This window comes from Notechis scutatus, chromosome 3 (genome assembly GCF_049901735.1).
Source record: "Notechis scutatus isolate UNSWTSFEM ecotype Mainland chromosome 3, rNotScu1.2, whole genome shotgun sequence".
Taxonomy (NCBI): Eukaryota; Metazoa; Chordata; class Lepidosauria; order Squamata; family Elapidae; genus Notechis; species Notechis scutatus.
This window is the reverse complement of record NC_142011.1, coordinates 186,745,413-186,807,715: the sequence shown is the minus strand read 5'-3', so window position 1 is coordinate 186,807,715 and position 62,303 is coordinate 186,745,413. Positions and strand designations below refer to the sequence as shown.

Sequence of the window (62,303 nt, the reverse complement as noted above, 5' to 3'; positions counted from 1 at the left end):
TGGAAACTTGAAGATGTGTGGACTTCAACTCCCAGAATTTCCCAGTTATCATGCTGAGTAATTCTGGGAACTGAAATCCGCATCTTTAAGTTGGCAGGACTAGACATATGTAGGAATTTAAATTTGGGCGATGTGGGAGAAAGCGGGGAGCAATGTATTGGGGGTACATCAATCTAGGCATTCAAAAGCAGCTTCGCTTCAGATTTATAGCATAGGTGTTAGGTATAAATTTCCCATGTGTGCATAAACCTTAATTATGCAAGAATTTTGGCCAACAGAGAAACTGTACGCATAGACAGGCAGGCAGGCATTTAAATGCCCCAATGGAAAGAGCGGACATAAGAGTATTGAGTATGTTAAAATTGCAGTTATGGAGTGTACCATTGCCAGCTCTCTCTCTCTCTCTCTTATGTTCAGTTAATTTTGGAGGCCTCCACAGAGGGTAGTATGTCATTTGTTCTGGAATTCAATGTGTGATAAATAGGTTATTAAAATTAATGAGACTTAAGAGGCTTACCTGTGAACAGATTACAGTCTAGATTAGCAGATAGGGGGTGATCTATAGAAAACCAAACACTATATACTTGCTCAGAAGCAACTGAGACGTATTCCTAGGAAAATGAAAATAGTTAATGTATGCTGAGTGCAAGCTCTATTGAAGCATCAGGACTCCTTTCTAATTAGGTATATTACACACACATAAACACACACCATTTGAATTAAAGCTTGGGTGTACATACATAAGTAATGCCAAGAATGATTCAAAGGTTATTTTCATTTATGAAATCCTGCAGTGCTATAATTAAGACTACAAACTGAATATAGATTTCAAACACTAGATTTCAGTATCAAGCAATTTCTTTTAATAGTACACATTTTTCTAGTTACATTTCCAAAATGTCTCCCTTCTGTGCTAATTAAGGTTCTCATTCAATACATTGATAAATTGTTCAGCTTTGATTCTCTCCAGTAATCTGGTCACTTAATTTGTTTACTGATTAATATTTTACTAATTTATAGATCAGAGTTCTGCTTGGAAAATTTAGCCCTGCTTTAAAACAGCTCTGCTTCTCCATTAGAGACTCCAATATAGCATATACAATTTTTCTCTTTTGAAAAGATACAATCAAGAGATAATTTCTCCACCCCATCCCCTCTATTTGAAGCTCTTATTAAGTGTACAGTACATTAAAAAGGATTTTTACCACGAGGGCAGGATTTAAACACTTGGGAAAGTTTATATTATGCAAAGGCGAAAAATGGAAATTCATGAAGAAATATGCACTTTCCTCACACCGTCACTTGTCATTTCAACCTAAAACTTACTTTTTCCTGCTGTGAATATCTTCTATCAGTATTAAGCATTTTAAACTTTACATCAATTGCCCTTCAAGTGAAATCAAAACTATCTTTTTAGGTTGTCATATTTAGTCAATTTTTAAAATCTATTTTAAATCCTATATGGTCGGGGTCCCCAACCCCCAGTCCGTGAACTGGCACCAGTCCGCAACATGCCAGAAACCAGGCTGCACAAACAAGCGAAGCCCCATCCACGGGATGCAAGCAGCACACGAGCACTCAGTTCTTTTTGAATTGTGTACCCTTACAAAAATAATAAATAAACAATGCATTTGGCATGATTTTACTATGTTATAGCAGCATGATTTTCAGCAGGAATAAATGCAAAGAGGCCAATGTGAAACTGAAGCTTTCAGTCACACTTTATGTTATCAAAATAGTATCAAAGCTGAGCTTTGATCACACGAACAGATGAAATTTTCCTCATTATCAATGCAGAGACCACCTCCTTTCTGAACCATAGAAAAATGGTTAGAAAATCAGAAAGTGTCTACCCCGATGTTGGTGGATACAGGTTGTTTCAACTTTGAATATAATTCACGATTCGTTGCAGTTCTTCCTTTTCATTTCCTGCTAGGGAACTTTGTGAGAATTATTCTTGAGAAATAATCACTTTTGGTTTTAGGCAGCTGCCAATGAGACTGACAGTTGAATTAGGCTTGTCCTGCGTGGCATACACACCACATTGTGGCACATTGACAGAGGGAATTTCCCCCAAAATGAGCACGTACCATTAACTATTATAGCACAACAATCCAGTGCAAACTTCCAGTATGGCCAAACATTCTTAACATTCATTCTTAAGTGTTTTACACCTGCCACACAGTTATTTACAGTGACGCAAATTTTGGCCATCTATTTTAAGTAGCAGCAAGCTCTCTATAATAGTAGAACTCTCTTGTGGCATCTCAGCACATTAATGACAGGATCACCCAGGGTGCTATTTTGCACACAGCGATTGCTGTGCTCACATTTTGATTTCAGATGATATACATTTCATACAAAAATTGAATTAATCTAGATGATGACTGTGCACCATCAGAAGAGTCAGGCTGGGAACACGGACAGATCCTGGGGAAAAATCTGTCTTTGTGGTCTCTAAGAGTCCACACTATCTTGATGGCACATAATCAGTCAATCAATCTATAGCTGATTGTATAGTGACAAACTAAAAATCAAACCAGTTACTTCCTAATTGATGGCCAAGCTCATCAGGTACAAGACAAGAAAAAGTATTCAAGCTTCCAATGTTGGCAGAACTGCAGAGCTAATAAAGTCCACCATTTTTCCAAAGGCACTCAGCATCAGTTGTCCGCCACCTTCAACATAATGTCAATGTTGAAATTCCAGATCCCTGCATTACGCAGCCAGGTAAAGTGCAGCAAGATATTGCAGAATTCATTCACCTTTTTTCAGTACTTCCTTAATTGATACCATTCTTTGCGACTCTTCTGTTGCTATTTATTTGTTTGTATTTGTCTGTTTTGGCAGTGTTACTACTAACTTCTTTTGTGGCTCTTTTCTTGTCCCATTTAGCCTGTTTGAAAAGGAGTTTATAAAATATAATTTATGCTTAGAACATATTCTGTAGAAGTAACTCTTAAACAGGGAAACAAGACTGGAGAACAGTTTTTTAAAAAGAGACTGATTAAATAGTATTCCTAACAGCACTAGAACTTGAATGATCCCTAGGTTCTAGTCTTAAATTAGGTATCATAACCTATTAATATAATTATTTCAATTCAAAATTTGCAAAAATCAAACCAAAAACAAACTGACAATTCTCTGGGTGGGCATGGGAGAATGAAAATTGTAAAAATGTGGAGCTTTTAGTTCAGAAAACAATCACAGAATGTTAAAAGTTACCAGGGACCTCAAATATCATCTAGTCCAGCCCAGTGCACTACTACGGATAGTCCTCAACTTGCGGCCAAAATTAAGCCCAAAATTTATGCTGCTAAGTGAGACATTTGTTAGGTGAGTTTTGCCCCATTTTATGACATTTCTTGCTACAGTTGTTAAGTTGAATCACTGCAGTTATTAAATTAGTAACTCAGTTGTTAATTGAATTTGGCTTTCTCATTGACTTTGCTTGTCAGAAGGTCACTAAAGATGATCACATAACTCCAGGATACTGCAATCGTCATAAATAGGAGTCAGTTGCCAAGCACCTGAATTTTGATCATGTGACCATGGAGATGCTGTGATGGTTGTAAGTGTGAAAACTGGCTGTAAGTCACTTTTTTCAGTGCTGTTGTAACTTCGAATCATCACTAAATGAACTGTAAGTTGAGGACTACCAATACATCATACCTCAGAGATGACTAACTGGGCTTTTAAAATTATCTTCAGTGAAGGCCAGTCACCTCCTCACAAGCAGTTTGGTTTCAAAGCAGTTAAAGTTAGATTTCAGTTAGACATCAAGCAATATGTTCTAATAGTAACAGTTGTTCATCAAACTGTTACTATGAATAGAATAGAACAGAATAGAATAGAATTCTTTATTGGCCAAGTGTGATTGGTCACACAAGGAATTTGTCTTCGGTGCATAAGCTCTTAATGTACATAAAAGATATAAGTGATAAATCATTATAGTCATCAGAAATACATTCTTCATGAATCATAAGATACAACATTTAGTGATAGTCATAGGATACTAAATAAGCAATCAACATATAAATCATAGTAGGAAACTAAATAAACAATATAAATTGTAAAGATACAAGCAAAAAAAGTTATAGTCATAAGTAGAAAAGGAAATAGCTAATAGGAAGGATGAGAAGAATAATAGTAATACAGTCTTAGTAAATAGTTTGACAATGTTGTGGGAGTTAGTTGTTTAGCAGAGTGATGGCATGGGGATAAATTAAAACATTGCTTGATGTCTAACTGAGATCTACTTACATATTATGTAAATAATTATTATTTCTTGCTTTGTCTTCTCAAACAGCTCTGAAGAATTCCTCAGAAGGATATGATAATCCCTCAGAAAGTAGGAGTATAGTAAAAATAAAGTAGAAGACAATTATTGTGTCTTTTCACAGCCTTTTTTCTGCAGACTAAACACATTCAATGGTTTCAAGCATTCCTCCTATTATTTTCCAGCCTTCTTGGTTGCTCTCAATAAATACCTATACAAGATGGTAAGAGAGCAATCAGTACTTATAAATGGATATGGGGACAATAAATAACATTTTCCCCACCCCTTCCTTCAGTAATGTAAAGGATACACTGCATAATGCCATTCTTAGAAAATGGAATGGCTCAGCATTTCATCGTGTTTAGAATCACACCATATTCTCGATCGGCCTAAAAACATTGTGTGTGACAAGGCTTTGCTGTTCAGTCCTTTGAAGAAGAAAAAATCAGAGTTTTTATACAAACCAATCCTAACTGAATATGACTTTTATGGTGAGGAAACTAACCCTTACTTTGCCTCCTTCAGCCTGAGAAAATCTGAACATACAGTAAAGGATAATTGTGCCAATAGAGGGGGGGGGGGAAATGCCTAGCTGAATACTTTTTTCCCCTTATAACTGCAGAAATACTGTAGAGCTTAATTGCATTTGATTAAAGGCCCTTCTGCAGGATTGTTCTGCACCATCTGAGGATTGGTGTCACATTATCGCCTCTTTCAGGGAGCTAAGTCTATTTTTCTCCCCACCAATTGATTGGAAACTGCAATAAAGGTGGTTTTGTAAATGACTATAACTCTAAGGACCTTGCTGGTGTATTTGTGCCAATTGCTGGTACCAATTTTCATACCGGCAGAAATTTTTGCTTCATTCTGCCTCCCAACTCCTGGCCTCAAGCCAGCCATCATTCTCTTCTCAGTCTTGGCTTCCTGCTCTTAAAAGATTTGGGATTCTGCTTCTGGACCTTGTGTTCTGCCATCTGTGTTATTTAGAACTTGCCTTCTCTAGTCCCTCAATCCAGTTGCTATGGCAACATGAAACCACATCACAAAGTACCTAATGGCAAAATTGTTTTACCTTTAGAATGCACAAGGGTTTTTAAACGCAGTCGTGGAATAGCAGCAAGGGTGGACAGGAAGCCTTTGAATTTTGTTTAGGTTTTGTACAATTAATATCGCCACATAAACAGAATGTAATCCTACACTCACCTCTGAGGTTCTAAAGCTATTTTGTGGCTTCTGGGCTGCATTTTCAGTGGTGTGAGTTGATAGTTTTGTACACTGTGTAGCACAATGAGCTCTTTTTTCGGGAATAGCCATGCCACTTGAAATTGAAGACTTTGCCATGCAGGTCTGGGTTGATTTGCTGTCCTCCAAAATCCCTGAAAACACAAAATTGCAGACTAAAAGCCAAAATATTTGTTATTACTTTACATATGGTATTTTTCAGCTGAAAAGGAAATTGGCAAAATTATTCTGTTTCATAAAAGGATGTTTTGTCCATGATAAAATTAACATGAGATTCATTACATTACATTTACATATTCTTATACCTCTTCTCCCCTTCATAGGTAGACACCATATGACATAGATATTTATTTGCCTGTTGACTTTTAGCAAATGATAAGAAATGACTTAGCCACGTAAGATCCTGAAATTCTAGGGTATTTGTAAAAAAAAAACCAAAACCTTATGATCCCAAACTTGGGATGGTGAGCACTTCAATGAGCAACAGAAATAAATTTTCCCTCGCCTTTGGAACAGAAAGATGGTTTACTCATAGAAAACCACTCCCCACAAGCAGCAAACATGTCCACAGCAAAAAAGGCAGATTTTTAAATCTCTGAGAGGAAACACTGAGGCCATTTTGTGCTCCCTGAAAATAGGAACAACTTTTACAAAAGGCAGTGGCCCTTTCAATATGTGTATACATGCCATCCATGCTCCAACACTCTTGAAGGGCTTGGAAAGAATAGAGGCAAAACACTACAGGGTAGTCCTTGACTTACAACAACAACTGAGCCCAAAATTTCCATTGCCAAGCAAGGCAGTTAAATGAATTTGCCCCATTTTATGATTTTTTTGCCACAGTTGTTAAGTGAATCAATTGTGTGGCTGTTAAGCAAATCTGGCTTCCCACCTTGTCTTTGCTTTTCAGAATCCAGCTTGGTGGTTTAGAAATGGTGATCGCATGACCCTGAGACAGCGCAACTGACATAAAGAACATGCCAGTTGCCAAGCCTACATTTTGATTCACATGATCATGGGAATGCTGCAACAGTCATAAGTGTGAAAACTGGTCATAAGTCACTTTTGTCAGCGCCATTGTAACTTCAAATGGTCACCATTCAAACTAAATGAATGGTTGTAAGTCAAGGACTACCTGAACTGTTATTTAAAAGAAAAGACAGAACAATTTGTAAAAGTGACAAGTTGAGACAAATATATATACAGTATATATGCATGTATGTATATGAGGATCCTTTTGAAGCACACCAGGTATATTTATCCGCTTGGTCAACAGAAAGACAAGGTCAGCAATTTGCACTCAAGTAAGTATTGATCAAATGGCTTTGACATTAACATGGAGAACACCATGTGGGAACTGGAAAAGAAATGGACAGGTGGAGCTGCAATGTTTTCTTATGAAATACTTCACCAGAGGAGCAGAATACAATGAAAACCATTCAAATGACAAGTCAGAACATGGAGATATACCCAAGAAATAAATAAAACCAAAACATTATGCTTGAGAACACAAGGAAAGTTGAAAGATAATGAAAGCCAGAACTTTGGGATCAAAATCTGCTACAACAGGGGTATCAAACTCAAGGCCCACGGGTCAAATCCAAGGCCGCAAGGTGCTTAGATCTGGCCCGCAGGGCCACCCTGGAAACAGTGACGGCCTAGCTCACGCACGGTACCTCTGCAAGAATAATGTTCAGAAGGGCCATATGCCCTCCTGGGCTCTGTTTTCGCTGGCAGAAGGCTACAGGATGTTGAGCTGGCCATGCCCACCCGGCCACACCCACTCAGCCCCCTGAGGTCAAACGCAACCCTGATGTGGCCCTCAATGAAATTGAGTTTGACACCCCTGTGCTACAGCAACAATCAATACAACTAGGACTTTTGTCCCCAGAGCATTTGCTGCTCTGGCAGGATGGGTTAATTTCTTTCCATTTAGCTAGCTTATAGGTAAGTTTGGCAACCCTGACCTTGCTTGCTAAAGGAGGTGCAGCATGTTCCTTTCATAAAGAAGTGTTCAGGGATTATTACTTACTTTCTCCTTTCCTGTCTGGTCACTTCTGTTACAAGCCTTGATAAGGAAAGAGAAGGGAAGTGAGGCCATTCCAGCCATGTTCCATTCAAAGAAGCCACTCACAGTTGTTCAGCTGCAATCCAACCCACCAGGGTGAGCATGGGTGAGCAACGTATCTTTACGTTACATATCTTTAGGCAGTTTAAGCTCCTAGGGGGTGGGCGGTATGGGGGGTTAATATATTTTTGGCCTAGACAGTAAGTAGGCCATATTGTAACTAGGCCTCTTCAATGGAGCTTGGCTGCTAATTATATAATCATGTTGTAATCATATCCCATTGTTAATTTTCTTCTAATTTTAATCAGACCTTGCAGTGTTGAGTAACATTTAGATGATGGAATGCTATCTCCTTTATTGAATGGCAACTTCCTGGATTGCTTTCCATAGAGCATAGGGTTATGGAGTAGAGAGTCCAGGACAAGGACACTCCCAAAAGCATAAAACGAGTATTTCAGGACTTTCTCTAGAAAATCTAATGAGAAGGAAGAGCTGGTACCTCTTCACAGCCAATTCTCAGGATAAGCTGGTGGCAGATTCTTCTCCAGAAGTAGCAATAACTGGAGATGATATATGATGCCAGAACTCACATCTCTGGTCCTAGGGACTAGAGAAATTCATACTCTAGGAACAGGAATGGTACAGATAGTCCTCAACTTACAATGATTCATTTAGTGACCGTTCAAAGTTTCAACAGCACTGGAAAAAGTGACTTATAACCATTTTTCACAAAACCATTGCAGCATTCCCGTGGTTATATGTTAAAAATTTGGATGCTTGACAACTGGCTCATATTTATGACGGTTGCAATGTTCCAAGGTATGATCCCCTTTTGTGGCTTTCTGACAAGCAAAATCAATGGGGAAACCGGATTCACTTAACAACCATGTTACTAACTAATCAACTGCAGTGATTCACTGCAAAACTAAATGGGGCAAAACTCACTTAACAAATATCTCACTTAACATAAAATTTGGGTTCAATTGTGGTTGAAAGTTGAAGACTACCTATACAGTGAGCTGGCTAAGAACACACAAGAGGCACACTATCCATCCTCATTGCTGTTTACTCAGCGGATCCTGAGTTTTCATTGTTTGGTTCCTCAATTATATGCCTTCACTTTTTGTTTCTAGTACTATATTTCTAGTATAAGCTCCTTTTGTGTCCTGCCTCTTCCTTTTGGTTCGTCTCTACTCCAACCTCCTTCTCATCAGAGAGTTTTCTAGCAATTGTAACTATAAAATGTATAAAGAGGATTTCATGGCCAAATACAGTAGCTCAGCAATTTAGCAAGAATAAAAAAAATAAAATGCTGTGGAAAGACTCAAAATTCATAATACCACACTGGCAGTCAGTCAAATATGGTGGTTAACAGGAGCCATTTCCAGAGCCTGCATGGTGTCCTCAAAAGGACAGGACAATAAGGTATAGAAAATTATGCTTTGTACATAACTGAGAATCATCATGACCACATGAAAAATGTAGAGCAATTTTGAGATTAATTGATGCTGCATTCTGTGATCAAAGAAATAAGGTTGTATAGAAATATTGATGATTGTATGAAGTGCACACAAACTGTTATGTTGATATTTTTGTTTCATTATTCAATTTAATGCAGATTTTCACAAACGGCAGGTCAGTCTTATGCACTAAATTGTTAAAAGAGAAATGTTAACTCAGGATAATGAATGTAGAAGTATATCTTTTATGAAAAATATACAGCCTGTTACATTACTGGAACCATTAAAATGATTGTGTGTGTGTGTGTGTGTGTGTGTGAGAGAGAGAGAGAGAGAGAGAGAGAGAGAGAGAGATGTGTGTGTGTGTTCCTTAAGGGAAGGATTCCAATTACCCTCAAGAAAGCAAATTTGCAGTCTAAAAGTGGTTATAAAAGCCCTTATGTGGATCTTTGGTTATTCGGGTTTTCTCCCGCGTAAGATTGGAAGTATCTAGGCAACGTTTTGATGAAGTCTCATTCATCATCTTCAGGCTTGTGTCTTCAGCTCTGTGCTTCTCAGAGTGAACAGAGAAGCACAGAGCTGAAGACACAAGCTTGAAGATGACGAATGAGACTTCATCGAAACGTTGCCTAGATACTTCCAATCTTACGCGGGAGAAAACCCGAATAACCAAAGATCCACATACAAATACCCGCGAGAACCTCAGAAAACAAAAAGCCCTTATATATATATACAATTTATCTTGTGGTAATTGAATTAGTTTTTCCCCCTTCATTATACTAATTATATTTTCTTTCTGTTTCCTTGTATATTAATTAAAGTCAAAAGAGAAAAATGCTAACTGTAGAGAAGAATGAAAGACCTCAGTAACCAAGATCTGGTCACTATTGTTCATTTTTCTCATTTTTATTGGATTTTCCAATTGTTTGGGGATGTGTTTTAATGACAAGCCTAGATAAAGAAATATTACTTAATATATCAATAGGATGTTATGACACACACGGAATGTAAAAGCTTATTTTCCATGTGTCAGATGTGACTGTATACAGTACATGTTTTCACCTCTCTTGGAAGAAAACAGGAAGAAATAATGACTTCCTTCACGGATGCTTTTATTATGTACTGTTTGTCTCCAAACAGAGAGAAATAAAGCTATTGCAGATTACAACCCTAGGCTCCAGGAGAAGTAGGGGAACAGTTTAAAAAATGGCTGCTTAAGCAACATCTTTTAGATAATGGGAATATTGCAAGGCAGGTATTCTGTGTGCTGCAAGTGAAAACAGGTAGGCAGTTAGATTGTGAAACCCAAATTGGCCTTAAACTGAAATGGCTCAGCTGAATTAGAAGTGATTTTTAGTCAGGTATTGATCACTTAAAGCTGTAAATAGCCAGGGTGTGGTAGGAGAAAGATCATTAATTCCCCTTATGTGATGTATTTCCCACATTACTTACAAACAGTAAATAACTAGCCCCTGCAATCTTCTGCCACTTCAATTATACAAAGCTTCCACAAAGAGATTACAAAGTTACAAATCAGTTTATACTTCCAAAACATATTTAGCAATTGAGGGGAGAAATGGCTACCTTTGTAGACTCTGCTTATTGCCAATGAATCTCCAGGTACAACCTAGTTACTTGCTGTAAATCAACAGAAATACACTTTAGACAGGAATACAGATAAAGAATCATATGCTGCAAAGCAAATATGCTGAGGACAAAACACTTAAAGCAAAAAAGCGCTTAGTGCAAACTAGAACTAGCAGTACTCCAGAATAAAAACAGCAAATCAAAAGGAAAGGAGACATGATTACTAGCACTGTTTGGGAGATGACGAAGCTAAAATGCATTGTTACAAAGGAGCAGATAAACCAGCTTGTTATCATGTGGTTTTATTGCAACAAGAAGATATACTCTACCATCTTATGTCATTTATCTAACCTAATTTATAGTTCTGTTCTAATCGAAACCCAACAGGACGCCTCCAGGAAAATAATCAGCATCCACCATAGGCCATTTATTAGTGATACCCTTTTCATTTTTCATCTGAAAATAGCATAGAAAATAAAAAGCACCTGAATAATTGGCTCATTGAATGAAAATCTCTCAAAAAACATGCAGTGTGGTAATATATTTTATTAATCATTTTATCATTTTCTGTAAGGCCTTTGTATAACTAGCAGTAAGTCTAGGAGATGTGGGCATTCTTGGTGGGGTAGGAGTATCTTTGCTCAGAGTGCCTCATTCTGTTTTGATTCTGCCAGTTTAGAAGGAATAGGAAAATGGGTGAAAGTTCAAGGTACAAGATACACAGTTGTGCTTTCTCATGGGACTTTCCAAACTTTCCCATGAGACTTTCCGTGGCTGAATGATCTCACCCTAGCAAGGTAACATCTGGGACTTTCCAAGATTGTGTGTTCTCATGCTGGTGAAGTAATCTCCTGTTGAGGTCATTGTTTTCTGAATATGCATACTGTATATTTTGCTTGTGTTTTTCTCAATAAATACTGCTACCTGAGTTCTCTCAGGGTTGGCATTTTCTCAGAGACAGTTCCCTGTGTCTCATTTCAATGTCAAACCACCATAATGCAGCCTTTGAAATGACTCCCAGAGGACAGCTGAAAGGAAGATCCAATTTACAATAAATAATCCCAAGGTCACAAGAAAAAGAGAAAAAAATCTGCCTTCTTCAAGGGATTCAAACCATTTAGAATCCAATAATTATAAAACTACTCTAGGTGCCATTAAACCTTAATTACAGTAAGAAGCCCATCCAGTAACAAGTACTTGGTGTGCTTTGCATTTTCTGTCTGGGTTTTAGACAATTCTCGTATCTTTTATGTGTTTTGACTTGTTCTCCAGCCCTTCCTCCACTGACTGTTGTCCTCAATTCCATCCTGGTGAAAAACTGCACTGTTATGTCTAGCTAGTTTCCTTTTTCTGTGATTTCTCTCCTCTCCTTGGTGGATGAATATGTTGCATAGTGAGGACAGGCCTAGCATTCCTCTCTCTTGTTTATTTTTTTAGAATGCACTGCGTGGACTAGAATCCTTGGGCAAAAGAAAAAGAAAAAAAATACTGGCAGATGGAAGTCAGAATTTCACTAGGTATTCCAACTGTTTTAAAAGCAAATGGTGGCTGGACTATGTTATCACTGGATAGCTATGAAACTGGTATAGAGGACAGTATATTGGTAAGCTGGGTCAATGGGAAGAAACTAATAAGCTACATTTCAACTAAGATAAATGTATATTGATCTTTGGATAGAAAAAAAACACCAAAGAAATCAGTAGAATGGGGGGAACCATGCTGAGTACCTAGAAAAAGCATCTTGAGTATCTTGGTGGATAACAAACTGTTAGCCAACAGTGACACAACAGCAAAAAAAGGAAAATGCAATGTTAGGCTCCATCAACAGCAGTGTCAAAATTTAAAAAAAATCATTATTCCTTTCCATCCTGCATCTAAAATATTGCTCAGACCTCACCTATAATATTGTGTCCACTTCTGTGCACCAAATTTTAGGAAGGATGTTGATAAACTGGAAGGTATCCAAAGAAGAACAACCTGGAAAGAAAAATTTATGAGGAACAGTTGAAGCTGTTGGATATATTTAGCTTGGAAAAGACTGTGGAGAGACACGGTAGCTGCCTCCAAGACGATAAGGCACAATTCTTCAAAGATGTTTCAGAAAAGAAAAAAATGGCTTGAATTACAAGGAAGTAAATTTCAACTGGGTATCAGGAAAACTCTAATAATAAGAGCTGTTTTCTCAAAATCTGCCTTGAGAAAGGGTGTATTCTGCTGGAGATGTTTAAGCATCCCATTGAGGATGACACCGTGATTGATTCCTGGTACATTCTGTTATTCACCAGTTCAAATTGCTTTGGGTGATTTTGAGCTGGAGAATAAGTTCCATGGAATATCTAAGAAAGCAAACCAATAATATATAATAATCATCCTGTACGCTGTTAAATAGGTGCATTACGGACAGCAAAGTGATCGTGTTTCTAGATATCTCGGCAAATTATTACCAACCAAAGAAAAAGCAATGTTGGCCATAATCAGGAAGATTATAGTATGAATGTTTGCAGCCTATTATAATGATTTCATCTACCCCTTTTGTGCATTTTTCATTTTATCAGGCTAAGATAAGATAACCATAAGTTCAGGTTCCCTGTACAAAGCAAAAGCTGTTGATAAAGGTAATATATCTCTTACAATGTTTGTTTTGTTTCTTGGTTCTAAAAAGTCTTCTGGAGAAATCAAAGTCAATATTACTTTTTGCAAGTGATAGCAGCAGCTACGAAAGCAGACAGGAGATGTTATTGATTGTTCAGGATATTCAGACCACCCTTTATATTCTGTCCTCTGGATCAAGAAAAGTGTCTTTCCAAGCCAGAAAGAACACTACTTTAGTCCAGACTGACAACCAATAATGGTGAAGAAAGAACACAGCAACATTGTGCATCATTATGACAAGCTCACAAAAGACTAATACATCCACAAAAAGAAAAAAAATCCAATTCTAATTTTATTTGTATTAAATTTTTAAGCTTCCATTTTAGATCCACGTACAAGGATTAAAAATACAGATATTTGTTGGAAAACCAAACAACTTGAGATTATGCTTTGAAAAGATCGCATAAAAATGTTTCCTACGAAGGACCCCTTTTCTGATTAGGGCAGATTGATATTTCTCCCTAGCCTATCTTCAGTAGAAGGGAAAAATACAATCCTATCTCTGGTGTTAAAAGCTCATGTCAGAAAGCTGAATACTTCGACCCAAACAAGCTTTACAAAGGTGGTACAGTGGGCTAAGCCAAATGAATAAAATGTTTTTCAAGCATGTCAATAGATCTAATAAAACATTCTTCCAATATGTCAGACCTGATCACAGCTCAGCAGTAACCCTCAATGCATAAGCAAGAAACAACAATTGGGGAACAAAGAAAATGAAGCCAAAAGAAATATCTAAAGATGTTCAGGTTTGTTTATCTGTGCTTATCTGGTTCTCTTTTGTACACATGAATTCTCACATGAACAATCAGACTTTTTTTATGGAAGCTTTGGTCACAAGACAGCCAAATGTGGAAAGCCAGCCAGATTATTTTGTGCTATAGAATTCAGTGGGACAGTTTTTAGCATGGGGTGAAAAATCTTAAATAGGGATTCATAACTTATTTCAGCTTCTTACAGGAGTCATCTAACAATTTCCAAAATACTAGACATAAACATAAATGACACTTTGGAATCCAAATCAAACATCCAACTTAAAATTTATCTTACGATACTATGGACATTTGGGGTCTTGGATAGGTTTTTTTTTTAAGTATTGTTAAGGAATACTTTTTATTTTGAACACATTCTTAGTCCTTTTTGTGATCCTTGTTCTCATGGTACAGCTACGCTTTCTCAATCAAAACACTTTTGCCACTCCATTATTAACATTTTCTACATTACACAGCTGCTTGATAAAATATCTGTTTATATTCTGAAATATTTTGCAGCATGTCCTTGTATCTTTATATAAGCAGTGACAATACTTTATGAATATAAGAACAGGGCATCTTGCAGTTCCAGAAAATTGTTATTTAGGATTAGAATGCATAGAGTTTATGTCCTTAGTGAAGATTTAATAATATTCAGAATTATGCTTTAAAAATCTTATATGAATAGTCCTCAACTTATAACCATAACTGTACCTGACAATTATATTTTTTTGCAACAGTCTTTAAGTGAACCCACTGTTTTGCTCCGTGGCATTTTTGTTGGAAACCAGAAGTATATCTTAGTTTCGAGCAAAAACATCGTAAATTGCAGTCATGTGACCATGGGATGCTGCAAACAGCTATGCCAGATGCCCAAAATACAGTCATGTGGCTGGGATGTGTGACCATTGGAATTTCAGATCCTGGTCATAAATATATTTTGGGTATTGTAACTTCAAACAGTCATTAAGTAACCAGTCATAAGTTGAGGACTATATGTGATATAAAAGTTTTTTAAAAAAGCAGTACAAAGAAAATCACAAGCATGGGCTCATTTTGAAGGCAAGATAATCTGTTTCATATTAGCAAAGTCTAAGTGTGGGAAATTTTCCTTGCACTGAGCAAGTTTTAATAATATTTCATAGTTTATACTGGATTTCAGTTTGTATCAGTAGTATCTGGTAGTACAGCTCTGCTAATCATGAAACCATCAGAGTCAAGGTTGTATCTGACCTCCGTATAATATTTTCTCTTAGCTACAAACATTTACAAAGTAGAGGTTATTTAGACCAGGGGTCTCCAACCTTGGCAACTTTAAGACTTATTCTGGGAATTGAAGTCCACATTCCCTGATTTAGACCAGGGGTCGCCAACCTTTTGGACCTCAGGGACCACCAAATTCATAATTTTAAATCCCACGGACCACTAATATGAATTTTGACTGATGGTGGCTTGCTGACGTTGGTAGGAAAATAGGTCCCATATTCCAGAGCTGCAGTAGTCATAGGACTAGCCCTTTGGTCACCCCGGACCAGCTGCTCCTCCACCCAGAAGCACCGGCCTGCCATGGACTGGAGAAGCTGCTCCGGGATGACCAAAAAGGCCAGTCTTGTGACTGCTGAAACTCTGGAATATGGGACTGACTTTCCCACCAATATCAGCAAGCCACCCTGGGTGGATTTCCCTCCCCTGCTGTTAGTCTTTAATTTCCAGTTCCAGCTCACGTGGCTCTACTCAAGGTAGGGGGACATTTCTCTGAGGACCACCAAAATTTTCTCGTGGACCACCAGTGGTCCCTGGCTCACCAGTTGGGACCACTGATTTAGACAACCATTTGGTCGCCATGATGTAAAAAAGCTGTTGAGACTCTAGAAAGAATACAGAGAAGAGCAATAAAGATGATATGGGGACTGGAGGCTAAAACACGAAGAACGGTTGCAGGAACTGGGTTAATGTCCAGTTTAATGAAAAGAAGGACTGGGCTGACATGACAGCAGTGTTCCAATATCTCAGGGGCTTCCACAAAGAAGAGGGAGTCAAGCTATTCTCCAAAGCACCTGAGGGCAGGACAAGAAGCAATGGGTGGAAACTAATCAAGGAGAGAAGCAACTCAGAACTAAGGAGAAAGTTCCAGACAGAACAATTAATCAGTGGAGCAACTTGCCTCCAGAAGTTGTGAATGCTCCAACCCTGGAGGTTTTTAAGAGGAGTTTAGCAACAATTTAGGGTTTCCTACCTAAGCAGGAGGTTGGACTAAAAGACCTCCAAGGTCCCTTCCAAATATTTTATTCTATTTCTATTTCTATTCTATTCATTTGAAAGTGGCCTGAGTAGAATCACTAATTATGTTAGTGGAAGAGATGAGCTGATACTATCTTGCACACAGCTTGCACCTTAGGGATTTCAAACAGATGAATGACTTTATTCACAATTCTCAGAGATAGAGAGATAGAAACATAAAAGCTAGACATGCGTACTGTTCTCAAGCGATTTAAGTATCACCAGGTGAGCTGTGACGGTGTTTATATCATTTACAATCTAGTCAACCATATTTTAGAACGTTCCTCAACCATGGCAATTTTAAGGCGTGGGGAGTTCACCTTCCAGAACTCCCCAGTCTGCATTACTGGCTGGGAAATTTGGGGAGTTGGAAGTCCACACACCTTAAAATTGCCACGGGTGAGAAACACCGGCCTAGAATTAAATCCAGCTGGCAAAGGTGCAACGAACTGATAGCTGTTATCACAAGAAGCCCCCAAATTGCACGGAGTAAATGATGGCTAAGTTAACCCCAGGCAAGCATGCACGGTCAAGGATAGGCTGCCACCAGTTTCCCCCTCTTCTTTCTGGAAGAAAAGTACCTGCTCAGAAAGCAGCGTCCCAAAGCGGGAAACCCAGATTCCTTGCCTCCATTGCCACCCAGGCAGCAGAGCCAGGACTTTCCTTAGGCAAGCAATGGGAACTATGTAGTAAGTTAAGGCGACGCCAGCATTTGCCCGAGGCGATGCAAAGCAAGGCGGCTATTTTCACAGCCTGCTTCGCGGCTCCTTCCAGGCTCAGAGGCTCAGGCGGAGGAGATCGGTGGGGCGGCGGTGGTGGAGAGGAACCGAGCGGAGCCCGAGCATCCGCTCCGCTTGGCAGCCAGCCGCAGTGGCGGCGGAAGGGCGGCCCTCCACCCCGCGCTTGCCCGACTCACCGGGGCTCTTCAGGCCGGCCTCGGCGGCGCCGCCGCCGCTCTCGGGGCCGGCGGCGGGCAGCGGCTGCTGCGGAGGCTCGGCGTCCGTGTTGGTCAGCCAGGTGGACTCGGTCTCCCTGGTCCAGCTCTCGTAATAGCGCGGCTCGATGGCATCGGCGCGGCTCCCGCCGCAGCCCATCCCGGGTCCTGGCAGCTCAGCGCCGGCCCCGCGCAACACCAGCAGCAGCAGCAGCAGCAGCAGTAGCAGCTGCGGCTCCCTTTTCCGGGCGAAGGGCGCTCGCCTTCGCCTTCGCCTTCGCCTCCTCCCGCGCGCTCTGCCTCGCCGCCGATGGCCCGTCGGCTGCGGGTGCCTCGCGATGCGATGCCTTGATGCGCCTGCCTTGCCGCCCCCTTCCCCCGCCCTGCCGCTCACGGGCTCCCCTCGTTCCGCCTTCCCCGCCTCTGCTCCTGCTCGCTGGCGGAGGAGGGAGAATCGCCGCCTGAGCGGTGGCCTCAGGAAGCCCCGCTTGGCCGGGGGAAGGGCTGCTGCTGCTGATGGTGCTGTTGCTGTTGTTGTTGTTGTTGTTTGTTGTTGTTGTTGTTGTTTGTTGTTGTTGTTGTTGTTGTTGTTGTTCTTCTTCTTCTTCTTCTTCTTCTTCTTCTTCTTCTTCTTCTCCTCCTCCTCTTCTTCTTCTTCTTCTTCCTCCTCCTCCTCCTCTTCTTCCTCCTCCTCCTCCTTCTTCCTCCTCCTCTTCTTCCTCCTCCTCCTCTCCTCCTCCTCCTCTTCTTCTTCTTCTTCATCCTCCTCCTCCTCCTTTCTTCTTCCTCCTCCTCCTCCTCCTCCCCCTCCTCCTCTTCTTCTTCTTCCTCCTCCTTCTCCTTCTCCTCCTTCTCCTCCTCCTCCTCTTCTTCTTCTTCCTCCTCCTCCTCTTATTCTTCTGCTTTCTTCACTTCATCCTCCTCCTTTCTTCCTCTCATCTTCTTTCTTCCTCTTTTCTTCTTTCCCTCCTCCTCCTTTCCCCCTGCTCCTCTCCTCCTCCTCCCCCACTTTCTTTTCTCTCCTCCTCTTCTTCTTTTTCCCTCCTCCCCTCCTCCTCCTTTCTCCCCCTCCCCCCCAATACTCAACAGTTTGACATTAACACATCCTGCTCTTCAACGTTTCTTAGCCTTGAATTAAAGAATTAAAATGAACAGTGTGTTCCGGTTGGAAGGGTGAAGGAAGAAATCTGCAAGAACAACTTTGGAATGTCTCCTTTTCTCTGTTTAATATTTGCATGTTGGATATTTAAACAATATTTTATTTTTCTTTTCAAAAAATAAAGGTTAATTTCATTTATCCATTCTGAGATTGGGCTATCTTCTAAGGAAGTAAGGAAAATGAGCTGAATCCACTGGCCAGACACACACACACAAACTTTTTGTCAATGACAGCACAAGATGTGAAAATCCGAGCACTTACCCATATATACCAATGCTGTATAATGATTAAAGTGTTGGACTAGAACTGGAAAAACCCAGGTTCAAATCCATTCTCAGGCCTTGAATAGTTTTGGACCAGTCATTCTTCTTAGGCCTATTTGCTTTATAGAACGTTATGAGGAAAAATTGGAGAAATTGTATATATGCTTTCCCTGAGCTCTTGAAGTGAAGAGGGGTTATAAATTTAACAAACATACATTGTGAAATATCCTAGCTTCATTTGAGGCTGACACTTGGTCATTTTCTGGAGCCAAGTCAAATTTTTAATTATTTCTGTAGCTTTTTACAGAATAATTTAAGCACAATTAAAGTACTACTTTCATTTTCTATATGCTGTTTTTGGCCATTAGGGGTTTTCTTACATTATTGATCTTCTTTCTACTGATCTTAGCTTATGTGCATTACAAAGGCTCCTTAGAAAAACACATGGAGTTGGTGAACTATTTTGGAAAAAATAATATTATTGCAGTCCTACTTAAGGTTTTCTATTAACAGTTACCAATTTAGAGGAACAGCAAATATAATGGAATTACTTTTTTTGCAAATATTCATAGGCAAGTTAGAAGAACCCTGAGTGAATGCACATTGCAAGTTCCTCCAAATTGTTTGAATGATGATATTGTCAGTGTCCTTGGGGTTTTCATGGCAAAGATCCTGGAGTCGGTTGCCATTTCCTTCTCCAGTGGATCAAGTTTTGTCAGAGTTCTCTGCTATGACCTGTCCATCTTGGGTGGCCCTGCATGGCATAGCTCATAGCTTCATTGAGCTATGCAAGCCCCTTCACCACACCAAGGCAGTAAACCATGAAAGACTCACTGGAGAAGAGCCTAATGCTGGGAACAGTTGAGGGCAATAGAAGAAGGGGATGACAGAGAATGAGGTGGCTGGATGGAGTCATTGAAGCAGTAGGCATGAGCTTAAATGGACTCTGGGGGATGGTAGAGGACAGAAAAGCCTGGAGGAACGTTGTCCATGGGGTCACGATGGGTCGGACACAACTTCGCAACTAACAACAAATTGTCAATTGTAGGCTTCATTTCAAACCATAAGAATGTCAATCAGACCAAGACTGGCTTTGCATCCTGTGATGAACCAGCGTCTCCACTTAGCACATATAATTTCTTGTTCTGTCCCTCAATACATTTGCTTCTCTCTGATGCTGGCATTAGTAGAAATCTGGTATGGATAACAGACATTGATAACTTCTCCATAGCTTTTCAACCTGTTCAGCTTGATGGTGACCACTACTGTACACCTTGTAGCAGGAAATTCTATGGTTAATGTGTAAAACTGTAAAAAAACAACAAAAGCAAAATTTATTTTTTCTGTTCTGAACATCCCGCCATATTCATCTCCATTAGTTAACCTGACTTTTCCTTTCTGGCTTTCTTTACACTGTGCAACATTGCTGGGTTTGTTTTTTTAAATCTAAACCAGGAAGTCCCAGACATTGTAATCTTATTTCATGGCCAAGGTTTTTTTAATTGTCTGGATACTTTTTCCTGTATTTTTCCACTTCAACAGTAACTTTTTTTCTTTTTCAGATTTATATAAAGGCATTGTATTAAGCTGTGTTTTACTTCAGGTTCTTTTTCTATGAATTTCCAAAATTAAATCCACAATGACTCTAATAGTAATGATCCCAACAGAGATTTGGGGAATTCCATTGTTTCAAAAATTATCATTGTGTTTCTACTTGGGGTTTTCTATTAAAAGTTACTAATATACAGGGAAACAAGAAAGACAGGAAGAATGGGGAAGATAAATCTTTGCCAGGCCAAGACACTTCTATGTGTCATTTGTTTTCAGAGATGCACAGAAAACCATTTTGTCTATGAATGCTAGGTTTAACCTGACTTCAGAAAACAGCTAGTTATAATTATACCTTCAGTTCATAACTTCCAACTTCAGTGCTTTATTTATTTATTTTATTTATTTATTTGATTTGCCAATTGTTTACAAGATAATAAGTATAAGTGTGGAAAGGGGTGAGGTCAATAGTAGACAGTCTAAGGTTAAAGTTATAGTAGTAGTATATAGTATATAGTTATATAGTAGTATAATAGTAGACAGTCTAAGGTTTTCTTGAACAGAAAACTGTATGATCTTATGACTGCAAAGGTAAAGTTTTCAAATTACACTTGACCCCTGGTGACCACATGTCTGTGTTCACACTGATTTTTTTTTTTTTTTTGCAAGAATATAAAAACAGTTTATTCCAGAATAATGATGATAAGTTTCTGGTCTGTTCTACCATTGCTTCTGAATTTAATCTACTGTGGCTGAAACATGGCTTAATTTTGTTTTATTTCCATCCTCCCTCTTTTTTTTTTAGTATTTTGCTTTTGGTTGATTCTAGTAAAAAATTTAACCAGCCTTGTGATGGATATAGAATTATACCTCTTAAATGAAATGTGGGAGCAAGCTTTAAGTATATGTGCTGTACTGTGTTTTTATCAAATTTAGAGCATTAGGAGAGTAAAGGAGAGTATTTGTAGCTGAAGGTTGAAATATTAAATATTTGTAGCTGAAGGTTGAAATATTAAATATTCGTAGCTGAAGGTTGAAATATTAAATATTCATAGCTCAAGGTTCAAATATTAAATATTCGTAGCTCAAGGTTGAAATATTAAATATTCGTAGCTCAAGGTTGAAATATTAAATATTCGTAACTCAAGGTTGAAATATTAAATATTCGTAGCTCAAGGTTGAAATATTAAATATTCGTAGCTCAAGGTTCAAATATTAAATATTCGTAGCTCAAGGTTCAAATATTAAATATTCGTAGCTCAAGGTTCAAATATTAAATATTCGTAGCTCAAGGTTCAAATATTAAATATTTGTAGCTCAAGGTTCAAATATTAAGTATTCATAGCTCAAGGTTCAAATATTAAATATTTGTAAGCTCACCAAGGTCCTTGGTGCTCTATGAGCTTTCTTGCTTTCTTGCAGAAGTTTCATTATCCTAACTAGCATTGGTGATGTTACTTAGGGTAATGAAATGTCTGCAAGAAAGCAAGAAAGCTCAGAGAGTGTTAGGTTGCACGAATAACATTTCCAAAGCTTGCTGAGAAGAAACAGATACATATTTGTATGGCCCCTGTCTAGAATTACATATTTTGGCTCTTAAAAGTCAACACTATTTCTCTCCAATGTGATACTCAAATATTTTGCTCAATGGAGAATGGGAGAAATTGCCTGGGTTGCCATTATATTTAATGAAGTTAGAAAGAGTTTAAATTGTTTTTGGCCTCGAAGTAAATCCAAGCCAAATTGGCAAGAATATATAGAGATGGAAGAAAATGCAGTCTCATCATACAGTGACAAATGGCTTAAAGTCAGGCAGCCTTGAGGTCTCTAAAATGAAGCCCAAATTAGTGGGAGTTACAACTCCCTCTAGTACGAGAACATATAAGAAAAAAATGAAAGATATTTATTATTTTATTTATTTATTTTTTACTTGTCAATTGCTTACAAGATAATAGGTATAAGTAAAAACATAGTTATGAATACATATAAGAAAAATAAAAATAAATTAAAAGAAACAATAGGACAGGGACGGTAGGCATGTTGGTGCGCTTATGCACGCCCCCTACAGACCTTTTAGGAGAGGGGTGAGGTCAATAGTACACAGGTTAAAGTTTTTGGGGTTTGGGGAAAAAAACCACAGAGTCAGGTAGAGTATTCCAGACATTGACCACTCTGTTGCTGAAGTCGTATTTCCTTCAATCAAGTTTGGTGCGATTAACCTTGAGTTTGTATCTATTGTTTGCTCTTGTGTTGTTATGGTTGAAGCTGAAGTATTATTCATTGACTGGTAGGACATTGCAATGTATGATTTTATATACTATACTTAGATCGGACCAAAGGCGGCATAGTTCTAGGTTTTCTAGGTCTAGAATTTCGAGTCTGGTGGCATAAGGTATTCTGCAACAAGTAGAGGAGTGGAGGACTCTTCTTGTGAAATATTTCTGGACTTTCTCAACCGTGTTAATATCAGATACGTAATGTGGTTTCCAGACTGATGAGCTGTATTCGAGTATTGGTCTAGCAAATGTTTTGTATGCTCTTGTTATTAGTGTAATATTACCAGAGAAAAAGCTACGTAAGATTAGGTTAATGCCTTAATGCCTTTTTGGCTATGTAGCTACAGTGGGCTCTAGCACTTAGGTCATTTGAGAGTACTCCAAGATCCTTGACAGAGTTTGGATCATCAACAAGGTCTTGACTATTCAGCCTGTATATTATTTTCTGATTTTTTTTTGCCAATATGTAGGACAGAGCATTTATTTGTTGAGATTTGAAGTTGCCATTTGATTGACCATTCTGATACATAGTCGAGGTCTTTTTGGAGGGTAGTAGTATTGTCTGTGGTGTTGAATAGCTTTACATCATCAGTGAAGAGAACACAGTTGCTCTTTATATGTAAAGTATATGTAAAGTATTTATGTAAAGTATGAAGAGAGTTGGTCCTAAAACACTGCCTTGGGGGACCCCACTGTTGACAGGTACAGAATTTGATAGGACGCTCCCAATTTTGACCATTTGTTGTCTGTTTGACAGGAATGCTTCTACCCAGTTATGCAGGTGTCCAGAGATACTGTAAGATTTTAGTTTTAGGAGTAGTTTGTTGTGCACCACTGAATCAAAGGCTTTACAGAAGTCTATGTAGATTGTGTCTATTGCTTTGCCCCGATCGAGTTGTGTAGTCCATATGTTTTTGCAGTGTAAGAGTTGCAGATTACAGGATAGTTTTTTTCTGAAACCAAATTGTTTATTGGAGAGTAGGTTGTTTGTTTCTAAGTGGAGGATGATGGATTGGTTAATAATTGATTCCATGACTTTACAGGTGACGCAGCATAAAGAGATTGGTCTGTAATTTTCAACTAGGCTGGGGTCTCCCTTTTTGAAGATGGGGATGACCATGGCTTGTGACCATAGTTTTGGCAAGGAGCTGGTCCTGAAAGATTTTTCAAAGATTAGGCTTAGAGGTTCGGCTATGGCAGTGGATAGCTTTTTTAAGAAGTAGGCACATATTCCGTCCGGTCCAATAGATAGAGATGGTTTTAGATTGCATAGTGCTTTTTCAACATTGTCTTCTGTAAAATCGATATGTGTTAGATCATTGTAGCTGTCTATGGTTGGACTATGAAATAGTGGGATAGTCCATTGCTGTTTACAAATACTGAGCCAAAGAATGTGTTAAAGAGGTTGGCTTTAATCGTGTCATCGTTGCAGTCTTTACCATTAGGTCCTTTCAGGGGTGGGATGGACCTTGAGTCTTTTAGTTTGTTGTTTACAAAATTGTAGAAAGCGCAGGTGGAATTGGTGCGTAGAAGGTAGAAGATACTTGCATAGGTTCTGTGAGATCTCCCTTCCTGCAAAGTACCAGAGATGGGACCAGAACAGCTCTAAAGCTAAATCATCAGGTACAAAGCCTGTAGGTTCAAATCCCATTAAAGAGTTGAGCATAAACCAGGGAGCATGAAGGAAAGTTACCACTGGAGAGACCCACTAAGGGCAAAATCCATTATGCAGTGCCTCCAACTGGTCAATAGCTAACATAATACCTTAGGTAGCCCCAGGACTCCTTGAGCCACATAAAGAAAGAAATCCTTCCAATTTCAAGACAGAGCCATCCAAAAGATGAGAAGCTACGGCACAGTACGACGGGGGCCAATTCATTGGGAAAGCTTTTCACTGGCCAGCAATTGCAGATGAAAGGAAAATGGGGACAACTTGTAAAGTTATGACCTGCTTGGGCCATTGTTTATTATAAACTTTAAAATAAAGTACAGAAAGAATCAGCAGGGCTACTATGGGTATTCTGTGGTGCGCCAGATCACTGGTTAACTCATTTATTAATCGTTCGGGGAGGTGATCTATTTTGTGAGCATGCAACCAAAACATGTTCAGGATCTGCTTCTTAAAAAGAGTAATTATTGAAATCTTAACTAAAGCCAAGTAGAAGAGTAGCTCAGGAGGGCAAGGGGTCTCCTACCTCACTTACATTCCAAATAAATGATTGTGCTGCCTTTTATAATAAGATATGAACTTATTTGAATAGATTTATATGCAAGCTAAGTTCAACTATTGTGCTAACCTACGATATGTACAGAGTTTCTCAACCTTGGCAACTTGGAGATGTGTGGACTTAGAATCATAGAATAACAGAGTTGGAAGGGACCTTGGAGGTAATATAGTCCAACACCCTACTCCAAATATTAGCCTCTACCTAGGATTGAACTCACAGCCTACTGATTGTGAGGCGAGAGCTCCACCTCTAGGCCACTGGAGCACGAGAGCCACTGGAGACTTCAACTCCCAGAATTCCCCAGCCAGCCATGTTAAAACAAGTAGTTCATATATCATACTACTAAGCAACTAAACTCAGCCAGCAAACAAATCAATGTGTCTGATCTTCTCCTTTGGATTCATACAACATATTAAGTTGAAATTGGACAACTGTATTGTGGCTTAATAGGATGTGTGAAAGGAACTAGTATGTAACAAAAGATAATTCACTTTCCATGCTGGCAATAGTTTCATTCTGGAAAGAACACAATTATTCCTAATGGATGGAGCAACAGGATTATGTTCTGAGAAAAGGGGAAATGAAGATGATACCATCATGTCTCAATATTGATGCAAAAACCTATTCATAGCAGCATTTTTATGAGTCAGTTTAAGGAGGGGGAGGTTATTTTACGGAAAGTGGCATCTTTCATTATGTCTATTCCACACAATGGCCTAGCAGCACCCAGCCACTGCCTGGCAACTGGTGAGTCAGGATTGTGTACACAAATAAAATGGGTTATATATCTAAACACTGACATATGTTCTTTCCTTTGAGGGCAGCCTTCGTTCTTGACATCCTAACATTTCCTTTTCTCCAAAGACCTTTTGAAATACAGAATTTCTGCTGCTCTTAACCCATCTCATCCCTTAAAAAAAAAAGAAAAGAAACTGGAAACAAAGTCTTACAAGGCAAGATTGAGAGAGCAGGTTAAGGATAGAAGGGATAGCATTAAAAACAACAACCCTGAAAGGAAATCATATGGAAGATTCAGATATGTTCTCTGCTGTCCCACAAGATCATAGACATAGACCAAAGCCAAGGAAGCGGGGAAGGGATTTCCCAACTGTAGGAGTTTTTGACAATTGCTACAATTTTGAAAAACATAGCTGTCTTTTTTATTCATTGAATGCATCCAGCGTGCATAAGCACACAACGTGCCTACCATCCCTGTCCTAATGTTCCCTTTTATTCTTACCCATTTCATGTATTAATAATCATGTTTATGCTTATATCTGTTATCTAATACATGCTTGACAAATAAAATAAATAAATAAATAAAAATAAGATGTTAGGCAACCACTGGTCAAGAATGCTTTAAAATTTTGGATTCTGGCACAAGAAGCGAGGACTTGGACTCCATGGCCAAACAGGTTCTTCTTCTCTTTCTATGATCCTATGAGCCACTGCCTATTGGAGGGCTAAAGGAATAAACCAGCTAAGTGGGTGTTTGTTTGTTTGTTTTTTTGAACTTTGCTAAGTTGATCTGTTTTCCACACAGGGACACCATTTTCATAGAAGCTTTCTGGGTAATTGGTTTTACTGCTAAGCTGAGGTTCCAGGTGGAAACACAGCCTATCAAATGGATCTAAATCTTTTGGTATGTTGAATTATGTCTTTCTTTTAAACAGAAGTATGTTGTCTTCTGTGCCGTTTTCTTTTCTTGCTTATTATTTCCATGGATTATTTTACCTATGGACATTAGGTGCCTTGAGATGTCATAAAATGCTGGAAATAAATGTGAAAAATGAAGACTGACCCCAGATGGCAAAGACTCCCTGTTTTAATTCAGATCAACATATTCAAATTAGACCCTGTAGAGTAGATTCTGTGATGACTATTATTCAAGAAGGATATTCTTCCCTGACAGCTCATGGATACTAAGCTGTACAGAAGATGGTGTTGCTTGGCAACAGAGAATAATTCTAAAGAGCAACCTTTGTTAAAATGGCAGCTTTTGAAAAATAAAGAGGAATGTGGGACAGGTAGAGGATAAGGAAAAAGAAACAAGTCAGAAAATTATAGAATCCGTTTATATGCTCTGGCTGCAATGGAAACATTGCATTGTGTACAGCCTCAAAGTGTCAGATAGATAGGAAAACAAACTATAAAACAGATTCCCTTGCAACTCAAAATACAATTTTAACAAAGTGATATTTGCCATTGCTATCCAAATGTTCAGGTTAACCCTGAAGCAAACTTCGCAAAAATAAAGAAAACAATGCCCAGAGTCAGCTTGTAGGAGAAATGGGCAGAATAAAAATGTAATTAAAAAAACAACCTGATAAGAATAAATATCTTATATCCAAGAGATTGGGTGAACCACGCATTCATGTGTGAGGACACTTATAAGCATATAATGCTAAGGAAAAAAAGAAACTGCTTTACCAAGGGAACGTAACTGCCCCCACTGTGCTGAAATTTTCTGGAGCTCTCGCCTCACAATCAGGAGGTTGTGAGTTCAATCCTAGGTTGAGGCTAATATTTGGAATAGACTCTCCTGCTTGAACAGGGGGTTGGACTAGATGACCTCCAAGGTCCCTTCCAACTCTTGTTATTCTATGATCTACTATTGCTGCAGACCCCATCTGCCAAGGAATTCTGAACTGGTGGGATGCAGAAGAGCTTTTTCTGCCATGTCTCTTGTTCTCTGAAACATTGTGCCTCTCAAGGTGAGGTCTGACCTGATGGAGGTAAAATTCATTTTAGCCCCCATCCTGTTGTTTACTGGTTCCAGTCTTGGCTAATTTTTTATTAATTTTAGTAATTAATGTTCTAATGTTTTATACTGTTGTTTTTAGCATGTTGTAAGCTACCCAGAGTCACCTGATAGTGGTGGTATATATATTTAATAAATAAGCTATGATTTGCAGACAAACATTTCAAAATAAATATTGAAAGAGTTCCAGAACTCACAGGATTTGTGTCTTAAAATTAAGAACAGCAAGAGTTTATGGAAGCACACTCAGATTATGAATGAGAAATATAGCTCTGATCCATGTGGCGTATTATACAAGAGGCAGGAGGCTTAAGGCATGCAATATAAATGCTTAATTTCATATATCATAGCAATGAGGATATAATAGTTTCACCAAACCATTTGATTTTTCTGTACAAGAGGTCTAAGCAGCAGGTATTCTCTTTTTTTAAAAAAAATCTTAATTTCTCAGGATTTTGTGTAGTTTCAAACTTTATTTACTACACTTACATATCTGTCAATTTATTTTGCTTTCTCTGTGGGGTTTAATCAAGCCATTAATCCTTTGTTGCCCTTCACCAGAGGTCTCCAAACTTGGCAACTTGAAGACTTGTGGACTTCAACTCCCAGAATTCCTCAGCATAATTGGCTGAGGAATTCTGGGATTTGAAGTCCACAAGTCTTCAAGTTGCCAAGTTTGGGGACCCCTGCCCTTCACTGCCTCTACCTGATTCTTTAATGATAGTAATTTTCACTTTCTAATATCTAATGTGTTTATGGAAATATTTTCCCTTTTAACAATTTCTGGAAATTTAGACCTTTCATTCTAGACCATGTTTCAAAAGCACTGTGTCATTCTCTTAAGCACTACTTGTAGCTGAGTGATGTATTGTTAGCCTTTAGACTTACAATTTCTATTTTAGAGAAAGGCAGAAAAAGAATGGTATAGAAACATGAGGAAGATTCAGGTGTTGTTTTTCATGTAAGAAAACCCTGAAATACCATTTATCATGTTTATTTTAAAATGGCACGGGGTGCCCCCTAGTGCATTGGAAACATAGTACCCCAATTGTACAGCAACCGCCATGATTATCTGAATATAAAGCTGTGACCAACCAATCCACAGTGAATATGGGCTCCTGCATGCTAACCTTCTCATGATTCCCATTTGTAAAGCTTTTGTATGCATGCACACAATATATCACATCTGTGAAGTAAGCCATGGCAGCTTGTAAATCATTATTTGTATCTCAGAGTAAACGGTAAACAATTTCTTTCATGAACAATACTGAAACAACCCATGCTTTAGTACACGGGTGTCAAACTCGTGGCCCGTGGGCCAAATGCATCACATGCTGGCCATGCCCACGCCTGGTTTAGTGAAGGGGGGGAAAGACACGATATGGTATCATGTGAAGACACAAGTTTGATACCCCGCCTTAGTAAAACCAGATTTATGGGGAAAAGTGGGGGCCATAAGTTTCATTATGACCACTGCAAATCTGATTGCTTGTGAATCATATCCCGTGAAACTCTCCCCATACGTTTTTACAGTGGCCTATAAGAACAAAATACAAATGGAAGACAATTGTACAGGTGTTTTTATTTTCTTGGGTGGATGCAGTGCTTAGTATCTTGTAAACTTAAAACATTCAGAAAGCATCGACTGAATATCAGTCTGCACGTATTTTACATCACAATTCAATTACAATGTTTATAGCACAACTATGAAAAACACAGTGAACAATGGCATATTTCCTCACTATCTTGCTGTATAAACAAAGTCTTGATGAGACATGGCATGACAGCGGAATGACCTTCTGTTTCTTACTCTTTAAATAAAGGACTATTTATAAATACACTCTTGATTCTCTCAATATACAATTACAGACCTGATCTATTAAAAAACAATAATTACATTTCTCTTTAAAAAGAAAATGTCAAGAGATCGACCACCAACGGGGATTGTTCTCCTATGCAAAGGGAGAAAGAAGCAAGCACGGGTTTATGAGAGATTTAGGAGCGACATTCGTCAACCTTTTTCTGCTTGTACATCAACACTATGGGAAGATCACTAGATTCAGAAAGAAGCTACTTGAAGTCAAGCAAGTTGCAGTCTATCTTGTAGTACACATAAGGGTAGTATTCTTGCTGACTGAGATTCAAACCTGGAATATCCATGGTTGCCTGAAAATTTAAAAAAAAAATTACAGGATTAATCTACCACCCAAATTAATGGTTGCATCTTTGTCTCACGTATATAAAAATTACCCCACCCCCAAAAAATCAAAACAAAGGAATCTCAGCACTACCTTTTCATACTTGAAGCTGGGTTTGAGGCTAGATAGATATTATCTTAATGCTTTAATCTGGATTTCTGCATTGGCCAGTGAATTAGATTCTGTGATCCCCTCCAACAATACGAAATCAGAAAAAAATCTCCTCAATGTTATGGCAAAACCTATAGGTAGCCTCATTAGGACAGGGTCCCCAACCGCCGGTCCGCGGACCGGTACCGGGCATGCGGAACAAGCCTTACCGGGCCGCTGGTTGCTGGGCGCCGCCATATTTTTTGGTAAAAAAGCAATTTTTCGTCAAAAAGATGGCGGCGCCAGCGCTTCGGTGAGCTTTTCCGGGTGAAAGCCATTTCTACCCGAAAAGCTCACAAAAGCGCAGCGCCGCCATTTTTTTGGCGAAAAATCGCTCGGTGACATCACCGGAAGTGATTTTTTGTAAAAAAAATGGCGGTGCCCAGCTGACGCCGGAACCGGGCCGCGGCGCCCAGCTGACGCCGGAACCGGGCCGCGGCGTCGAAAAGGTTGGGGATCCCTGCATTAGGATATAGATTACTTACATCAATGATTGCTGCAGCACTACTGTCAAGATGTTTGTACAAATCATAGAGGACCTCTCTCAATTTCTTCATGGTTCTCTTGTTGGGTTGAAGGAGCATAGCCTGGAAATTAACTGGCAAGCCATACCTAAATAAATGACAAAATCATTTTTTAAACCTTCTGAATAGTATTGACTGACTCATTGTTCTTTTGCAAAGGCTAATTAACTTCCTGGAGGGAGGGAGGGAGGGAGCAGAGACAGAGAGAAGAACATTCACCACTCACATCATTAGATCTGGCACATTTTTTTTAGTGTTGGGTTCAAATTTCTCTTTCAATTTACGACATATTTTAATGCATTTTTGAAGCTCTATATATCACAAATACTGTCTCCCTCTCACCCTCCCTCCCTCCATCTTTCTATCTAGTCTATGAGGGCCCAAATTGTTGGGGGCAATATGCTGACTCTGTAAACTGCTTAGAGAGGGCTGAAAAGCACTGTGAAGCGGTTCAGATAGTGAGGGACTTGTATTATAATTTCATTCTTATTTATATAGATGTGATTTGCAAAGGTTTTTTTAATTAAAAATTCATTTCATCTACAGAATTTGATACTTTTAAAAGGGAGTTCATCTACCAAAATGTACTAAGCCGAGATTATAAAATTGTTGTGTAATTCCTGAAGGAACAGATAACTGTATTTGGCAACAAAGATAAATACCTTAGAACAGATTCAACAAAGACTCTTAGAGCTTTCACATGAATCCATGCAATAAAAGCTTCACTGAAATTCACTTTTAGCCACCGGACTAGAGGACCCTGTGATTAAACAGAGAAAAGCAAGCAGACACTGTAAACATTAGAAGACTTTCTCTTGTATATTTAAAATGTGCATATGCGCACACAAAACTGTGGTTATATACTTCTTTCAAATCATAGGCCAAAGCATATCAAGAAAATTGTACTAATTAAGCATAATCAATGTATTTAATATTTTAAGTATTTATACTTTGCCATTTTATTATTCAGAACTCAAATATTCTTTAATAACATCAAAAATTGCAGTATCAGTTTTAGGACTTTTGTGAAACTGAACATCACGTCATCTCAACTGGACAACTGAATAATCCTGCACAGAATCAAATTCTTGGCAATGCAGGATGCAAGTATCCCTGATAGCATGTCATTCATCTCACACGAAGAAGTGTTAAGTGTCCACCACCTATTGACACTTTCAAACAACTACGTTGTTAGAATATTTCTTGTAATGTTTGGCTGAAAACAATATGTACTTTCTTGCCATTTCTGATCACTGCTTTCAAGTGTAATCTTTACAATCTGTTCTCATCTTCTATACAACAGTCTTTCAAGTACTTGGAGATTATGATATGTCCTTTTAATTTTTCCTTCTGCATAAATAAGTCACCTGCTTCTCAAAGGATTTGACTTGCAGAATTCTCAACATTCTAGTCAGTATATTTCTCTGTGCAAAATAGTTTAAACTATTAGCTTTTTCTTAAAAAAAACACCAAAAAAACAAACAAACCACGATATTGCATCAAGTTCAATTTGGATTAAGACACTAATCATCTCCTTTCATATCTTTATCAAGTCAGGTCTTCCCTACCCTGTACTTGTATTATTTATACCAATATGCATACATTTGTATTTAAAATTGCCAGAGTTATTTTGAATATTGCTTCTGACTTCTACTGTTATTGTTCAGTTGCTGTGTCATATCCAACTCTTTGCAACCCCATGGATCATAGCACGCCAGGCTCCCATCCTCCATTGGCTCCCTTAGTTTGCCCAAATTCATGTTCATTGCCTTAATGATATCTAACCATCTTACAATTTATATTGTTTCCTAGTATGATCTGATTGCTTATTTGTACCCTATGTCTATATTAAGTGTTGTAACTTATGATTCTTGATGAATGTATCATTTCTTTTTATATACACTGACAGCATATGCACCAAGACAAATTGCTTGTGTGTCTAATCACACTTGGCCAACAAAGAATTCATTCATTCATACTCTGCTGTCCCCTTCTCCTTTTGCCTTCCATATTTCCAAACATCAGGGTCTTTTCCAATGAATATTCTCTTCTTATTTGATGGCCAAAGTATCTGATCTTCAGTATCTGTCCTTCCAAAGGAGAGTTAGGGTTGATTGCCTTTGGAAATGACTGATTAGATCTTCTTGAAGTCCAAGAGACTCTTTTCCAACACCACAATTCAAAAGCATCAACAGTTCAGTGCTCAGCCTTCCATAAGGTCCAACTCTCACCGCCATACAATGTTACTGGTTTTCCCAGTAGTAATATATTCTATGGTTGTGAGAAAATGAATCTGAGGTTGCTGACTGCATTTGAGAAAAATAGCTGCAACCTGGCAGAATGCTTTTCACCTCCACCTCCCCATGACTCAGTTCAGCTCATGCCCTTTCCAAAAAGATTCAAAAAGTCAAAACATGAGATGACATGGGCTTATTCAATTCATTCCTCCCCTCAATTTATTCACAAGCATCCATGCAAGTGCTTTAGCTGTTTGGCTAATTAAGCCACACCCTAACATTTTCAAGAACGTGCAGATGTGCACAGAAAGCACACGCCCTTATCTTATAAAAGGACTCTAAGACCAAGTGTATGTGGGTGTGTGGAAGAAAAGGAGATAAGAAGACACCAAGCAGACAAGGAAGCAGCAAGTGATGTCTGGAAATTGGCAACTATTATTAGGGAGGCAAGAGGGCTATCAGTCAAATGCCAGAATTGCAAACTATGGTAAGCAGCATATCTTGACGTGGAGTAGTCAAGGAGCAATCACACTTAGGCAGCATCTAATCCCAATAAGTGTAAGAACTTTTGGAGGGAGCAAATGTTGTGTGCCATCTTACAAATTTTTAAGACTCTTTTTTAAAGATTTGAGCATTGAAGACTTATATACATGGCTACATCAACTAGTAATTCCAAGGAGAGTGAAGTTAACCCAGAGCAACAGTTCTGCCTTCAATACCTTCATACCGCACAGATTAATAGCCAAGCTCAAAGATCTAGATCTTCCAGATTCTATTTGTTTATGGATATTGGATTTTTTAACAAATCGTCCACAAAGAGTTAAACTGAATGATTATATTTCTACTGTCAAGACACTTAGCATTGGCACTCCACAAGGTTGTGTCCTTAGTCCACTACTGTTCTCCATCTATTCATCTGATTGCACAAATAAACATCCCAACAATAGGATAATGAAATTTGCAGACGATACTACGCTTGTAGGACTTATTTCTGGGGATGATGAGTCTGCATATCGGGATGAGGTACTACAGCTATCCCGCTGGCGCAAGAATAATAATCTTCTATTTAATATTAAGAAGACCAAGGAGGTTATAGTGGACTATAGGAAAAAAGAGCAGACATTCAGCCACTGTATATAGAGGGAGTTCGTGTGGAACAGGTGGTTGAATGTAAGTTTCTCGGGACCATCATTACAAATGACCTGACCTGGAGTGCAAACACCGCTGCTTTAATTAAGAAGGCACAACAACGGTTGTATTTACTAAGGATTCTTAGGAAACAACAACTGGCTGAGAGTCTACTGACTACCTTCTATCGGAGTTCAATTGAGAGTATATTATCCTACTGTCTCTGTGTATGGTTCTCGAGCTGCACAGTGGCAGAGAAAAAGGCAATTCAGAGGGTGATCAAGACGGCCCAAAACATCATTGGCTGCTCACTCCCCTCTTTGGAAGAACTGTATAGAAATAGATGTAAGAGGAAGATACTTAATATATTGAATGACTCCTCTCATCCGGGACATCAGCTCTTTGAACTATTACCATCGAGAAGGAGATTTAGGGTATTAAGAACAAGGACGACCAGATTTAAGAACAGTTTTTATCCAAGTGCAGTTTTGAGTTTGAATGCAGGGTCATAATGATTTTTGTGGAATTTAAATGGCTGAGAGTAATGGGGTATTTACATTTTTAAATTGCATAGAGATTATTGTATGGTTGGTTGTGTTTAGTTCAGTTTTTTTCTTTTAGTGGTGTTTGTCCAGTTTTACTTTGTGGAAGAGCACCTCATTTCGTTGCACCCGTTAGCGAGTGTAATGACAAATAAATTCTTATGTCTTATGTCTTAAAGATTTGAGCATTGAAGACTTATATACATGGCTACATCAACTAGTAATTCCAAGGAGAGTGAAGTTAACCCAGAGCAACAGTTTATAGGTGTGTGTCACAATTAAGCATTGTGTACAATTATCTGCTATACTAAACTGTGTCTCATCCTTGGAAAATAAAGAACCTTCATAGAGTCCTCAACTTACAATCACTCCGCTCAACTGTCAAAGTTACAATGGCACCGAAAACAATGACTTATGACCATTTCCTACATTTACGATCGTTCTCATTCCTGTGGTCATATGATCAAAATGTAGATGCTTGACAACTGGCATGAGTTTATGATGGCCAGTGTCCCAAGATCGTATGATCACCTTTTGCAATCTTCTGATCATCAAAATCAATGGGGAAACCATATTCACTGAACAACAGTGTTACTAATATAACAATTGTAGTGATTCACTTAACAACGGTGGCAAGAAAAGTCAAAAAATGGGGCAAAATTCACTTAACAACTATCTTGCTTAGCAACAGAAATTTTGGGCTCAATTGTGATTGTAAATCAAGAACTACCTGTCATGATGATAGTTATCCTTGTCAGAACTTGTTTAGTAGCCAAAATTATTTTTTTTAGCAATCTAGAACAGTACAGTCCAACTAATTGGCTTAAGAAATTGTCAATAAGGACCTGTTGGAAAGCCTGTAAAATGCTTTGCTAAAAAGTGGTATTCTTGTTATCTACTTGACTATAATTCTATTTAAAATGAGAAAAATGACCTGATTCTTGATAAAGTCAAGTTGCTTCTTAGTAATCAATGTATTCTTTCCTAGACATTCACTGATTCATCCTTTAATAAACTATTCTAAAAATTCACTATACATTGCAAAAGATTATGAATAATAGTCCTTAACTAATACCTACATGTTCTTTTAGCACTTAGAAAACAATACATCTGGCATTTAATATCTGAACTCACTTCCTTATCTGCCATGGTGCCCTTGCATCATCCATCCTATCTTTTGCAGGTCAAATATAATTCCATGATGGAAAAAAAAAACCCTGAACAAAAGTGGAATTGAGTACTACTCTTACTATAGCTTTGATACTTCTTGTTAAATACTTTTTTTTAATATTTAGTAATTTCTGTAATAGAGCTTATTTGTTAACCAATGAGTGTACCCACATTTACATGAAAAGCCTAAAAAGAACATTAGCAATGTAACTACTGATTCTGAATAATTACTTCTGTATTTAAACGCAAAAATATCACTGAACTTACGAACTGTTTTTTCTTATCAGTAGACAGCCGGTTCATTTCCTCTTTATCTGCCTTCATTTCTTCTTCATTATACTGAAAATCACGGACCATAAACCTGCATTGGGAAGGAAGTACAATTCGTAAATTTCTGTGCAACTATTCCTTAACAAGAAAATAAAGCAGGGTTGCACTTACTTGTTTTCTCTTGCTTTATGTTTGAACTCATCCACTGCCTTCCTGAATAAAGTGATGTTACAGAGATAACTTTCCTGGTCCTCAGAAAGAACACTGCAAAGCAAAAGATGCCAGGCCCATTAAGACAAAAAGCTTTAATGAAACCACAAACTGGAATAAAAACTGAAGTTGTAATTCAAAACTGGTAAATTGATTTAGAGTTTTGTATCATATTGTAATAGTTTATAATATAATAATTTAGTTTACAAGAATAGATTTAAGGTAGTATTATTCAATTAGTGAAGTTCACCTACTACTATGCTATCCTTTTAACAGAAGTAAGATAGACAGCACATTTTACACAAGAAGCCCATTCTTCCCAACAAACAATGACTATACAAACTTCATTATTTCAGAAAATACTCAGTGCCAATCTAAGCATTCAACACAAAAGTGCTTTTGGTAGCCCCATTTATTGAATGAGAAGCATGAATTGAAGTACCTAGTTTGGGGGAAATGGTTAGAATAAGAGTTCTTCTTGGTCTGCACGCACAAAATTCTGTGCAATTCTGTACTGTTTCACCAATATTCTTTATCCAATATTCTTTATCCAATATTCTTTATCCAATAAAGAATATTACCGAAGCCATTTAGAATCATTGGAAGGAATCTTGGAGGTTCTGTAGTCCAATCCCCTGCCTAAAGCAGGAGTCTTCATATCACTCAGACAAATGGTTGTCTTACCCCCAGGTGAAGAATATGGAGAACAATTTGATGCCCTCTTCCCTCTGGCAAATGATAGACTGCTATCATCTAGAACAATTGAGATCATAACTAGGTTGATGGGCTGTATTAATATGCGATGATTTGGCTGTTTTGGGTTTTGTGTAATTTGTGTTTAGAGTTAATATATACCCTAAAGTACCGTGGCAGTGCAATGGTTAGAATGCAATACTACAGGCTACTTCTGCTGACTGCCAGCTGCCAGTGGTTCGACAATTCGATTCTCACTGGCTCAAGGTTGACTCAGCCTTCTATCCTTCCGAGGTCAGTAAAATGAGGAGCCAGATTGTTGGGGGCAATATGCTGATTCTGTAAAGTGCCTAGAAAGGGTTGTAAAGCACCGTGAAGCGGTATATAAGTCTAAGTGCTATTGCTATAGCTACAATTCAGATTATATTTTATTCAACAAACCATAGTTTAGCGCAATGGTTGGGGGGGGGGGCATTGTGGTAAAACAAGTTAATTACACAGATCAAGTATATTAAAAGGATATGAAAAGTGAAACAAGATTACTTGCTGGATCGAGGGACTATCATATCTGTCAAAGTTTCATACTGCTTCATCCAATCAGTGTAATTTGTCCTGAAATAAAAAAGCAATAATTACCAGTCTTAACATAGGTGTGTAGGACAGAATCAAGTCTTTTACTCCACTGTATTTATAACTTTTTGCATATGCTAATGAGTTTTCAAAAAGCTGCCTGTTTTTTTTCTATGTTCTAGACTCTGTTTTCATTTCCAGCCATAAAACTTCATCAAATGTTCATCAAAACTGCATGACTGTTTTGATACATACCCCTTTTTTGGAAAGGGCTTTGGTGTGCTAAAAAAGTTTGCAGGGATAGGAAAGACTTTCATTTGTTATTTATAAATGGAAAGACTATAGTTTCATGCTACCTCATTTGTCTTACCAATGAAAACCTTTCTTTTTCTACTGTTAAGAAAAAACCTGTGAAATGTTACTGAAACTAGTTGAACTCCCTTTAAGATTACATTTACATTTTTAAATTAAAAATGCACTAAATAATTATATTAACAGCTATTTTGTGGCTCAAAAGAGGAACACTACTTTTAGTAGAAATTTTCAGTTTGTTTAAAAAAATGAACACCATTAGTATTCTTCTAACAATTCAGCAACACTAGTACAATATACTTTAATTACAGTATTATCACGAAGGAAACAATCTCATTATTAGCACTACCAATGTTTTACTAAAATTACTGCATAGGATGTAGAGTTAGACAAAGATAATAAAGTTCTAAGAAGCAACATTCAGACTGATTTTGGTAAATTCTACAAACTAGCAGCTAACCAAGTCAAGCAACTCAGTAAGTGAAATTGCACCTTGAGGTGATTTTACTTGACTTACTTAATTTTATGGGTGTATATTTTATTATGATAATAATAATTTCAGTTTGTATGGAACTATATAATTAATTCCAAGATCCCTCTATATGGGTAATCCTTGATTAATGATCACCCTATTTAGCAATTGTTCCAACTTATGACAGTATTGGGAAAGTAGGATTGTGACTGATCCTTGAATGTAAGATATTCGCCACATCCCTATGATCACACAATCACCAATTGCAACCTTCACAGTTGGCTTCCAATGAACAAAGTCAATGAGGAAGCTGGCAATAAGTCAAGGCATGTGACATCATGTTTAACAGGCACTAGTGATTGGCTTAACAATCACAATGAAACTGACGTAAGTCAGGCACTATCATGTAATTCACTTAATGACATGTTGCTTACAGATGGAAGTGTCAGTCCCAATTCCAGTCACTAAGTGTTGACTACATGTATTATAGTTTCTCTTAAGATCATATAAATCCTTTCAAAGCCCATCTGTTGAAATTGGGGGCAATCTACTATTTTTAAAAGATGTACTACATTTTCACATATGCCTTTCATTTATATATGTGACAATTTCATTCAAATCTTTCAATGAACAAAAATTCTTTCTCCTCTTGGGTTTTTCTAGCCCGTTCTCTTTTAGGAAAGAAAATATTGACTTACTTTGGTACAACTACTAACAATGTAATTAAGTACTCAGAATCAAGTACAAAGTCATCTTTCTTCACAATTTCAGCCAAACTTCTTGTTAGCAAACTTCCCCTGTCAAAGCAGAAGAAGAAGATGAGGAAGTGAGTGTTCTACTTCAATCTTTAAATGAATGTAAGTATTGTTCATTCAGGTGGAGTTCAACCTGGAAGCACCTCAGTGCTTTTGACATGAGTGCGATTCAGATGGAGAGTGAAACCTTCCACAATCTCCCTTTTTGCCTCCTTTGGGAAATTAATATTATTGATGCAATACTTTCTATAGTACATGCTAGGAAACTCAATAGATCTCTATAGGTTTAAATTTTGATTAATTTGATTATAATGAAGTTAGTGAGATTGAAAGACATTCAGACACAGCACTTAATGCTCCTTTACCATCTAGGTATACAAGGTTGCATTCCTATTCAGAACTTGTGTTTTAAAATTTAAGAGGCAGAATAGTTTCTTCTACATGTGCATTATTTCAGGATTTTGAATATCTATCAAATTGATCACCCAGCTCTGAGACAATCTTACAAAACAAGATGACAACTCACGCATTCTTCCTTTCCAAGTTCTGAAGATTGCCTTTTAGGCTGTTGTATGCAGATGCCCTTGCCTTTAGATCATTATCAATCTGAGTCACACCCTTTGAAGAAAAAAAGCACACCAATTAGGACCCATGTCTTAGAAGTAAAGAGAGACCCAAATTAAATAGATCTATAAAAGCTATTACTAACTGCAAGCAGCCGAATAGAAAGAAAAAGAATAAACAGAAAAAGAGACAAAACAAATTAACAGATTGAACTTCATTGATTCTGGTTTTTAGAAATGAACCAGGAAACCAGGAAATATTATGAACCAGGAAATATGATTTTGAGCAGTCTGTAATTAAAAAAAAGAAGTATTATGCTCAAAACCTTTTGTATTTTTTTTCTACTTTAATGTTTACAGAAAACTATTGTCAGACAGAAGCAACAAACTAGTTGCAGTGTTTCCTTGCAACAAGTTCACCCACTTGATGTTTCTGGATTAAAACTGTTATCAGCATACACTGTCAAAGTTTTAAGCGTACTTTGAAGGCACCACTTTGAAAAAAGCTTTTGTACCTCAAAAATCTACATATCAGATGTATATTAAAGAAACAAGGCCAAATTATTTCAGTAAAAATTATATTGAAAATTGTTATGATGCAATTTTTACTCTTTTAGCAAATGGGATTCCATTCATGAACTGCAGTATGAGGTTCAGGAATGGAGTAGTCTACAGGACGCTTCAATGTTCTGTTTCGCTGCTTCCTGTCCAATTCGGCAGTTCCAAGATTGACAAGATATAGAGGTGCTACAGAACATTCTGGAATTTTTCAGAATGCTCCATTACCCATATCCCAAGATCTTACACATGTCTAGTGGTAAGTACTTCAGTTTTAAAACCTCACATTTAACAGAAGGGAGAATAGTTAGCAAAAAATGAAATGACTAATCATCTGAAGTAGCAAAGCAATATAAAATTTTATATATATATATATATATATATTCACACATACATACACACACATATATATATACTGTATATAGTTAATTAGGCAAATGAACACACATCTTTAGAAAAACTGAGCATGATATGTATCAAAACTTTATATGTTTTAAAATATTTCAATAGTATTTACTCCCAGGAAAATTATGTGATGCAAATTTATATGTGATATAATTATTTTTAAATAATTCTGAATATATAAAATATTTTCATTTTATGGTATATAGATTATGCAATAAAAAGTCATTTTGTATTAATAATTAGCATACAAGCTCCATAATCTTTTATGTGTATAATCTTACTTTGGCAATTATTTCTGAAATATTCTTCAGAGACTGTTTGATTGGATATTTGGCCATATCCCACTGGAATCTTGTTATGTAGGTGATCAAATCAACTGGGGAAAATGATAAAAATGAGCTAAATAAGTAATCCCATACATCCTATAAAAATCTGGGGATCTTAAATACATTTAAGAAATAATTACTTAAAATAAAGATGGAACAGAATACAATGTAAGCACCTTAAAAGAGCTTGGGCCATTTTTGATCCACACAAGAACTTTTGCATACAATTAGAGTATATTAGAAGTAACGAGGAAAAAAATCTTATTATGTCTATGTAGAAAGAAGAATTCGCCTCATCTATAGCTTTTATACGTACTTATAGCTTTATCTAATCAAAGACAAAAGTCACTTTTGATTATCATATTGGCACTGTACCTTTTAGAAATTAGTTTGGTGAATTCTGAAAATTTTGAATTGTATAATGGAGAATACATATCTAACCAAATGTATTGTGTTCAGGGATGCTTTCTCTATGAGGCATGTGGAAAAACTGATTCAGCATTATATGCTTTAAATTATTTCCATCTTATATTACTTCCATATTATACATTTCTTTCCTTTTCTTCTGTTCAGTCATGTCTAATTCTCAGAGATTGTCTGGACAAGTCTTTGCAGTTTTCTTGATGAAGTTTTTCAAAAGTACATTGCCATTGTCTCCTTCCTAGGGCAGAGGGGTTGCCCCAATTGGCTTTGTACTCAAGGCAGAAAAGAACTGAAGGTCTCCTGATTTCTAGTCTGATGTTTTAACTCTTGTACCAAACTGACAATTCTCATACTTTTCTTTATGACACTGCAAACACAAGATTTAATAAAGGCTGTTTTATTCTGTTTGTGTTGCTTTTATGAAAAAAAAATCTTTCAAAACTGATTTATTTTCCTCATAAGAATTGAAGGATAGTCTTCTATATACACAACCCTCAGTATTGCAATACATTGTAATAATATCAAGGCAAAAATTTACCTCCATTGGCCAGAAGGTTTTCCTGAACTTTATCTCTACTGTCTTCCAACACATCAGCCATATATTGTGCCACCTTCTTGACAACACTGAAGACCAGAATGGGGAAGATTTAAGATTTATATCTTAAAGAATTTTAATTTGCTGCTTTTTTCTTTGCAATACAAAAGACAATCAGCCTCCCAGTTTAATTCCTAGCATCTGTCTGATGTCCAGGAGAGCAGGAATCCGCAACCATTGAGCCACCAACCTGTACCAGTCTGGGTCTGCCTGCGCAAGCAGCAGGCAAGCAAGCAAAGCTTTATCTGCGCATGCAAGGGATTTAGGTTGTGTGCAAAACCATCCCTCCCACAGTCCGTGGAAAAATTGTCTTCTGCAAAACTGGTTCCTGGCGCCAACAAGGTTGGGGATTGCTACAGGAGAGCTATTCCCAGTCACTATGAAGAATTGCCACTAGATGGCCCTAGTAGTCTAACTTGGCTGAAATTGCTTGTTATGTTCTTCTAGAGTCCATAGTTTAAAATATGTCAGATAGTGTTTATCATTAAGAACTGCTGTCTATCCCGATAAATGTCTGTTCTTTCTGCAGTTCAACTATCCCCGTTTTCACTTCCTACAGTGGACTGAATGCTAAACACATCAAGCTTAACAGTTCATTAGCTGAAACATCTAGTGCAACAGACAGCCTCAGGCACAGAAATGCTAGTCTGTTAACAAAATTGCGAACACTTAAAGTTGGCATATTGATAAACTAAAAAGTTTTCAATAACTTTCTCAATTCTCCAAATTAACATTGTGCTCAAATAACCCTGCTACCTTTCACTTCAAACAAACATCAGAAATTTTCATTTGAAATTATTTCCAATCCTATTGTCAAAGTACAAATCATTAATTACATTATTAAATATATTATTTGACTGTACAGGTAGTCCACGACCTGCAAACATTTGCTTAGCAACCAAAGTTGCTAAAAGTTATAATGGCACTTTAAGAAGTGACTTATGACTAGTCTCTGGCTTTGTCTCGACTAGACTGTCATGTCATAGCATCCTGGAGGTCAAGTGATCAAAATTTGGGCACTTGGCAACCAACATGTATTTACAATGGTAGCAAGGTCCTGGCATCATATGATGGTCTTCCCAGCCAGCTTCCAGCAAGCAGTCAATGTGGGAATCTGGATTCACTTAACATCCGTGTGATTCACTTAACAACTGCACTGATTTACTGTATATCCGTGGCAAAAAATCAGATGCAACTCACTTAACGATGCCTTGTTAAGAAATTCTGATTCCGACTGTGGTTATAAATCGAGGACTACCAGTAGAATCTGGTGCAATATTTACTGTCACTAACTAGTGAAGCTAAAACAATAGCAGTTAGCATGTCATACTCAGTTTAACACAGAATAACCATCCGGAAGTTATAAAGTGCAGGTATATGAAAAAATAGTGATTACCCTTCTACAAAGGTATCCAATTTAGCCAGCTCATCAGATAAACCAACTAAGACATCGAGAGTGCCAACCTAAGGAGGGAAAGAATTATTTAGAAAAGTATGCAAAAATACACTGCTCAAAAAAATAAAGGGAACACTTAAACAACACAATGTAACTCCAAGTCAATCACACTTCTGTGAAATCAAACTGTCCACTTAGGTAGCAACACTGATTGACAATCCATTTCACATGCTGTTGTGCAAATGGAAGAGACAGCAGGTGGAAAGCATAGGCAGTTAGCAAGACATCCCCAATAAAGGAGTGGTTCTGCAGGTGGTGACCACAGACCACTTCTCAGTTCCTATGCTTTCTGGCTGATGGTTTGGTCACTTTTGAATGCTGGCGGTGCTTTCACTCTAGTGGTAGCATGAGACGGAGTCTACAACCCACACAAGTGACTCAGGTAGTGCAGCTCATCCAGGATGGCACATCAATGCGAGCTGTGGCAAAAAGGTTTGCTGTGTCTGTCAGCGTAGTGTCCAGAGCATGGAGGCGCTCCAGGAGACAGGTCAGTACATCAGGAGACGTGGAGGAGGCCATAGGAGGGCAACAAGCCAGCATCAGGACCGCTACCTCTGCCTTTGTGCAATGAGGGACAGGAGGAGCACTGCCAGAGCCTTGCAAAATGACCTCCAGCAGGCCACAAATGTGCATGTGGCTGCTCAAACGGTCAGAAACAAACTCCATGAGGGTGGTATGAGGGCCTGACATCCACAGGTGGGGGTTGTGCTTACAGCCCAACACCATACAGGATGTTTGGCATTTGCCAGAGAACACCAAGATTGGCAAATTTGCCGCTGGCGCCCTGTGCTCTTCACAGATGAAAGCAAGTTCACACTGAGCACATGTGACAGACATGACAGGGTTTGGAGACGCCGTGGAGAACATTCTGCTGCCTGCAACATCCTCCAGCATGACCAGTTTGGCAGTGGGTCGGTAATGGTGTGGGATAGCATTTCTTTAGGGGGCCGCACAGCCCTCCATGTGCTCACCAGAGGTAGCCTGACTGCCATTAGGTACCGAGATGAGATCCTCAGACCCCTTGTGAGACCATATGCTGGTGTGGTTGGCCCTGGGTTCCTCCTAATGCAAGACAATGCTAGACCTCATGTGGCTGGAGTGTGTCAGCAGTTCCTGCAAGATGAAGGCATTGATGCTATGGACTGGCCCGCCCATTCCCCAGGCCTGAATCCAATTGAGCACATCTGGGACATCATGTCTCACTCCATCCACCAACGCCACATTGCACCACAGACTGTCCAGGAGTTGGGGGATGCTTTAGTCCAGGTGTGGGAGGAGATCCCTCAGGAGACCATCCACCACCTCATCAGGAGCATGCCCAGGTGTTGTAGGGCGGTCATACAAGTACGTGGAGGCCACACACACTACTGAGCCTCATTTTGACTTGTTTTAAGGACATTACATCAAAGTTGGATCAGCCTGTAGTGTTTTTTTCCACTTTAATTTTGAGTGTAACTCCAAATCCAGACCTCCATGGGTTGCTAAATTTGATTTCCATTGATAATTTTTGTGTGATTTTGTTGTCAGCACATTCAACTATGTAATGAACAAAGTATTTAACAAAAATATTTCATTCATTCAGAACTAGGATGTCTTATTTTTGTGTTCCCTTTATTTTTTTTGAGCAGTGTATAAAACAGAAAGGAAACTGAGCCAAAAAGAGAAGGCTATGCATTTTATCATAAGCAAGTTCTTATTCAGTACAATAGGATTAAGTTTCAAAAATCTGTAGGAGCTGGAAATCTACAGATTTTTTTATTATTATGCCTAAAACCAACATAATAAAAATTACTTCATTGAAAACTTTCATCAAATTTAAAACTATTTCATACAGTATAATGCTACTTCATATATTAGTAAAATCCAGTGCTCATCAAACCAGATGGGAGAAGCATATGGTGTATGAACAAAAGGTCAGTGGTTCCATTGCTAACTCTGGAAGCAAGGCTGTAAAAAATACTTGTCTGAAATACTGGGACCTTGTGAGTTAAACACTACTGAATTACATAGACAGCAACGTATGTAATATGTTTAGCTCTAAGCACAGAACTGTTTTCTTGTATTGTATAATGCACAATATGCAATGTAAACATAGTATGTGTGCATAATTAAAAGTTGAATTGCTGAATTGGTCAGAGCAAATAGCTTTGATTACATGTATGGATGTTATACATGACAATAACCAGGGAGATAAATTAGATTATTTTTAGAAAATAAAGGAACTCTTTACTAATATTGAACTTGTGCAATGCTCTGGATTTAAGCTTCTCTAAAGCAACCCTACAATCTTGGAAAGAGATGTAGCTACTATAATGAATGACAAGTGCCACATCTGCAATTTTTATACCAATTCTCCCAAATCAAATACAAAGCATTACACAGCCCAATAAGATAGTTCTACAGTACTGCCTACTTGCACTTAGTGAGTTAAATAATAATTTACAATTAATATCTTCAATATAAATTACTATAACTATATAATGTACTTTATCAAAATGAATGTGATCTATCCATACTATTATCTAAAAAAAACCCTTAATTTAAATTGCAATACAAAGTTAAACAGTAACATTTTGAGCGGAAAAAAAAACTCAGCTATACCTTTAAATCTGGAATGTTAAATTTTGCATTGATGGACAGGTTATTATTTTTTATAGTTGAAGCACATAACTTCTCCCACGTCTGCTGACATGTCTTCTCCCCAGGAGCAGAAATCAGCCAGAACTCGGTCATTTTGGTCACGTTACTGCAATGATTATTTTGGAAAATAAGAGTGAATTTTTTAAAAGTGGGGAGTTAATAAAATATTCAACTAAATAAAATATTCAACTAAATAACAATATTCATTTTGAACACATAAGTTTAAATTCTCCATTGTCTTTAAATGGCAGGAATTCTCAAGGAAATACTGTGCAATTTTTCACATTTTCTAAAAATGCTATCATCCTGAAATTCATGTAGATTATCACATTCTGAACCATCAGTACTAGTTTTTTAGACCCATTTTTTTCTATATAGTTTTATTCAGCACACTGAAGGGTTGATTTCCTCTCGTTTTTTTCAATGAAAATATACTACTAAAGCTATATTAATACAACAATACTAATACAACAATGAAAATATACTACTAAAGCTATATTAATACAACAACACTAATACAACAATGAAAATATATTACTGAAGCCATTTTAAGAATCAAACTGTATTATCATTGCTATTATTTAAGGAACTGTAGTTCTAAAAAGGAGAAGAATGGGAATCACTACCAGAAAACTCTAAACTGCCCAGCCCAATTCTTTAAAAAGAGGAAGCTATATACAGAGAGTCAGTATTATACTAGTGCAGCTATAATATGCAGATTTATTTTTTCTGTCTTAATTCTAGAAATTTAGAGCCATAAAATAACCTAAGCAAATTGGTTGGAGTTCTGGGAATCTGCACATAAACACTGGATTCTACATTCTACTTCATCCTTCCAAATGATTTTCTAATCTAGCTAATATTAATTATTGCTCCCCTGATTAAGATATCATTAAATCATAGAAATCACAATGTCCGGGAATAAAGGATTTACCTCACAATACCCATGCACATTGCCTTGAGTTTCCAGAGCTCAATAAATAATGCAGGTGACTAAGTAAATTAATCAAATCAACAAAGTGGAGAGGAGAAATAATTTATTTATAAAAAAAATGTGTGAATACACCCCACTTAACAAAAGGCATTATTGTGTCAGTTTTCAGTATATTTCAGACTGCCCAAGCAGTCTGAACAACAAATCAGAATTTCAGACAAATGACTGTCTAGTCTCCTCTTAAAAACCTCCAGTGATGGAGTGCCCACGATTTCTGGAGGCAAGCTGTCCCACTGGTTAACTGTTCTCACTGTTAGGAAGCTTCCTCCTTAATTCCAGATTGCTTCTGGAATTGTTTCTTATTTCGCCTTCTGATGCTTTGGAAAATAAGTTGACCCTTCTCTTTTTGGCAGCCCCTCACATACAGGAAAACTGTTATCATGTCCCCCCTAGTCCTTCTTTTCTCCAGACTGGCCATACTCAATACCTACAACTGTGCTTCATATGTTTTAGCCTCCAAGCCCTCAATCATCTTAGTTGCTCTTCTCTGCAAGTAAGAACCAAGCCAGAGAGAAAACGGGTTATTATTTGACATGGAATGTACTGCATGATTGGCTAAATAATAGAGATAGAGATGAATAGAGGAGACGATGATAGGATAATAAGGTAAATAAGGGATACAGACAAATGTACAGATTTATGTAAAAGTATGTATACTGTCACAGAAGTGTTGTAATGAATGGAAACTGATGTTGTATAAAAGAAAAGTTGTTTAATAAAAGTTATATTTAAAAATCCTGAACCAGGACTGCTTTACCCTCAAACTAACCTCTATTGACCTCACCCCATTCCTAAGAGGTCTGTAAGAGGTGTGCATAAGCGCACAATCGTGCCTACCGTCCCTGTCCTATTGTCCCCAATTATTAGTTCCTATTTCTTGTATTTAAATGGATGTTTATTCTTGTTTCTGTTGTATTGTAAGCTTTTGACAAATAAATAAAATAAAATGAGGTGACAGAACCAAGCCATCCTGCTTTAAACCTGTAGTACCAGCCTGACCTTGTGCAGCTTCAGATGGAAAAACAGGCTCAGACCTGGGTTGAGCGATGAATGCCAGGAAATCCCAGGCTATGGACAAGACTCTCCCCCCCCCCTCAAAACAACAACAACAACAACAACCCATATTAGATGTACCATTCCCATATTGTGGTTAAATAAAATGCAGGGTTCAAAGTGGTCAACCAAGAATTGACTTCATCTTGTGTGTGTGTGTGTGTGTGTGTGTGTGTGTGTGTCTTTAATGTCCTGGGAGATCATTGTCTATTTCTGTGGAATTAAAGATGACCTGGGGGGGTGGGCAACAGAGTGTTAGCCAGAATTCACTCGGAACAGTGCAATCTACAGCTATTACACGCCGGGAAGCCACCAGCCCTGGGCCCGGGATTTCTGCCCTTGTAGCAAGCAACCCACCCGCGATGCAAACGCGACCCGTCCTCGGGGGGGGGTCAACTTTTCCTTAGGCACTTTCCAGCCCCGGCCTCAGCAGCCCAGGAAAGAGATGCATTCATTTTTATTTATTTTATTTTATTTATTTTATTTTTCTTATATGCACCCATTTCATGTATTCATAACTATGTACATACTTATACCTATTATCTTGTAAGCGATTGACAAATCGAAATAAATAAAATAAATAAACAAATAAACAAATGACAAGAAACACTGGAAACGGGCTTTCCTCCGTCGGCTGATCCACGGCAGCCTTTCTTCTCCCCACCCCCCCACCCCCCCAACCAGCCCCTCTCCTAGTATTGAAAAAGAGTCTGCTGGTGGGGAATGATGATGGGAGCTGTAGTCCAACCTATGCGCCACGGCCTCGGGTCTGGGCCAAGAAAGCTGTGCCCGCGATGCATTTCCCAACCCCGCTCGCTTCCTCCTCCGCCGAGGCGACCGAGGTCGAGGGCTTCCCTCCTCCACTCAGCGACCCCGGCTTCCTCGGCCGCCATCGGGAGCCGACCGAGATCATACCTCTCTACCTACCGCTCAACGCGCAGCTGCTGGCCGGAAGAAGCCGCGAGCGGCCGGAATCGCAGCGGAGGCTGAACTAGAGCGATGAAACCGGCGAGCTCTGCGGGACGGAAAACACACGTGACGGGCGTCACGAGGCGCCGCAGGAGGAGCTGGGCAGGCGCAGTGGAGCGGGCGCCCCGTGACAGAACCGCGCCGGTGGAGACCCGGAGCGCGGCCGTTTCGCCTTGGAAGAGCTTGATTTGGGGAGGGGGACGGGGGGAAGCCAAGTGGCTCCTTGCTTTAAAAAGTTCTCCCGAGGGGAAAGCCTGGTTCGTTTTTCCTCATCTCATATGCCAGTCGTAGAAATAATAAATTAGGAGAAAGAGAAGGTTGGTTGGTTGGTTTGCTTGTTGGAAGTCATTTTTTTAAAATTGTTTTTACAGAAATATGATAAAAGTATTAAGTAACTTCATTAACATAGATCCAAAATGCATAGAGAAGATGTAGAAAATAGAGAAAAACACTACAGTTGTAAGTCAAGAATGTGTGTGTGTGTATATATATATATATGTGTGTGTGTGTATGTGTATATATGTATATGTGTGTGTGTGTGTTAAGTTTTCGTGGGTATTTATATGTATGGTATTCAGCTTTGTTCGGGTATTTTCCCACATCATTATAGTTGTGCTTTTAAAGTTGTAGCAATCTTTCGGCAGAATCTCATCTGCCATCATCAGGCTTCTGTATTGTGTTCGTCTGTGAGTCAGACTTTTACAGTTGTTTCAGTTTTAAATTTGGTGCTAGCCTATGCTGTGCCAGAATGGTTTTTTCTTCATCCTGATTGGTTGGGAGTCTTGGTCTGTGTTTATTGGTCTTGGAGTTTGCTGTGTTCTGCTTGATTGGTGTTTCTAATATCTTCTGTCTGTTTTGTGGCTTTTTTTGTCTTGATTGGATGGCAACATTGTGTTCCTGTATTGGAGGCTTTTAGTGTGACTTGGCTCCGAGTAAACAGACGGCTATCATTTATTAGGAAGCTAGGTTTCATCTGGGTGCCTCGTTGGGGTGTTGCTACAACTTTAAAAGCACAACTATAATGACGTAGGAAAATACCTGAACAAAGCTGAATACCATACATATAAAAACCTGTGAAAACTTAAGAAAACATACACACACACACACACACACACACACACAGGATTAGAAACTGGAAGAGTGGGTTCTTGTCCCCCCTTAGAGATGAAAAATTAGCTGAGTGTTTTTTTACTAGTAGTCAATCTCAGGATATTATTTAAATATTATAGTCCATATTGCTATATTATACTCTAGCAATCATAAAATCCATCCAGATTTGATCAAACGGTTGTTCCTGTCTCTGATATCTCATTATTTTAACTGATTTTTTTTTCTAATGTGACAGTTGCAGAGAACTTGTCAAGCCACACCTCAATGGTTATGTTACCTAGAATTTTCTTTGTATGTGTGTTTGTGTATAAATTTTTTAGTTTGTTTAAAGATTAAAATACAAAATGCCAAAATATTTTTTAAAAGGACAAAAGAATTAAAAAAAAGACATTACGAAGAAAAAGTGTTTTTTAAAAAAGACAAAGACTAATACATATACAGGTAGTCCTTGAGTTACAACAGTTCATTTAAAGACCATTTGAAGTTACGATGACACTTAAAGAGTGTCCAAGGGTCTTGTGATCCCTTTTTGGAACCTTCTAACAAGCAAAGTCAAAGGTGAAACAAGATTGACTTAACAACTGTGATAATAATTTAGCAACAGCAGTGAGTCACTTAATAAATGAGGCAAGAGAAGTTGTAAAATGGGATAAAACTCACTTAACAAATTTCTCATTTAACATCAATTTTGGGCTGAATTGTGGTTGAGGACTGCCTTATGTTAAATTAACATCTTCCCTAGTTGAATGCTTATTAATATAATACAACAGTATTGGTTTTCCACCCCTTACAAAAGAGGCCAAAGGTTACCTAGAGTTTTTCAATGTTGGGAGATCAGATTTTAAGAAGGACCTTAGTTCACACAGCAGATACCTGGGAAGCTTGCAACATATGGCTATATAAGTATAGCTGTCTTTTGTTATACCTCCTTATTAGCTAGTGATAAAGTGTGATTATTTCCTTTCTGGAGATAGAAGACACTTCTCAAGGCTTTTAGCCAAATGATTCTTTTCTGGTCCTCCTTTATAAAGGTGTGGAGTCAGAGCAGTGACCAGGATGATAAATGAGCACTAGAAATAATAGTTTCTCCTGCCAGGTGCTATTTAGGGCAAAGTTGATGTAAAAGAAAAAACGTCTGTGATTATCAGATGATGGATGCAATCCTATGCTTGCTTACTTGGGAGCAAACCTCATTTTAAGTGACAAAATAAATGCATATAATTGGGAGGCCAAAATGTACATCAAACCCAAGTTTTTCAAAATTGGCAATTTTAGGATATGTGGACTTCAGCTCTTAAAAATCCTGATCTAACCTAATAGACTTGAAACTAAAACAGGTAAAGGATATTTTCCCTGAGCAGAATCTAGCTGATATCATATGCTCTAATAACAAAATGCAAACCTTAATTTTTTTTCAGCTACATTTCTTTGTGGAATATGTCTTCATTTTCTTCCCTCTTTAATGATGCAGCTGATTTTCTAGAGGATGTGTGTTTGTGTTTTATTTTTACAGTTTGTACACTGAAGATGGCATTTAATTTCATTGTAGGAGGTGTAATGACAATAAAGTAAACTAACCTAACTAGAGCTTTCTCAGGATTCAAGTGGGGTGTGGGGACAGGAACAGTATTGATCTTGTGAATTAAGTTAGTCAGGACTTAGATAATTGCTCTCTTTGTAATGTGAGAAAACTTGGCTGCTTTTGATTCCATCAACTATAATGTTCTTCTAGACTGACTGCAAGGTTGGGAACACTATATTGCAGTAGTTTTGTTCCTTTCTGAGTGGCACTACTTGTTGTTAATAAGATGAATACTTGAGCCCATAGTCTTCCTTATGTGTGGCACTACAAGGCTCAGATCCCTCCTTATACTATTTTATATATATTTTATCATACATATATATGTGTGTGTATGTATGTATGTATGTATATGTTAAATGGAGGGAGGAAGAGTCTAGCAGAAATTTTACCAGCATTGCAGAGTGACTGTTTAGTCAGAATACAATCAACCACCTCATCATTATGAGATTGGTGGATATACAATTGTGATTAAATAAATAAATAATCTCTAGATTAGGTTATTGCAATGCATTCTATTAGGACTACCATTGAAGACTACCCACAAATATAAATCACTATAAGAGCTGATGAGTCTGGTGGCTGTTTTATAAACCATGTGAAGTTGCAGGCTGGTCCGCTTTCTAAAAAGAGAGAAGTCTTCCCACTTCTTGTGATAAAAAAAATCACCAGAAAAAGAACCATTAATTTGCATTAATTTGTTTGCATTAATTTGCATTAATTTAGCATTAATTTAGCATTAATTTGTTTATCAATTGGCTTGAAAGAAAAGTACTTGTTAGGGTTTGAGGATTAACCCCTAGCAGAGTATTGCAGCAGTAGTCAAGCCAGGCAACCAAAGGAGAGCGGAAGGGCCCCAGAGTATACACACACTGAACACAAACACTGTTTGTAGTTTAAATAGTTTTTAATCCAGTTAGAGTTTAAGCATTGTCATTCAGTCCATTAAGTCATTCACAGTATTTCCATCCAGTAAGACTCACTAGTATAGTCCAAGTTAAGATTCCTTGCAATATCTTTATCAGCCGATAAAGATATCTTCTCCTCCTCCGGTTTCACTCTCCAGAGAAACAAACGCTGGATATTCAGCAAACAGTAGCAAACAAAAACAGTTCAGTCACAGGCACTCACAGTCAGTAATCACAGTTAGTCGCAGCAGCACACAGTTACAGTAACAGACAGTTACAGACAGCTCACAGTAAGCTTTCCAGCTTCTAATGCTTCCTTATATTGTAACTTCTAACCGCACCTTAATCGGCTAATTGCCTGCTGCATTGTGCTTAAAGTGATAAGCACTTAAACCATGATATCTAAGTTTTATATATTTATTCACCCAAACCATATTTGGTATCAATGTTATACCTAACATACTCCCCTTTTGGGTGAAATAAATATATAATATCTTTACAATCTAACCCCATAATTTTCACAACTCTCCTGGTGCTTACTGGCACCTTGGGCTTTAGTAAAATTATCAGCTAAATTGTCCTCCGACATACAGTACTCTAGCTGAATCATCTTACTTCTTACAGATTGTCTCACGTTTAGGTATCTTAGATCTGTATGCTTGCTCCTTGTTTTTACTCCAATATTTGTGGCCATTTGAATTGCTGCCTGATTATCTTCATGTATAATTATAGGATAATCTACAGTTATACCTATATCAATTAACATTTGTTTATACATTATTAACTCTGTACATAACAATGATAAACAGGAGAATTCTGCCTCCATAGTAGACAAACTTATATGCTGTTGTCTTATTGACTTCCAGCCTATTAATGTATTACCCAGCATTATGGCTGTTCCTGAAGTCGACTTTCTAGTGTCTCTTTCTGATGCAAAGCTAGCATCTGCATATGCACTTAGAATTAAATCACCCTTTGGTTCTAAATACAATGAATAATTCATTGTCTTTTTAAGATATCTTAATATCCTCTTAGCTGCATTCCAGTGTCTTTCACATGGTGCAGAATTGAATCTAGCCAACTGATTCACGCAGTACGATATATCTGGTCTAGACCAATTACTAATATAACTCAAACTACCAATTAAAGATTGATAAATCACCTTATCAAACTCAGGACTTTGTACATCAGTGTTGATAAACTCCTGACTCATTGGAGTCTTAGCTGGCTTACAAAGCTCCATCTTGTAATCTTTTAGCAATTTGCTTATCTTATCTTCCTGAGATATCTTAAAACCTTTCCGTGTTTTCTTTATATTCAAACCGAGATACTTCTTTATCTCCCCTAATTGCTTGATCTTTATTCTCTTTCCTAATGATGCTATTATTTTATTTGCTTCATCATTAGTTTCAGTTATCAATGCAATGTCATCTGTGAATAGTAATAATAATGATACTTTCCCATTTGTCTCCCTCTTAAACAGACATGGATCGGCTAAACCAGCTTTAAATCCTATATTGTCTAGTTCCTTTACAATATACTGGTTCCATTCATAGCCTGATTGTTTAAGACCATATAGGCTTTTCTTTAACAACCAACAATCATTATTATTCTTATTTTCACTTTTAATACCAACAGGTTTTTTCATATAAATAATATGTTTTAATGGGCGTGCAAGTAAGCAGTTTCCACATCTAAATGGTTAACTATATAGTTTTTACTAGCTGCCCACACTAAAGCTGCCCTCAAGGTTGCTGCCTTAAGACTAGGTGCAAACACCTCATCATAGTCATTAGCATTCTGCCTAAAACCTTGGGCTACTAACCTCGCCTTATGAATTAAATTACCATCCTTATCTATTTTTACCTTAAATATCCATTTGCAGCCAATGGATTTCTTTCCTACAGGTAATTTGGCATTTCACACACCTTCATATCTCTTAATGAATTCAGTTCCTTATTCATTGCTGCATACCATTTTTCTTTTTCCTTATTAGGATACTTTTTAATTTCTTCAACAGAATTAGGAACTTGATTAATCTGGCACACTGTTTTAGCCTGGTACCTATCAGGCGGTCTAGATATACGTGTAGTTCTTCTGGGAATTACAGGGCTTACAGGAGGACTTTGTCGAACTACTACCTGTTCATCTTCCTCATCCTGTTCAGCTATTGAATCTGTTTCTTCCTTTATGGGCACTATTTCATCCTGTATTTGTTTCTTTACTTTATTTTTAAAGTTACAGGGATAACTAATGGGATTTCTATAGGATTCAATAATTACATCTTTATTGGCATCCTGTTCTAATTTCTCCCATCCTTCATGTTCTAGAAATTGGGCACTAGCACTACATAACACTTTAGATGTGCCTTTCTCCCAAAATCTAAATGCCCTATGGTTTGCCTGATAACCAACGAAGAAAATCTTTTAGCTCTATGTTGCCCTTTTTTTCTGAGTTGTGCAGGAATATGCACCCATGCTGGTGCACCAAATGTGTGCAGGTAACTTAGATCAGGTTTCCTGCCATGCCACCTGGTGAATGGAATTTCACCTGTTGTTGTATTAACAACGTTGTTCAATATGTTATTAGCACACATTGTAGCCTCCCCACAAAGAATCAGGTAACCCAGAATCATTTAACATTGTTCTAACCATTGCCTGTAGTGTTTGGCCTCTTCTTTCAATAAAAGCGTTATGTTCTGGCCTGTATGGAGCAGACTTCTTATGCTCTATTCCAGCTACTTTAAGTCTGTTCTGGAATTTGTTATTAATAAATTCCGTGCCATTATCTGTCACCAGGGTTATCAGTTTACGTTTAGACTTTCTTTCAGCAAACCTAAGCCAATTGAAAAAATGTTGATATGTTTCAGTTTTGCTTTTCATTAAATAGCAAAACCCATATCTAGAATAATGGTCCATAATGCTCAGTATATATCTAGCACCCCATACTGGGTTTCTTTGGACCTATTATGTCTGCAAATACTACTTCTAAAGGTTCTTTTGTTTTGAAACCATTTAGCCTATTTGCAGGCAATACCTTGCTCTTATCTTCACAGCAAACATTACAACGCAAATATTTATCACAATGTTTTAACCTTATTCCTTCAGATAACTCAACTGTACGTTTTAGCATTTTAAAATTTACATGCCCCAAACGTCTATGCAATAAATGGATACATTCATCATGAGGCTTTATATTATTAAATACAGTTTGTGCCTCCCCTTTCTTACTATTATCTAAGACATATAATGTTCCATTTAAAGCTGCAGTTACCCTTTTGTTATCTTTTTCAATTATGCAATTATTATCTTTAAAAGTATAACATAACATAACATAACCTATAACATAACATAACCTATAACATAACATAACCTAATTTATCCAATACCCTTACTGAAAGCAAATTAAACTTTAGTTGCGGTACATACAACATTTTTATATCCTGGTTTATGTACGGACAACGTGCAAAACCTTGACCTTTCGCTTTCAGGTTCCAGCCATTGGCAAGAGATATATGTTGAGAACTTGCAGACATTTTTATAAATTTTGTCTTATCTCTTGTGATGCAGTGGGATGCGCCACTGTCAACCACCCATAAATTTTTCTTCACATCAGAGTTGCTAAACGTGGCTAGTTCAAATGCTTTCTTTGGCTTTTTTACATTCTGGCTTTTTCTCTTTTTGCAGAATCTTGCCAAATGTCCTCTGCCTCCACAATTAAAACACTTTTTAATTGTGTATGCTGTTGAAGATAAATTCTCTTCTTCCAGGTGCTTTACTTTGCTTTGCTGGTTTCTTTCAAGCTTTGAAGATAATTTCTCTTCTTTCTTATCTTCTCTCAGCTCGTCACGCTCACGCCTTCTTCTGGCTTCTTCTAGTAGCCTGCCTGTTATGTCAGTTAATGAGAGGCTTTCTTTTGGCAATACCTCTAACGAAGTCACATAGTCATCATAGCTTTGATCTAATGAAGATAATATTATGTAGACTTGTTGCAGTTCATTAAATATAAGCTCTTTTTCTTGCAAATCTTGAAAATGCTCTTCATACAGTTTAAATGAACTAACATATCTCCATTCCTCTGAAGATGCGTTCGAAAAAAAGCTTCCGTGTAAGATTTATATGTGCTCCTACACTGTCCCGAACATAAATCTTCCTGAGGTTCTCCCAGCAGTTTGCAGCATTTTCTTCTCCACGAATATGGACAAGCTGCTGATCACAGAGAGTCAGTCCTATGATGCATAAAGCCTGCTCATTCTTCAGTTTAAAGTCTTGTAACTTTTCTTTATCATCATCATTAGCAGGATCCCAGCTACTCACATCTGGTGGGTTTGCTATAATGTCCCACAAACCTTCTCTAGTAGAAGTAAACTACATTTCATCGACCATGAAACATAGTTTGTTCCATCCAGCCTGGATATCATGGACAGTTGTGACAAATTTACTTGTGCCATTACTCTTCAGATATTTTGACTATTTTAAACTAATTAAAACAGTTTGTTTTTTACAGTAATGTGCAACTCACACCAACTCTCTCTGCTATATCCTGGTTAGTTAGACTATGCTGCTGGGCCCATAACCAATGTTAGGGTTTGAGGATTAACCCCTAGCAGAGTATTGCAGCAGTAGTCAAGCCAGGCAACCAAAGGAGAGCGGAAGGGCCCCAGAGTATACACACACTGAACACAAACACTGTTTGTAGTTTAAATAGTTTTTAATCCAGTTAGAGTTTAAGCATTGTCATTCAGTCCATTAAGTCATTCACAGTATTTCCATCCAGTAAGACTCACTAGTATAGTCCAAGTTAAGATTCCTTGCAATATCTTTATCAGCCGATAAAGATATCTTCTCCTCCTCCGGTTTCACTCTCCAGAGAAACAAACGCTGGATATTCAGCAAACAGTAGCAAACAAAAACAGTTCAGTCACAGGCACTCACAGTCAGTAATCACAGTTAGTCGCAGCAGCACACAGTTACAGTAACAGACAGTTACAGACAGCTCACAGCTTTCCAGCTTCTAATGCTTCCTTATATTGTAACTTCTAACCGCACCCTTAATCGGCTAATTGCCTGCTGCATTGTGCTTAAAGTGATAAGCACTTAAACCATGATATCTAAGTTTTATATATTTATTCACCCAAACCATATTTGGTATCAATGTTATACCTAACAGTACTAGTTAGAATTCCTTGGTACTTTTATTCTCTCTCCCCTGAACCTTACTAACCTGAGCTCCGAGAGACTGGTCCTTTGGTTTAATCATTTCCAAGCTTGTTTACTGCTAAAGACATCTGTAGTTGGTACAGGATACAGAATTTATGTGAGATGGTTCAGCAGTATAACATCATTGTAGCAACCTATAACAACCTAATCTGCAAATTAGGTTTCTAAATACAAATCAAAGTTGATCCAAGTTGATCTTAGTAGATGCTGTTCAGTTCGTTAATATTGAATTAGATTTTTTTTTCATGTCTTTGACATGGATTAGTTGGCTGGATTAGTTGGCTTTCCGTCTAAAATGGGACTAGCAATCACAGTTTCCTGGTTTCTAGCCTAATAGCAATAGTATTTAGACTTATATTACACTTCACAGTGCTTTACAGCCCTCTCAGTGTTTTACAGAGTCAGCATATTGGCCCCAACAATCTGGATCCTCATTTTACCGATCTCTGAAAGATGGAAAGCTGAGTCAACCTTGAGCCAGTTAGGATTGAACTCCTGGAGTAAGCAGTGTGTTAACCTGCAGTACTGCACTTAAACCACTGCACCACCATGGCACATGCCTTAACTACTATACCAAACTGGCTCTCAAGTATTATTTTAAATAAAAGTTTTCATAGCTACAATTACATTTTTTTTTGTCAAACAGAATTGTTTGTATAAGACTGATAAAATCATATTTAACATATCTGATCCTTTTGCATTTCTTTTTTAGCAGTTGCCAAGTTTTCTACAGAAATAAATGGAAAAATTATTCAATGTTCTTTAACTTTATATAAGTAAAGCATAATTTAAAAAAATCTTAACACAGTGAATAAAATGTTTTTAATTAACTTATGGGACAAAATATCTAGAAGAGCTTTTTGTTGTTTGCTTCTCTACTTGGCTTTGGCATTTTTGTGATCTGATTGATATAGTCTCAGTAAGGTTACCAAAGCAGCTATTGGAGTACAACTATTTGTAATGTATTGATTTGTTTGAATGCATGTACTACAAACATGGTGTTTTTGCCTTAGACACAAGTAAATGTGCTTATAGCAAGTTCTTAAAGCATTTTGGAATCAATTATCTACTGCTTCTCCAAGAGGTAATATATTTTCTAATATTGCATTCTGAATACTGAAGAGATTGACCTTAGCTTAAAGATGCTTGCGCTGGTAGTACAGGAAGAAGAAGTCTAAAAAGTGTGCTAGATTTCAATCAAATTACATTCAAGAATAATTGAAAGCTCCTAAAGAGGTCCATGTATGCTTCTCCTTTGCTATTTGAACAAATATCAAGCATTAAGAAAAAAGGCCTTTTACATCAAAGCATCACAAAAATGTTTTCAGACACACTTGATGCCAACTTATCATGACCCCAAGCCCCACACCCATAAAATTAAACACTCTGATTGAAGTGTGCAATCTCTGTAGTCCAAAGTTGGAGAACAGTTGTGTAACTACTGCTGTTGCTGCCATCTACACTCACATTAATAACGGGAAGTATGTACATAGTTCAGATTGCAGCAAAGTACAATCTAAATTTGGTAATCAGTAAGACTAGTTTTATAGGCACCTAATTATGCAGCGTTACTTAATTTTTAAAAAAGTTTTGATTAATGAATTTGTGCAAGAAGATACAGCTTCTAAAATTCCACTTTCAATCCTAATGAAGTCCATTCTTAAAGTATACTACTAATGCAGACACAGCAGCTGTGGGATCAAGCTTCCTTTTCAACTGTGGCCAAAGAGTTTCAAACAACATAAGCAGACTAACATTTCAAAGCAGCACATGCTTGGAAGGACATTCCCTTCTACCTAGCTAATTCCTAAAATATGATCTGAAACCAGTGACTAGTCAGATAGAGTCTTAGGTTTACTGTTTGAGCTGAAACATTGCTAATGCAAAAATTCTCAGGCATCAGGGATTACGACTGCAATCTAACACATTTTTGTGAAGTATATCTTAGCTGTTTCTGCGTTCACATCTGTAGCACTGTGCTGCAAATAACTTGCTGGGAGGCAAGTTCTCAATAATTAAGCATGCTTTATTTGGGAAATAGATTAACAACACATGTCAAAAACAAAGGTGTCTGCAGAAAATGAGAAAGAAACATGAGAAACATTCTTGCTTGGATGAAAACAAAAGACATAGGACAATTTTGGCTTGAGAAGTCTGTTTTTCCTTGACTTTTGAAATTAACCAGAGCAGCTTTGGGTGTGAAAAGTATAGGCAAATAAAAATCTACAGCAAGAATCAGCCAAAAACGAGATACGAGGGCAAAGATAACAAGGGAAAAAAACCAAAGAATTGTGTTGGCAAACACTGAAATACAATAGAGGAGGGGGAAAATATGCAACTAGCCTGACAAATCATGGAAGCTCCCTTGGCCATGAACAGTCCAGATGATGAAGTAGATGTGATTATTGCCTGTATATGACAATGATAAATCTGCAAATTTTCCATTGGTTTGAGTACTGTATCATGCACATCCATATTTTGTTGAACAAGCCACGATGTTTGACTGACACACTTTATGCCATAAACCAGGGTGTCAAACTTGTGGCCTGTGGACCAGATGCATCATGTGCCAGCCACGCCCATGCCCAGTTAGCAAAGGGGAAACTACTCTCAATGTGTCACATGACTATGCTGTGATGATGTAAGTTTGACACCCCTGCCATTAACCATACTTTACAACAGCTTTCCATACTAAGTTAAGATCAAACAAATAATAAGGTGGATTCAGATGATAGGTGAACTAAGTCTTTACTATTATGCTATTAGTTCTATACAAAGTAAATATTTTTGACTCACAATATTTCATTCATTGTACAATCTATATTTTTATATATATTGGCTCACAGAGAAAACCAAATAGGCTAATCAAAATGCCCAATCAGTTGGCATGCCACGAAGTGAAGCAAGAACATTATAGCAGAAGACAGATAATATTCTTTTGGATATTTTAAATTCACACACCCCATCAAGAAAACAAAATGAAAAAATTAGTACATTTGTCAGTTTTAACAATGAAACAAGATAAAAATGTTATATAAAATATAACAATCATGAACACAATAACAAGGTGCAAAGGTAGAAAGCATAACTTGGGAGGGAAGAAAAAAAACTTTTTTAATGCAGACAATTAGTGTAATTGATTAAGTATGTATTTCTCTGCACAATTAACTGCATAGGAACACCATTGTATAGAAATTATTTTTTTTTGCAAAAGACCAGATTCTTCAACTGTTATGTTTCTGTTATGTAACTCCAAACAATTGGTCTTGGATTAGAGCATATTATTCAAGTATTGGAAAAAATCTGTTAACTGTGAAAGATATGTTACAGTAGTAATAAATAAATTAGCATGTCAGCTAAATAAATAGTGGAACTAATGCTATTTCATTTATCCATGTTCTTCCTAAATCAACCTTTTATCTACAGTAAGAAAGGCCTTTACTACCTCTGGGTCCAAACAATTATCTGTAGTGGTTATAGTACGAGTTGTTTCAAGGACATTTATGAGACAAAACTCGGCACTTGCAGGATTCAGGCCATAGCCATAGTAGAACTCACACATTACATGTTGTCTTTATTTCTTGGCATAAAGACTAAACAAGACTTGCTTCTGGTTCATTCTGACCCAAATTTCCAAAAGTTATGAAATGCTTCTTCAGCATCCTTTTCCTCCAGAGATATGGGTGGATTGGACTTTGAGGGCAAAGTTGAAGCCCAAATGATCATCTTGGGACTACTAGATGATACAATAACATAAATTGATCTGGCATTAATTTTTGGGGTAACATTGGCACCTGGGGATCTACAAGTTTTATGGTGCTCACTTTACTATCTTTAATTATTTTTCCATTATGTTATAGATATCTATAATGCCTTTCTCTTGTTCAGGATATAATCTAGAACAGCAGGTTTGATCTCAATGACCACCAAATCAAGAAGGCTACAGCTACTAGATACATACCCAGTTCTGTGTAATTTCTCTAATATTTTTATAGTAGCAAATTTGGTACTTATAGTATAGTAGTTGGTGGTAAGCACTGATCCAGAAAGTACTTGGTTCAAATGAAAGTACAAGATACTGTGTCCTCAGCTATAATCCCTGATTAATGTGTAATCATGTATAGGTATTTATTATCTTATTTACTTAGTTTTTATGCTATCAGTAAAATCTCCCAGTTTCTAACACATTTTTTAAAAAACAACCTCAAAAAATAAAAATAACAATGCTACATAGTGTAGATAAAAACACTGTACAACCTTTCACAGTAAAACAACAAAGTAGCTTTTCCCTGATTGATTGATTATGTGCCTTCAAACTGGTGTCAATTTTAGTGACTGAAATAAGTGCAGTCAACACCATTATAATTAAATCTGTTGACCTCACTGCCAGTTATCCTCTTTCTTTTCACCTTTCCCAGTATTTGGACTTCTAAAAAGAGCTGATCTAAGCATACTGTGTCCAAAATATGATAATTTATTTCCAGGGATCATTGTCATGCTGGCAGGAGAATTCTATATAAACAGCCATAGGTTAAGGAAAACTGCACTAAATCTTATAAGTAGCAACAGCAAAGTATAAACATTTGCATAACAATCCAGGAATTGGGCACCTGACGTTTTTTGTACCCAAAAATGAACACCTTAGCTTCCATTTTAAGGACTCTTCTGAAAGTACAGAGAAGGCCTGATACAATTGAAGTACTTAAACACTCAAGAGTTCTGTGCAAATATGTACAAATAAATATAGTATGCTTGCCTAGATAAGTTGTCCAGAGTGTGAGAGTTCAG

General features: G+C 37.6%; 2 protein-coding genes across 3 annotated transcripts; both read right to left on the bottom strand.

The window, feature by feature from the left end:
• Positions 1-1,626: 1,626 nt before the first annotated feature.
• BAALC (BAALC binder of MAP3K1 and KLF4) lies at positions 1,627-17,768 on the bottom strand. Of its 2 annotated transcripts, none has more exons than XM_026690092.2 (3): positions 17,234-17,760; positions 5,483-5,655; positions 1,627-2,896 (listed from the first exon to the last, which is right to left on the bottom strand). In XM_026690092.2, the coding sequence occupies exons 1-3, from the start codon at positions 17,409-17,411 to the stop codon at positions 2,783-2,785; spliced, it is 465 nt and encodes a 154-aa protein (XP_026545877.1). In that variant the 5' UTR covers positions 17,412-17,760; the 3' UTR covers positions 1,627-2,782. The 2 variants fall into 2 exon arrangements, with proteins under 2 accessions (XP_026545877.1, XP_087818204.1); XM_087962078.1 differs by lacking the exon at positions 1,627-2,896 and adding an exon at positions 4,371-4,490 and having other exon boundaries at positions 17,234-17,768.
• An 11,280-nt stretch (positions 17,769-29,048) lies between these two features.
• On the bottom strand, positions 29,049-48,797 carry ATP6V1C1 (ATPase H+ transporting V1 subunit C1). The gene is made up of 13 exons (XM_026690125.2): positions 48,658-48,797; positions 45,645-45,789; positions 42,984-43,051; positions 41,531-41,616; positions 40,525-40,619; positions 39,244-39,335; positions 38,661-38,759; positions 37,152-37,220; positions 35,877-35,969; positions 35,703-35,796; positions 31,021-31,118; positions 30,320-30,446; positions 29,049-29,652 (listed from the first exon to the last, which is right to left on the bottom strand). The coding sequence occupies exons 2-13, from the start codon at positions 45,774-45,776 to the stop codon at positions 29,557-29,559; spliced, it is 1,149 nt and encodes a 382-aa protein (XP_026545910.1). The 5' UTR covers positions 45,777-45,789; positions 48,658-48,797; the 3' UTR covers positions 29,049-29,556.
• Between the last annotated feature and the right edge of the window lie 13,506 nt (positions 48,798-62,303).

Excerpts from the sequence above, each read along its gene's own strand:
- ATP6V1C1 (XM_026690125.2), bottom strand. The coding sequence starts at position 45,776 with ATGACCGAGTTCTGGCTGATTTCTGCTCCTGGGGAGAAGACATGTCAG. Across the intron at positions 35,970-37,151 it reads ATAGTCCCTCGATCCAGCAA|TGTTCTTTCTGAGGACCAGG; the intron begins GTAATCTTGTTT and ends TTTGCTTTGCAG. Across the intron at positions 30,447-31,020 it reads TTTGTTGAATCTGTTCTAAG|GTATGGCTTGCCAGTTAATT; the intron begins GTATTTATCTTT and ends TCATTTATTTAG.
- BAALC (XM_026690092.2), bottom strand. The coding sequence starts at position 17,411 with ATGGGCTGCGGCGGGAGCCGCGCCGATGCCATCGAGCCGCGCTATTAC. Across the intron at positions 5,656-17,233 it reads GGCCGGCCTGAAGAGCCCCG|GGATTTTGGAGGACAGCAAA; the intron begins GTGAGTCGGGCA and ends TTGTGTTTTCAG. Across the intron at positions 2,897-5,482 it reads ATAGCTTTAGAACCTCAGAG|GCTAAATGGGACAAGAAAAG; the intron begins GTGAGTGTAGGA and ends CTTTTCAAACAG.